The sequence below is a fragment of the Podarcis melisellensis genome, assembly GCF_964234715.1.
Source record: "Podarcis melisellensis genome assembly, chromosome: 13".
Lineage (NCBI taxonomy): Eukaryota > Metazoa > Chordata > Lepidosauria > Squamata > Lacertidae > Podarcis > Podarcis melisellensis.
The window spans coordinates 49763665-49835753 of NC_138545.1; the positions used below are offsets into that span (position 1 = coordinate 49763665).

Genomic DNA, 72089 nt, shown 5'->3' on the forward strand with positions numbered 1-72089 from the left:
ATATTTAAGGACAGTGTAAGAGCTTTGAGGAGATTTCACCCCTCCCATACCCAAGAATCTCCTGATCATCTCCTGAGGTCTCTGCTGACTCTACGGAGAGGAGGAGCAATGTACTGCTCTCTACTTAATTAGTCAAGTGAGTGAGTCTCTGTGTGAGAGAGAGAGAGAGTAAGTCAGTGTGTTGGAGAGTGAGTGCAAGAGATAGTATTTGGAGATAAGATTGCTGCTAAGAGCAGCTGCAGGCACTCAGAGTAGCATTGATGTATGCTCAGAATATTTAGCTCTGTATATAGTTTGTATTATAGCTGTAGTTATAGAATAAAAGAAGATACTTTGCAGAGCTGCTCTCCGAGTGGTTTATACTCTGCAAGACTCTGCAAAACGCTGCTGCGCAACGACTGCATTATTGAGACAGTGAATCCGGTGCTCTCAGCTCCAAGCTGTGAGTCCACAGCACTGTGACCAGTTCCTGTGGGAAAGGAGGTCTCTGGCAGTGCTACCCAGCTCGCCTAGCCCAGTCAGGGCTGTAGTGCATGAGTCCAGTTGGTACACTGGCTCAAGGGCGATGCTGACAAGCTTGTGGTGGTGAAGGCTTAAACAAAAAGCATACAAATCAGGGGAGAGGGACCGAGGGAGAGAGAGGGGTGGGAGAAAATGTGGCAAAATAGAGATGGGTGAGAAAAAGTGCACTCAGGCCTTTGCCTGAGCACATCAACATTCAAAGTGTGGCCAAGGGGACACATACAAGTCCTGCCCCCAACATCCTCAGGTGTATAACTGCCCCCCAGTCCCCAACTGGGTGCTTCCACTCACATTCACTTGAACATGAATAGAATGATTTGTGCAGTTGAGAACCCTTCTTTATCGGGTCCAACTCATCTCCATTCCCACTTGTTGCCTTTATTTCTTAGTACATTTATTCAAGAAATTTGTACCCTTCCTCCAACAACTCAGGATAGCTTTCTTAATTCTATCCTTGAAACAGCCCTCCTGTAAGGAGCTGTCCATGGAGGCACAGGTCAATTCTGTGTCCAGGGCAGCTGTTTATCAGCTCCATCTGGTATGCAGGCTGAGGCCGTACCTGCCCACAGACTGTCTCGCCAGAGTGATGCATGCTCTGGTTATCTCCCGCTTGGACTACTGCAATGAGCTCTATGTGGGGCTACCTTTGAAGGTGACCCAGAAACTACAACTAATCCAGAATGCGGCAGCTAGACTGGTGACTGGGAGTGGCCGCCAAGAACACATAACACTGGTCTTGACAGACCTAGTACGTTTGGCTCCCAGTACGTTTCCAAGCACAATTCAAAGTGTTGGTGCTGACCTTTAAACCCCTAAATGGCCTCGGTTCAGTATATCTGAAGAAGCATCTCCACCTCCATCATTCTGCCTGGCCACTGAGGTCCAGCGCCGAGGGCCTTCTGGCGGTCAAGTCAAGTTACAGGGAACCAAGCAGAGGGCCTTCTCGGTAGTGGCACCCACCCTGTGGAACGCCCTCCCATCAGATGTCAAAGAGAAAAATAACTACCAAACTTTTAGAAGACATCTGAAGGCAGCCCTATTTAGGGAAGCTTTTAATGTTTAATAGGTTATTGTATTTTAGTGTTCTGTTGGAAGCCGCCCAGAGTGATGGGCGGGGTATAAATAATAAATTATTATTATTATAAGTTGTTGTTGTTGTTGTCTGAAAGATGGTGTCTGTCCCACTTTCATTACCCAAACTGCACAACCGATGAGGAATTTGGTTTTTTAAATAAATTTATTGGGTTTTTCAAATCAAAGTTTTACAATGACATATCAACATACCATATAGAAACAAGATTCTACAGAATCTCCTGGACTTCCCTCCTCCCATTTGTGGGTCCTATTGTTAGTCCTTTCCTCCTGCATCTTTTATAATAATTCAAATCTTCTGCATCTCCATTATGACCAAAATTCACCATGAAACTACAAGTGTTATTCCAATCCCACTAATGATTTTAGCTGTTTACAATGGTTTTTTTTAAGATTGATTATAAATTTTCCCCATTCCATATTAAAATTTTGATCTTCCTGATTTCTGATTCTTCCAGTCATTTTTGCCATTTCGACATAGTCATCAACTTGATATTCCATTCTTCTCTGGTGGGAACTTTATCTTCTTTCCATCTCTGGGCTAGTAGCAACCACACAGCCAGGATTGTGTACATAAGCAAACTTTTCTGCTCCCTTGGGTGCAGGAATTTGAATCCAAGTCTCCTTAGTCCAAGCCCAAGCAGTGCTGCGCTGGCTTTCCAAATGATACAAATCGCACCCAGAAATATTGATATATGATATATTAATTAATTAAACATAACCCTGCTTTAATTAAAACTCAGGGATTTGCCCCTAATTTGCATAGAAGAGAAGAAGAAGAAGAGTTTAGATTTGATATCCCACCTTTCACTCCCTTTAAGGAGTCTCAAAGCGGCTAACATTCTCCTTTCCCTTCCTCCCCCACAACAAACACTCTGTGAGGTGAGTGGGGCTGAGAGACTTCAGAGAAGTGTGACTGGCCCAAGGTCACCCAGCAGCTGCATGTGGAGGAGCGGAGACACGAACCCGGTTCCCCAGATTACGAGACTACCGCTCTTAACCACTACACCACACTGGCTCTCATACTCTTTTACCTTGGGTGCTCAACATGATTTGCATGTGGAAGTTGTTCCCTTTGGGCAGGAAAAGAAGTGAAAAGGTTGGGTGAATCTAGATGCATCACTGAGTTTCAGCACATGTGACATTTGGACTTAAATTTGGATGTTTCTCTCCAGGAAGCGCATTTAAGGCAGAGGTTTTCAACCTTTTTGAGTCCATGGCTCCCTTGACCAATTACATTCTTTCTGCGGCACCCCTGTGGGGCTCAGGAGCCCAGTTATGTCACCGCTCGCCTGCAGAGCTGTGAGCCTCTCACTCTTTTTCGAACACCCTCCCCTGTGGAGTGTTTCCTCAGCCTTTTCTCCTCTCCTTGGGAGTCCTATGGGCAGCTGCTGCTGCCGCCCCTGGTCTGCCAGCTGCACCCCCTTCCCCCAAAGAGAGGTACTGCCTCACACTGCCCACCAGGGGCCTGGGAAGAGGATGCCCCCAGCCTTAGTGGCCCAACCGAGACTGGCCAAAGGTGAGTTACCTTGGGAGGCAGCAGTGGGCACTGCCAGGCCTGTATGGCAGAAAGGCTCATCTTCAGCACTGGGCACTCAGCTCCCAGGCAGGCCTTGCACACAGCAAGCACAAGAAAGGCCAGCACAGCGCCTCCCAGCCTCCCACTTGTCTGTCCATTCCCAACAGCAAGGACTGGCGGACTGGCTGGCTGGGCTCCATTGCTTGCTTGCTTGCTTGCTTGCTTGCTTGCTTGCTTGCTTGCTTACTCTGAGGCTGCCTCACTTCCTGGCCACCAGCACCCCTTGACCAGCCTGAGGCACCATTCACCTGGGGAGCTTGTAGCCAGGGTTGCTGTAACAAACAGCTGTGCTGAGAGGGCATCAGAAGGAAGGAAAGAGGGACAGAGGCCAGGGCTGCCTGCGGCACCCCTGACCATCATTCAAGGCACCCCAGGGTGCCATGGTGCATTAGTTGGAAACCTCTGATTTAAGAGATTCTGGAGGAAAGAGAAAGATGTGTTGATGGGCGCTGCGTAAGATAACTTGAAACTCAACAAATTCACATCTGTTTGGCATGATGCCAGTGACAACCCCCACCTCCTTTTTCAGAGACAGCCAGCTTCTGAATACCAGTTGCTGGGATTAAATCTCAAGGAAAGACTTTTGCAAGAAGGCTCTACTTAAGTCTTTCCCAGAAGGATTTTGCTGGCCATTGTTTGCTGGCCAACAATGGCCCCCCGCTCTGAATCATCATATACAGTGGTACCTTGGGTTACATACGCTTCAGGTTACAGACTCCGCTAACCCAGAAATAGTTGTTGTTGTTGTTGTTTAGTCGTGTCTGACTCTTCATGGACCAGAGCACGCTAGGCACTCCTGTCTTCCACTGCCTCCCGCAGTTTGGTCAGACTCATGTTTGTAGCTTCGAGAACACTGTCCAACCATCTCGTCCTCTGTCGTCCCCTTCTCCTTGTGCCCTCCATCTTTCCCAACATCAGGGTCTTTTCCAGGGAGTCTTCTCTTCTCAAGAGGTGGCCAAAGTATTGGAGCCTCAGCTTCAGGATCTTTCCTTCCATTGAGCACTCAGGGTTGATTTCCTTAAGAATGGATAGGTTTGATCTTCTTGCAGTCCATGGGACTCTCAAGAAATAGTACCTCGGGTTAGGAACTTTGCTTCAGGATGAGAACAGAAATTGTGCTCTGGCAGTGCGGCGGCGGCAGGAGGCCCCATTAGCTAAAGTGGTGTTTCAGGTTAAGAACAGTTTCAGGTTAAGAACGGACCTCCGGAACGAATTAAGTACTTAACCCAAGGTACCACTGTATTCTTCTTTTCTAAGAGTGAAGCACTATCATGTTATTTTACAACCATGTTTTGCATCATTGTTCGTATAATATCTCCACTTTGGAAAGCATGGACAAGGCCCTTTAATCAAAAGCAATTTTGAGATAACCCTTTGACAGGTAGCTCAGAGCTGACAGACTGTTTATGCAGTACATAAAACTAAAGATTTCCATGATTTTCTTTATATATATATAAAAGGTTCTTTGATTTTAAATCACCCCTTGAAATATAATAAATTTGCTGGGAGGTTCTTGTGGGAGTTGTTCAGAGAATTTATATTTTCAAGTCATTCCTAAATCAACATGCATTAAGAGTGGATTAGGTGAATGTTCTTTTGTAGATAAAATACTGAGTATTAGATTCTCCACTTGCCCTTCTAGGGGTGAAAGAAACTTCTTTTCTATGCTATCTACAGGAGCATGTCCTTGGAGTATATTCTAGATATTAGGTAGTTCACTGCAAAACCTGTTAGAAAAATTATTTTAAAAGCTTCATATTGCAGAGAGAGAGAGAGAGAGAGAGAGAGAGAGAGAGAGAGAGAGAGAGAGAGAGAGAGAGAGAAGGCAGTAAATACATGGTAAATAATTAAAGCCATAAAGGGGGGGGCATGTTGTTTAAAAAGATGTTTATGGTACAAGTTGGAAAAGCAATTACTGAAGCTTTTTTTTTTTCCTGATAAGAAAAACCTGCAATGCTGCAAACCAAGAATATAATGTTTTCCCCCCTTTTTCAGGTAGGATCAGTGCCAATGATAAAGGATCTAAAAGAAGAACTCTCTTAGGGCAATTGTTCAATAGAGGAGTACATTTTGCATGCTGAAAAATCCAAGTTCAGCCCCCAGTTTCTCTAGTTTACATAGGATCTCAGGGGGAAATAGCTACTCTGCATCCAATTTCTGCTACCTCCAACCCCCCAACCCCCCCCCCCCGGTCTCAGATAGGACCTGGAAGTCATGTCCAAGGTCCCATGGAATAGGTTCTGAGCACCCACAACAAGAAAAAAATTGGGTACCAAGGCTCCCTGGAGTTGGCGCCAGTGCTGGTCACAGAAGAATGTGATGAAATATCGGGAAGCACAAAAGTTGGGAACTGGCTTTTATACAGCTGGTGTGGTCAGAAAGAATGATCTCAAATTCAAGCCATCAGGAGTTGTGCATCTTATTTCAAGAATATCTGGACAGCTGGATTTCAGCTCCATTTCAGGGTGGATGTAGTTCAAACTGGAGATATTGAACTGAAATCCAGTGAAATTGGGTCACAAACAACCAAAACAGCTGTAGATTAATAAGCATAGCAGCAGCAACCTGGTATGAAAAACCATTCCACACACACACACGCACACACACAGAGAGACACACACACACATTCTTCATGATCCACAATCGCCTTATTGCAAAATGAAGGATTTTGTGTTATATTTACAGTTACAGATAAATCTCAGATATTAATTAGGTTTGCATGAGTTGGTGTTATTTGTGTTGCACTATACTTTACCCTTTGACAGTTACAGTATATTTATGCAGATTGTGGCCATTTCAGGATACATTTAATCAAAGGGAAATGACAGGTGTGTTCTTGCCATATTTTACTGGCGATTTATCTGCTTATTTGCTGATATGAATGGTGAACACAGGTTTTGCTCCGGGGGCTCATATTCAAAGGTGCTGTTCAATATGTATCAGATGTAAAAGGTGGGGATTGCCACAGGACTCGGCAGGCAGCAAATGTAGGGCTTCCCTCGTGCAAAGGGATGTGGGTTAAACAGCCCTCAGCTTTCCAATGGGCACAAGATATCGGTCATAATATTATGTTTGCTGACTGGGAACAGTTGTGGACCACCGGTATGAAATTTACGGCATGTAATGCCTTAAGAGAGAATATTATGAAAATGATATATAGGTGGTACATGACACCAGTCAAGCTAGCAAAAATCTACCATGTGTCTGATAATAAATGTTGGAAATGTAAGGAAAATGAAGGTACATTCTTTTACCTTTGGTGGACGTGCCCAAAGATTAAGGCTTTCTGGGAGATGATCTATAATGAAATGAAAAAAGGTATTTAAATATACCTTCCTGAAGAAACCAGAGGCCTTTCTCCTGGGCATAGTCGGCCAATTGGTGCCAAAGAAGGATAGAACTTGCTTTGTGTATGCTACAACAGCAGCAAGAATACTTATTGCTAAGTATTGGAAGACACAAGATTTACACACCCTGGAAGAGTGGCAGATGAAGGTGATGGACTATATGGAACTGGCGGAAATGACTGGCAGAATCCGAGACCTGGGAGAAGAGTTGGTGGAAGAAGATTGGAAGAAATTTAAAGACTATCTGCAGAAACATTGTAAAATTAATGAATGTTAAAATGATGTTGGATTGAAAATAAGTGGTATTAAGTACAAAATTAATAAGAAATGTAAAAATGAATAGATATTAGATGAAATTATAGTCATAAATGTTAAGAAATAGAGCGAAGGTAAAGGAAAGAGGGCAAGGATTTGCTGACTTGATTATGTAAATGGGAATACAAAAAGTGGAGGTGTGAGGAGGTCAAAGGAACAAGTTAAGGAGTTTAAAGTTATGGAAAATGGTATTGTTTTAAATTTTTTCTTATTTTTTCTTTGTTTTTTGTATGTAGTTTTTTTATTATTATCTTTGTAAGTTGCATTTCTTTATATATTCCTACTTTTTCTTTTTTGATGTATTTTCTTTTCTTTCTTTTTATGTGGTTTTGTACTGATGTTTTTGTAAAACTTAATAAATATTTTACAAAAAAAATAATAAACAGCCCTCAGCTTTCCATTTCAGCTTATTTCCGAGGCACCAGACACCAAACAATGCATCTCCAAACCTTGCAGGAGGGTTATAACCAGGAACTACATTGCAATGTTGTTGCACAGTCCTTTTTAAGCACAATCTGAAATGTGGAAATTAATCCAGTAGAAAACTTTGGAGGGCTATTTCTTAACCCGATATCTCATAGGGTTTTGTTGTATGGACAAACATTGGCAGGGGAGTTCTGTAAATTATTGTGAATTCCTTGGAGAACACCATAGAACTTGCATTTGTTTTGAGGAAAGGCTATCTCACGCTAGGCACATGCAGGTTTGAAGCTGGCTCCAGCAGGACAAGAAAAAACTCAGATAAATCCCAGACTCCATTTGCAATAATTTAACACTGTTGGCTTCTGTGGCTTTATTGTTCGAGTTGTGACTGTGACTTTTTGCCGCAGGAGACTGTTCCTCCGAGAGGTAATCAATAAAAACAGAAGGCCAGCAATATGGAGGTTTCAGGAATTTACGCTTGGGTAAGTTAAACAAGATTTGGTGACATTTGTGGTGGACAGTATCATTCTAATGTATTTGTCCAGTCACAATTACGTTCCGTCCCTCGTGCCCCTACCTAGCGTTAACATTTTGAAAATTAAAAATTGATCTATTTATTGCTGTTGTACTATATTTGGTTGTGCGGGTCCTTCAAAGGGATCACGATATACCTGTGTCACTGAGAGCTTATTGTCTAAAGGTAGCTTTCATTGAGATAGCAAAGCTGTGCTGGGGCCATTCCACTTCTGTCCCACAAGATGGAGTGCCCGACTCGGAGGTAGAACTAAAAGAGGCACCAGGAAACTGCTATTTCTACTTACACGGAAGAGCTGCCCTGAATGATGAACTATCTCTGAGGCTGGGGGGCTAGGCTTGATAGGATTCAGGGAGCAAGGATTGGCCTGTGACATCAGCTGGCAGTTACTAAGACCTCGGTGGCACCCTTGCACCCAGGGCTGGCCCACACATGAGGCAGAGTGAAACGTTCCACCCCATGTGATGGAATCATATGTGGCAGCATCCCTGCAGGCAGGAGGCGGGAGGAGGTGGGAGGTTTTATGACTGACAGGTCTTGCTTCCAAGCAGAGAAGGCACTACAGTGGTACCTTGGGTTAAGAACTTAATTCATTCTGGAGGTCCGTTCTTTACCTGAAACTGTTCTTAACCTGAAGCACCACTTTAGCTAATGGGGGCCTCCTGCTGCAACTGCGCTGTTGCTACACAATTTCTGTTCTCATCCTGAAGCAAAGTTCTTAACCTGAGGTACTATTTCTGGGTTAGCGGAGTCTGTAACCTGAAGCGTCTGTAACCCGAGGTACCACTGTACCAGAACCCCCCCCTTATTACTTCCAATTACAATGCTTTTTTGGGACACGGGTGGTGCTGTGGTGTACACCACTGAACCTTGGACTTGCCAATTGGAAGGTCGGTGGTTTGAATCCCCGCAACGGGGTGAGCTCCCTGGTCCTGTCAACCTAGCAGTTTGAAAGCACATCAAAGTGCAAGTAGATAAATAGGTACCCCTCCAGCAGGAAGGTAAGCAGTGTTTCCGTGTGCTGCTCTGGTTTCGCCAGAAGCGGCTTAGTCATGCTGGCTGGAAAAACTGTCGGCGGACAAACACCTGCTCCCTCAGCCAGTAAAGCGAGATGAGCGCCGCAACCCCAGAGTCGTTCACAACTGGACTCAACTGTTAGGTGTCCTTTACCTTTACAACGCTTTTGGGAATGGTGTAGAAAGAGCTTGTCAACTGGAGTCAAAAGAGAAGGCGTGTGTGAATGCTGATGTGGGCCATTTCATAAAAATGGTGGAAACCATTTCATAAAAATGGTGGAAACTATTATTAAAGCATCAAAATAATGTACTCCTATTTTGTTTTTTTCAAGTCTTAGACTAGAACCAAATGGGGAGAGCTTCAAGATCATTTTCATAGCACTTTAAAAGTACCTCAGTTTTTTTACTGTTGTTGGATGAGGGAAGCACTCAGAGGAATATAGAAATATCTGTGAGGGAAATTGAGTGTACAAATAATTCAGTAACTGGACTGATGCTCTCTGGGTTTAGGTTTTGTTTTGCTTTTGCTTTTGGGGATCTGTTTCCACATTGATCTGTGATAGTTTCAATAAAATGGCATTGCAATCCATATTTTATCACTCAATAATATTTGAATTCACATTTTTAACTCAATATATGAGTTTCTAAATGCATCTTGTCCTAACGCGAACATTTATCATGCGTTTTGGTGTATTTTTTTGAGCCAGAGCTCCATTGCAAAATTCAGAAAAGTGTAAAAACAGCCAGTTGCGTTTCAGTCTATGTGATAGTTCGGGGAGGTGTGAATAACGTCAGTTCATTTTAAAATGTGGACCACACTAAATTCTCCCCATCTGTCTGTACCATGGCAATTGAGCCATTACACCATAGCATAGCAAAACAGGAAGGATCAGCCTGAATGTGAGTTTCAATGCACATTAAAAATATATATTCTGGTGAGCATTCTGGTGTGGTTGAAGCTGGTTGCGCAATGCAGACTGAGGGCCATGTGTTTTCGTTGGCCTCACATCATCATATGCCCAAATTAGTTGGCTCCATTTCTCAGTCATGTCCTTGTGTTCAGTGCATGATTCTGATTGTCTGCTAACGGGCCTGAAAAGCTTTGTAGAGGAAAAATGAAAGGTACGGATTTTTGCATGCTTCTCACCTCCTTTCAAGCACACTTATTGCTTCAGTATTGTTTGTGGGTTGGACATTTGGCACAGCACTATTCCAGACTCTCATTCACTGGAGCTGGAATTAACATATGGCATAAATACTAAGCTCCCTTTTCATGAACATCACTCCCACTCTCCAGTGTGTGAGACTCATTAACATGATCTGTAGGCCTCCGTACTTTTCCATTTGCTTTTGCTTCAGAATTTTGTAACAGATTGCATCAGTAACAGGGGAGAATAATATTGTGGTGCTTCTATGGAGTAGATTCCAAGTATTATGCAAGAGAAAAATGTATGTGCACTCGAGTGTTAAAAATTAATGACTTTTCTGGAAAAAAAAGATGTACCGAGAATTACATTAACTTTTTTGGGGGGAGGGGTGGAGAGGGACAAGTTTTATTTCTTACAAAGGCCAGAAACATTATGCAGGTTCATGTGTTGCCATTTTCCTATGTATTCATCTTTGTGTTGGAAAACACATTGTTCCTTTTGAAGTGTGACATGAGCATTTTCTGCCTTCATGAATACACTAACTAGGCAATTACTGGGCACTGGAGATGCACAACCCTCCCCTTCGTTAGAATTTCACTAGTCTTAAAATACTGCAGATTATTTTTTTCCTGAGAATGAACCACAAGCCCATCCTCAATAAATTCTACTATTCCAGTCAAAGGCCATTACAAATAATACGCTCTATCATATCAATAGAATACTATAAAAGTTCAAATCTCCCAGCTTACAACATAGCAGAAATGAAATGCAGGAATACAAAAGGACACAACTTTAGTTCAAATTAACCCAATGTATTTCCTTAGCAGTTGGTGCCTCAAAATGTCCCAGATCATCCACATGTAAATGACTCAGCAAACTCACTTCAGATTTTGCTTTACATAAAATTTCATAGGTCTAGAAGAGCGATGTTCAACTTCCAAGAGACTGTGATTGAGGCCGGATTTAGGTCTGATGAGGCCCTGAGCTACTGAAGGTACTGGGGCCCTTTATATGTCCAGCTGACCTTTGTCAACAACCAATTGTCGCTTTTTCTGTTTTGAATATATGCTATATGGTAATGGGTATCTAAAGCCATTTGCACATGCAGAATGTAGGCACCCTATATATAGAAATGAGCAAACCAGTGATATATTAGGGAGCAGGTTAGCAGGTGGAGCCCATTACTTACATCATAGGAGCCTATACAACACAAAACACTGTTGCTGTTTGTAGGTTTTATTTTATTTGGTTTTTTATCTTATATATTGGAAATGTACATCCCGTTTTTATTTTTTTGGGGGGCCCCCAAGAGAGTGGGGCCCTAAGCTATATTGTTTAGCTTATACGTAAATCCAGCACTGACTGCAATCTACTCCCACTAAAAAAAATCTGACAGTGATCTACCCATTGTATTTTTATTTCCCTTGGGCGATCGATCAGGATCATGTGAACAACCAGGATTGACCAGGGACGCCCCATGATTGACCGATAGATCGTGATCGACCTGTTGGACATCCCTGGTCTGGAATGATTCCTGCCACTCTGCAGAGGAGGAAGAGATGCTTCCTGGTGGTAAGTGATTTTCTATGAGGGGGACAGAGGCAGCTGTGTGCAAAAGTAGCACGATGTCCCAGGAGGTGTGCTTTCTTCCAGGTGCAAAGATTCATGAGGTTTCCAGGTCTTATAAAGCCCACTGACTACAACCCCTTGCATTCACAGCAGTATTGGGTGATGTTCCTGCACATTGTGAGGTGCTGGCTGTGCCCTGTCCCCTGATTGCTTTCTGTGGGGTCTTGTTCGCCTTGGCCCTCCTGCAGCAGAACATCATGACATCACATTAGCATCACATTAGCATCGCCCCCTCCCCAAGCAGGCTCACAAGCTGGTGTCTCTGGCCCTAACTGTTCCCCAAAGAAGAATTTCACTGCACACCACTATGTTTACGGTTTCCCCATATAGCTGCACTCCAGACCAGGCTTCCTCAACCTTGGCCCTCCAGATGTTTTAAGACTACAATTCCCATCATCCCTGACCACTGGTCCTGCTAGCTAGGGATCATGGGCATTGTAGGCCAAAAACACCTGGAGGGCCGAGGTTGAGGAAGCCTGCTCTAGATGTTATTCCACCATTTCCCAGTGTCTGTTTCCTGACAATTCAGTTTCCTAAAAATATTGGGGCCTATCGTCTGCCGAACGGCACTCCCACCAAAAATGAAAATATGTTCCTCTATTTCCACATCCTCTCCAACTACTGAAGACAGGTGTATAATGCCACCTGTAATTTATTTTTAACGCAAGTTCCCTTGTTCTGGCTGATATTGATTTAAATATCTTTCCCCTCCAGACCCTTTCCCATTTATCCTCCACAATATCCTCTTGCAATCTGTTTCCCATATAAGCTTCCAGCTATTTAGATTTCCAAATTTCCATGTTTACTAAGGCTCTCTATACACTGCCAACACAAATCATTTCCCTCAATATACACAATAGTTGATAAAAGTCTACACCCATTCATCCTAGTACATTTCTCCAATGCAGAAGACAAAAACAATTGCAACCCCTCCATTGTCCCCTCTCCTTACTCCCATGCCCAACTAAAAACCAACCAACCAACCAGGAAAACCAAGGAAGCCACTTCCACCCTTTTCCTCCATGTCCCATGGACCTCAGCGTAGCTAAAGCACCTGCAAAGAAAGCGCTGCAACCCCCTTACTGGGGACAAACAAAAAAAACCAAGCAGCAAATGTTGAAATGAAAATTATGAGCAGTAGCAAAGACTACCCCTCCCTTGCAGGCTGTACACAGCAAACCATCAGTGAATTGATCTTTTAATTTATCAGAGCCATCATACACAGTCCCTATGAGGGAAAAAGGGAGACAGACTATGTTTAGGGCACCTTTTCTAGCACCTCCCCCTTTTCGGGGTGAGCAGAGTGGATCCTAAAAAGGGCTGCTCAGTCATGGATACAGCTGCCGAGCTGCTCAACTGCCTCTTTCCTTGAGTCAGAACAACTGAATCTGTACCCACTGTCCATGTGCTGGTTCATGACTCTAGGGGCTTCCAGATTTCACGATCCTGCCCCAGTTACCATTTGTCGATCGCCATGGGACTTTTGGGGATTGGGTTTGGGATGGGTTTTTGGAAGGCGCCTGTGTGTGAATTTGTTTTGTGTGTGTAGATCAGTGCACTCTGAACAATGCACAGTCTTCACAGTAAGGCTCTGTTCCAATGGCATGAGTAATAACGACGACCAGTAGATTCTTATCTGCTGCAGCCTTCTAATTCTTCTTCTTCTCCATCTTCTTCTTCTTTATACCCAGCCAAAACCGGGCTCAGGGTGGCTGACACCAGGTATAAAAACAATTGATTGAAATACAACTTAAAAGCAGGATTAAAATACAACATTAAAACGAAGCCTCATTTCAGTAGGAACTCAAATCCAAAACTTTTTTGGGGATGAAAACATCAAGTCTTCACCAAGGCCAACTATCCAGACTTGTCCTACATGGGCCAGAAAAAAAGCCAGGGAAGTCCCCAAATAGGAGTTCCATCACAGAAAGAGAAAGGAGAAAGGAAAGAGGGGGAAGGGGAATCAAGTTGATTCCAAGTCAAAGGCCAGGCGGAACAACTCTGTCTTACAGGCCCTGTGGAAAGAAATCAGATCCTGCAGGGCCCTGGTCTCATGAGACAGAGTGTTCCACCAGGCCAGAGCCAGTGTTGAAAAGGCCCTGGCTCTAGTTGAGGCTAATCTGACTTCCTTAGGGCCCGGGACCTCTGGGGTGTTACTATTTATGGACCTTCACAGCCGTTGTAACATACCGCTTATTATCATCCACCTGTTCTGGCGTTGAGGACTTCTTGGATCATACTTTGTCTAGCTCCTTCCCCTTGACCTTACTGCCTTGGGTGACTCTGCTGGGAGTACAAGATTCCCGACAGCTTTGCTCACAAGGGTCATAGGAACGTTCAAGCCCACTCACCACAACAAGGTGATGATCCAGCAAGTGAGAGTCCTTCTGAGGAGGGGAGAAGGCGGCAGCAGGGAAATCAGAGACCCAGACCACATTTCCAAAGCTGGGATCCATTATAAATCAAAACAAGTTGCCTCCCCTCCAACCCTGAAGTAGAAAGATTAGTCTAACCAACTGCAAAGTGGAAGAGAATGTAACTTCAGAACACTCGGGAGCAAGTTTTATGTCTTAGACAGTGAATGAAGGTTATGAGAAGTGTGAAGTCTTTGTTCTGGACCTTTCTGGTCCTGGCATTGCTTCTTAAAGAGACACTTTTGATTTACAGTAGTCCAGGAGTCTGAGGATTGGTCTAAGGATTGATGTATATTGATATATAGAACTGAATTTCTTACTGTATACAGCTTGATAATAACAACAGTAAGTGAGGGAAATTAAATCTTCAAATATGCAACCCAAGCCTGTTATTCTAGATCACATAATCTGGAATGAAAATAGGATATATCACCCTGTAGATTTTTTCTTCCCTAGGTTTTCAACATAATTCTTTCTGTGCAACTCAGCACTTGTGAATCACATTTAATTTCTCTGAAGGACTACAGCAGAGACTCTTCAACATAAAATTATAAACTAATTGACATTAAGTACTTACGAGTAATTGAAATCTAAATGGGATCCATGGGACCTTCTAAATTTGAGGCCAATCACATTCTTTTTCCCCTCAGAGAGGTTGTCACAAGAAGAAGAAAAAGAGGCCCATTTATACAATCAGCAAGATCAAGTGTTAAAAGTTAAACTGGGCTTCTTCAGGACTTCAAGTCTAGGAGGGGTATTTCACATTTGAATGCCCCCTACAAATGACTCCACCTCCTCCTACGTAAAAATAAATATGCCAAGATTAACTCCATTTTAGGTCACTTCATGTGTTATTCCTTTAAAATGGGATACATTGTGCCATGTGTCAGGAGCTCAGCCTACACTCAAGTAGGACCCTGGCAGAGACACATGCCCGACTGGCATGTTCTCTCCCTCCTGGTCAATCGTCCAGGAGCTTCATGAGCTTTCTTCAGCCTGAACATCACAGCGACTGATGCCAACATACATCAGCACACTTAGGGATCCACAGAGTTTGCACATCATGCCCGTGACAGACCTCAGCAACTCAGCATTTTGGCTAATCTACTTTATTTACATATAAACACACATGGAGCACTGCAATATGGCTCCCTCTCTCTCCAGCATCAGACACCAAAGAGAAAAAGAACAAAGGACAATAGTCCCACTTCACGGAACACAGTAACACAAACATCCTGTCTCCGTCACTTCCCACTGCGTAGAGTCAAAACATATACCGTTTCCTGCTTGGCAGGGGGTTGGACTCGATGGCCCTTGTGGTCTATTCCAACTCTATGATTCTATGATTCTATGTGATAGATAACAATCCTATGACTGCAGTCATGGAGCAGGAATTCTAACAGTGTCCATGCGTGTGGTAAAATCTGCCTCTGTTACACAAAGTCTCATGCTACCCATTTTCACCACCACACCACCCTGAATGGTTCTTCGTATTATATTCTTTGTGTTCGATTCACAGTGAGGCTGTAGAACATCAAATAATATTGGGGTGCGGAGAGTTCCTGCTGTTTCTAACTGAGGTCTTGTTTAGTGAGAACTTTTAATTTTTTGTGCATTTCAAAACATTGGGGGGGGGGGAGGATAGTCCTTTTGTAAATTCCAGTGCCAATTCAGGATGCAATTCCCATATTGTAGTTTGGAGGAAGCTTGCGGCTGAGAGGGAATTAGTTGCTACAGCTCTGCAATTTGGTTTGGTCTTAATATGCATCCAAGTTGGGATTGGACTGAGCCTAAGAGTGGTTTACCACAACCCTTCAGTGTGGACCAGTGTTCTTATATACATAATGCGGTTTGGAAGGCAGGCTGAGGCTAAGAGACAAGCACACCACAACCTTGCCATTTAGTCCAGTGTTAATATTTCAAGTTGGATGGTGGTGGCTGAGGCTGGTTTGTATAAACACCCCCAAATTCTCAACACTGAGTCCTAAATATTTTATTCTTTTAACAATGCCTGAAGGCTGAGAATGGGAGAGTGGGTATCTATATAATTCTGGGAGTCAGTTAAGGCATGGAATATCTTGAAGAGCATTCTATTTTAAGCTGCAGGGACAGAGTGTATCAACAGAAAGGGAGGGGAAAGCCATAGAGCGATAAAAGCTATCCATAGCAACTTATTTTAATTAAATAAAAGCAATATTGTACATTTTGAAAGGCTCCGTGCTTCTAATGGAGTGGAGCAGCATGCTCATTTCCTGTATTAAAATCTCAAAGATCCCCTCCCCTCCATCCAATTCCTGCTTGAAAATTGCCCTCTTTGACAACTGGAGACCATTGAAACTAATAACTGAGTGCAATAGTAATCCATAATGGAAGCTAGTTCTTAATGTGTACATAATGCCAGATGCACCGTTGTTGAGCAACCATTCTTCCACTGTAACCTTTGTTTTCAGAAATTACTTTTCTAAATTTGCTGAGAGCGCCTCCCTCTCACTAGTGTGCCCAATTCATGCAGCAATGTTCAATCAGACATCCAGTGGTGACAAACATTGTCCTTTGTGTTGCAATGGAAAAGAGCAAGTGATAATGGGGAATAGTAACTACATTTAGTAGCAACAAGGTAAATAAGGAAGCATTCCTCATTTTGCCGCTCCCTCAAAATTATCAAACAAGTCAACTCCTCCTCCTCTGCCTCAGGGTATCTTTTAAAATGTAGAAATGTAATGTATGAATTACATTAGTTAAAGCCATGGTTTTCCCAGTAGTGATGTATGGAAGTGAGAGCTGGACCATAAAGAAGACTGATCGCCAAAGAATTGATGCTTTTGAATTATGGTGCTGGAGGAGACTCTTGAGAGTCCCATGGACTGCAAGAAGATCAAACCTATCCATTCTGAAGGAAATCAGCCCTGAGTGCTCACTGGAAGGACAGATCCTGAAGCTGAGGCTCCAATACTTTGGCCACCTCATGAGAAGAAAAGACTCCCTGGAAAAGACCCTGATGTTGGGGAAGATGGAGGGCGACAGAGAAGGGGACGACAGAGGACGAGATGGTTAGACAGTGTTCTCAAAGCTACAAACATGAGTTTGACCAAACTGCGGGAGGCAGTGGAAGACAGGAGTGCCTGGTGTGCTCTGGTCCATGGGGTCACAAAGAGGCGGACATGACTAAACGACTAAACAACAACAATGTATGAATAAGGTCAACTCTGTACAGTCGGGTAGTTTCTCTGCACACTCACACACCCCTATCTCTATCCTCCATCTAAGAAAGCAAGTGGCATTAATAAGAGTTTAAGAGAACATTCCAGGCAGACAAAAAACACTCAGAGTGTAAGAGGCATGGCTTGTTGGAGTAACTGCACATGAGAAGTGGTTAATTTCCTTCATGAGCCTAAACCACCCATGGATAAGCTAATCACAGGTGCAAGATCAGCCAAACCAGTTCCTATGGTAAAGCAGCCCAGTGCTCCAACTATATATGTGATTAGTGTATGTCAGTTCAGTTAGTTAGTGAGTCATCAGTCTGTTGGTGTTCGTTGTCAAGTGTTACATCCTAAATTTCCAAAATTTAAAGCAGCGGAGATACAGAGGCATATAGATACATTCAAGTACAAAGTATCTGCAAAAGTCTACAATCTGTATATACCCAGAACTGCTTGAAGGAGCCTTATTTTCTGCAGCAATAAACGATCTGAACCTTTCACTTCTTCCATGTGCTTGACTAGTACTGGGAACAACTTCCACTATTTGGGTATCTCACCTAGGATTCCCAACACGGCCTGCAGAGTGGGAGTGTAGCCAGGGGAGAGAGGGCCACATAGAGACTCCTGGAGGGCCACATTTGGGCCCTGGGCCTGCATTCAAGATTCAGGATTGGCTGCAGTTCTTTCTTGAGTCTCTCAAAGTCAAGTAATAAACCTGGGTTTGCTGCCACATAATATGGGAAACAGCTTTGAGAAGTGACTTGAATTCTCTGGTTTAAATCTAAAGTCCAGTCCTTCCACCATACTGATACATTTCGTAAAATATTTATCACCACCCTGAAACTGTTCAGACGTTGGTCTCCCTCCTTATATATAAATTTTCATTTTGATTCAAAATGTGGAGGCAAGGATTGAAGTACCCCAAAGTCATATCTGAAGGAGAAAGAGGGAAGCACAGGAAAACTGGAAGGTAATATTATCATACAAATCAGACTGCGTTTACCCGAGAGCTTCAGAAAATATCTCAGGGGAAAGCAAGCTAAAAAAGCAGTTTGCATTGTTTCATTACTGTAAACTTCCAGAAAAATAAATATGATTTAAGATATTTCTAGCATCGAGAAAGGCTGTTCTGTTTCTCAGCAGGGGTTCTGACTGTTGGGTTTGGGTTTGCTTGTTTCTCAGTGGCTCAGAGGGAAGATAATTAGAATGAAAGAGCTGGAGCTTCAGAAAAAATTGAACAGCAGTTGTCAAACTTTTGAAGCTGCCATCACACACAGACAGTTAGAGAAAGAAAATTGTCAGCTAAGATTCCATGAGGTTTAAAAAGAAAAATTCTCCAAGGCAAGACTAAGAGAGAGGGGTTGGGGAGGGAGGGAGGGAGGGAAGGAGAGAGAGAGCGGGGGAGAGACTTTCCTGGCAGGATCCAGACTGTGTCCAGATGAGGGCACTATCTTGCTAACAAGTCATTCAAATCTGATTTTTCTCTATGTGCACAATTGGCATAAGAAGATCTTCGCATTCTCACTTTTCACCCACCACATTCATTGCTATTCTGCTGCTTGTCATCAAAACACTGGGTGGACCTTGGCTGAAAATGTCCACGGTAAGTTTATTCTTTGTCACTCCCCTAAAATACTCGCCCTTCCTCCCCTGGTTAGTTTACAGGATTCTATGCACCATCCTATGCATATTTAGTTAGAAATAACTCCTGCCATTGCCACTAGGACTTGCATCATAGGGAGGATGCCTAGGATTGCAGCCTTACGGCACGTTCCTATGCATGTCTAACTGTGTTCCACTGGGTTGAATGGGACTTACTCCCAGTTGAGTGAGAATAGAACTGCAACCTTAGTTGGGTAAAAAGGAAGAATTTCAGCAGATCCTACTTCTGCTGCCACACCAGCAGTTAATCCACCCGTGGCTTACTCCCAAGTAAGCACACATAAGATTACAGTCTGAAAACGTTCTTTTGATGACTCACTTACCTGTTTTATTTGATCAGATAAAGGATGGAATACCAAATCGCTTCGTGGATTTCATTTGGGGAAGATTGCTCTTAAACACAGCTATTAAAAATGCACAGGCTCTGCCTCATACAACTAGAGGAAATAGTTGTTGGCTTCAAAAGTATGAAGCAGCAACCTTCAAGCTTAACATGAGTCAACAGTGTGATGCAGCAGCAAAAAAAAGCTAATGCTATTCTAGGCTGCATCAACAGAAGTATAATGTCCAGATCAAGGGAAGTAATAGTCCCACTCTATTCTGCCTTGGTCAGATCACACCTGGAATGTTGTGTCCAATTCTGGGTACCACAATTTAGGAATGATGTTGACAAGCTGGAACGTGTGCAGAAGAGGGCAACTAAGATGATCAAGGGTCCAGAAGCCAAGCCTTATGAGGAACGGTTGAAAGAGCTGTGTGTGTTTAACCTGGAAAAGAGGAGACTGAGAGGAGATATGATAACCATCTTCACATATCTCAAGGGTTGTGACATGGAGCATGCTTGTTTCTTCCTGAAGGGTAGGACTCAAACCAATGGCTTCAAGTTACAAGAAAAGCAATTTCAACTGGACATCAGGAAAAACTTTCTGGCAGTAGGAGCTGTTTGACAGTGGAAAAGTCTCACTCGGGAGGTTGTGGGCTCTCATTCCTTGGAGGTTTTTAAACAGAGGTTGGATGGCCACCTGTAGTGGATGTTTTTGAGTTCCTGCATTGCAGGGGATTGGACTAGATGAATCTTGGAATCAAATCTACAATTCTATGACACTATGAGTGAATAGTGGTTGCTCATCTTTCCCTTCTGGCTCCTCTCTGCAGCTCAGAGTTTATTTGAGGTAAAGTGATGTCACTTGATTCAGTTCCCTTTTTTCTGCCATCTGCCTTGAAATCATACTGGTGATCCTTTGTATGGATTATGTTATGATGATGATGATTTATTCAATTTAAATACCACCCTTTATCAAAAGATCTCAGGGTGGCATACAGAATCAACAACATCTTTTACAGGGCATAACAATGCAAACATAAAACAAAGCATAGTCATTGACAGCATCATAATAAAAGCAATTCTAATAAGACGCACACCTTCCACCTTTAACCTTTAATGGTGGAAGGAACCAACTGGAGAAGCACCAACAGAAGAAGACTCAGAGCCCAGGGAGTGGTGGTGGGACAATAATGAGTGGTCAGAGGGAGAAGAGGGAGCAGACTGGGAGGAGGAGATGTCAGAAGCTGAAGAGGTACTAGGGCTTAGTGAGCTGGGAGAGGCTGTGGCAGAGAGAAGCCAAGAATCAGAGGTAGAACCTGAAGTTGGAACAGGAGAGCAGGATGAGACCAAGAAGCAGAGTCAGGGTGGTGAAGAATCTTGGGCGTCTCCCTCATCCTGCTCTCCAGCTTCAGCTCCTTCAACTGTTCTTCATATGGCTTGGTTTCCAGACCAAGCAGTTCAGAAGCAGCCCCCCAGCACCACCTTCTGAGATCAGACCAGCAGGGAGGACTAAAACCAGTTCCATCCCAGCAAGGTGTCCCAGAATGGTACTCTGTTGTTAACAAGAGCTGTTAACAAGGATGCAGATTCCCAACCTAGCTCCTAGTTGAAGTTATCAGCTGCAGCAGCTAAATCCAAATCAGAGGCCAGATTGAAAGGAATCTAGATAATTTATTTTCTTGGCTTTCTTAATGTGGGGTTCATGAAGCAATATAATAGATGATTTCAGTCTTGCAAGAGTCTTCCAGACATAGTAAAGCTGGTTCCTCCCCCCCCCCCCCAATTTTTCAGTCTCGGGACAGATATCATTTGGTGACAGAACAGGCAGTGATGATAAGGATGACTTTTTAACACCCACTTGAATCACACACTGAAAGCTTGTCATAAGACTCCCGCATGAATCTAGCTAAGTATAAAAAGTGCCTCTTCAGTGGCTCGTTGAAACAGATGGAATTACGCCTACTACTGCATGATTAAATTATTATGCATAATGATGCTAATGATATTATGCCCCATCTCCAAGCAATCTATGTCAGCCCAGAATGTTATTCCTTTTCTACATCTCTAAAAGAGGTGCCGCCATATGAATCCAACTGTATGAAGAAAAGCTTTTATATATATATATATATATATATATGCAGGTTTTGGTGTCCTCGGGTGTCTTCCCGTGTAAAAGTTGGGGTGTCTAGGCGACGTTTCGACGAGGTCTCACTCGTCATCTTCAGGCTGGTGCTTTCGGCTTCTTGTTACTGGAACAGAGCAGGATCTCAGTGTCCCCTCTCCACAGATAAATTACAGACACCATCCAGTAGCCAAACCATGGTGGCACCTCCGGATGCTGCACCCCCCTGCAATCCCTACACAGATCTGGCTGACACAGGCCACAAAACCACAGCTCGCCCCTATACACGAAGCCAAGCCAGAGCACAACTAAGTGCAGTACAGCCATCTTCTCAGAAAAACTCTTCACAAAGTTCAAGAGGTCAAGACACAAAGACTTTAGCAACTAATCCACACCTAATGACCCACCTAAGTGGTACTCAGGATATCACTCAAGAAATCACTCAAGATATCCCTCAAGTAATTAAGGAACAAAAGAAGAAAAGGCACACTAGCCTGGGAACTTCCTCTCTGCCCAGAACATTGGAGGCTATACACCACACCCCCTCAACAGTATTTATAGGAACTCAAACACTGAGATCCTGCTCTGTTCCAGTAACAAGAAGCCGAAAGCACCAGCCTGAAGATGACGAGTGAGACCTCGTCGAAACGTCGCCTAGACACCCCAACTTTTACACGGGAAGACACCCGAGGACACCAAAACCTGCATTCCTGTACCCGTGAAAATCTACGAAAGCATATATATATATATATATATATATATATTCATTCATTTATCTACCCACTCAGGCCACTGACATGCTGCTTTTTAACCAAGTGGTACACACAATGACCAACAATAACTGAGAGCAGAACAATGAAAATATTAAAATACAGGGTGAGTCCTTTAAAAGAGGCCCCGTGGATACAGAGTACATGTGTTCCATGGGGCCTCTTTTAAAAGACTCACCCTGTATGAATTGTTGTTTTGTCGTTTAGTCGTGTCCGACTCTTCGTGAGCCCATGGACCAGAGCACGCCAGGCACTCCTGTCTTCTATTGCCTCCTGCAGTTTGGTCAAACTCATGCTGGTAGCTTCGAGAATACTGTCCCACCATCTTGTCCTCTGTCGTCCCCTTCTCCTTGTGCCCTCAATCTTTCCCAACATCAGGGTCTTTTCCAGGAAGTCTTCTCTTCTCATGAGGTGGCCAAAGTATTGGAGCCTCAGCTTCACGATCTGTCCTTCCAGTGAGCACTCAGGGCTGATTTCCTTCAGAATGGATGCATTTGATCTTCTTGCAGTCCATGGGACTCTCAAGAGTCTCCTCCAGCTTCATAATTCAAAAGCATCAATTCTTCAGCGATCAGCCTTCTTTATGGTCCAGCTCTCACTTCCATATATCACTACTGGGAAAACCATAGCTTTAACTATACGAACCTTTGTTGGCATTATGAATTAGAACCCTTAAATCAATGCTATTGCACAATGACCGCTCCCCGCTTAAAACGGGGGGCGCCCTTTGCGTGGACGCGTGCAGCCCCTAGACCTGGAGCGGCTCCAACAGCATAGGCTAGGCTATGCCATCCCTCAGGTGGGATACCTGGAGGTCTCCGCCTACCTCAGTCAGTTGTCCAATCCCACCTGGGGGAAAGAGTTGCCAAGGAGACCAGGCCAGGTAGGGGAGGGATTACCTGCCCACACAAAGGAGGGAGGATTTTACCTGGGAATTCTCACTTGGCTCCAGAGCTTCTCCCACCCTACCCACCCTCAGTCAATGTCTTATGTTGCAGGTTAATTTTCCTCACATGTTTTGCAAGTTAATTTTCTTCACAGGTATGCGGGCGCTGCTACGTTAAGGTCGCTGTTAAAGGGCCGGAAAGGAATTTCCCTGCATTGGCAGGTTTCGCCTTTCCCGTAGCAAAACGTCACAACTTTGGCAGTATCAGGCCTTGGGCGGAATCCTTTTGTCCATCTTCCTCTTTGCGGCGGCGATACCAGGGTTCCCCGTTAAAGGGGTTTCTGAAGGGAGGCTTTGACCGTACGCCGGAAGGTCGTCATTGCTCTCCCCTGCGGCGGCGGCGTTACGGGGGCGGCTATCTCTGCTTGAACATATGTTCTCCAGAGCCGGCCCATCCCCCCCATACACACTGGATAACCCTGATGCTCCCTAGGTCCCCGGCTGGGAACTGGGGAGGGAGAACGGCCAATGGTCTACCCACGTTTGAAATTTAATAAAGTTGTGGCCAATTTAATCCCATAGCACGTTGTCTTGAGTCGTTATTCCACATGACGGGGGGACCGCGCAGGATCTGGGGACTCCGCCTGTCCACGCAAAGAAAAAAAGAGAGCAGTTAAGCAGGAATCATAAAGGAAGAGCACAGAACTAGCAGAAAAAAACTCAACTCAGGAAGGTCTAAGGACTTTTACCATTTTAGAAAATAACAACTGTCCTTCTAAAAAGGTCAATAGCAGGGATCTGATAAGCTGCTTTGTGCAAGGAATTCCAGAAAATAGGGTCATCACCACAAAGGCACGCTTTCTAGAAGATGACCTTGCCTCCATGTCTCCATATACATACATGATCCCAGGGAACAAGACATACCATGAGAAACTAATGCATGGTTTCATTCCGTACTTCAAATCCTAACCAGGGATACAGCAAAAAAGCATGTGTGGTGGTGATGAAGATTTTGTGTTGTGTCCGCATCTGCTGAATCTTTCCTACAGCAATGTTCCAAAATTTAAGGTACATTTGGAAGGTTCAAATGAGATGTTGGATTTTCAAGAGAAGTTAAAGTTTCCTCCATATATATATAGTGTGTGTGTGTTTTGTTATCTTTTCCAGATCTGATCCTGGCAACCATTTTTCTATAAAGATTCTCCTCCCTCTGCTCTTCTCCATGTATCACCCATGACAAGACCAAGCCTGTACAACTGGTTACACTCGAAGACCATAGGGCAGCTCACCACTCACATAGGTAGTCTGTAACCCATCTGTTTTTTATAACCCCATATAGGCAACAAAAGCAGATTTACAGTACAGCCCAAACCATGTCTATTAGAAATTTAGCCCTGTTGAATTCAATGGGTCTTGCTCCCAGGTCAGTGGGATTAGGCCTGCAGCCTTATTTAACCTCTGGTGGCTGCATTTAACCTGATTGTTGTTGCCATCCTTCTGTCTTGGGAGACCTTTGAGTATGAAGTCAAACTGTTTGAAGGTTATGGCGCCTGCTGTGGCTGTAGAGACTGATATGTTCTCACCTCAACTCTCTTTGGCATATTTCTCTGCTGTTCTCTTATGTCTTCAAGGAGCAACGGACATCTGTTCAACCTGGCATGCCAAGTCAAAAATGTGGAAGGTCCTCATCCATGATGTTGTTTGCAGATAATGCAGCCTTGACCACACACTTCGAGGAAGCTCTGATTGGGCAAGACCCATCAACTGTCTTGCCCAATCCTCCAGGGATTTCGGCCTTACCACCAGTCTGACAAAGACCAATATCCTGGGTCTGGATGTCATCAACCCTCCATGCATCAGCATAGGTAAACACATGCGTGAGGTGGTGGAGGTTTTTGTCTACCTGGGTTCCACCATGACCAGCAACCTCTCCATCGATGCTGTGCTGGACAAACGTATTGGCAAGGCAGCTATGGCAATGGCTCGCCTTGCCACGATGGGAGGATGGAAGTATGCGATGTTAACGTCCAATACCAAGATGTAGGTCTACCAGACTTGAGTGTTGAGCATACTGCTTCATGGAAGTGAGTCTGGGTAATTTAAAATTTATACAGGTCTGAGCTAGACCCAATGAGGTTAATATGCCTGTGCTTTCTCTGTGATTCACCTAGCTTTTATTAGGCACCATTTGGGTGAACATTTTTTTTTCTTTGCATAGATTAATAGTTACTCAGGAAACAGTTGCATTTGGATTGTGTGCCATAAAACTTCCAGATTTTTGCTAGCACAGGCATAATTGTTTAAATCAGTGTTTCCCAACCTTGGGCCTCCAGCTGTTTTTGAACTACAATTCCCATCATCCCTGACCACTGGTCTTGCTAGCTAGGGATGATGGGAGTTGTAGTCCAAAAACAGCTGGAGGCCCAAGGTTGGGAAACACTGGTTTAAATGTTCTTGGTGTAATAGCACAATAAGTACTTCGAACTAAAACCCCATTGGGCTGTGCCCTGATTTTGTGCAACTTCTGTTCATTTCAGTAGGGCTTAGGCATGACAACTTTCCTCTGTATACTTCCCCTCCTCCAAATACATAGGCCAATGCATTATGAAAATAATATACCGGTACCAATGAAGAAAACATTGGTTTCTTAAAGACATTTCTCTAAGCAAGGATATTCAAGCTTTTTTATCTCCCCAACATTGGAATGTAAACACAATGTGAAATGAGATTATAAATTTCAGAACAGGTTATTACCATTAGGGTTGTATTGATCACTAGTTATAAAATTGCTATATTACACATTATAAAACTTTTTATATATATCCCGGGGAAATATTGCATTAAAACTCTAATAAATTGCAACAGTTTAATCACTTGGCAAATTATTTGACCCCTTCAGCTCCAGTTATGCCCTTTCACGGTACTTGCATCATAAAAATTCAGATGGCTTATGGGGGGGTTGGTTTGGGAATAGAATAATTTATGCCACAGCCACTTTTATCTAATAATTCTATTTTTTCTTCCTTAGGTAAGTTCAATTTTTTAATCTTTCATGATATCACTTACTGCTACAGCTCTCTGTTGCCAGTTGGTGAATTAATGTAAGTACTTCATTTTTCAGATAGCATCGTATTTCATAACTCCCAACTTTATTATAGTTTTCTTGACTTAATTATAAATCATTTCAATACCCATTTAGAAAATATGAGCATCCCCGAGATTGCACTTCTGCTTCTAGTCTAGTTTTACAGCACTGCATTCATTAGTTTTAATTAAATATTTATCGAATTTTCCACGTGAAAAAAACAAATAAACACACAATAAACTGAGAGTGGTACATGAGTAGAGAATTGCCACATTACTCAAAGGTAGAAAGTGATCACATTAGCAACAGGTGAAGCATCAAGCAGAAAGAGTACCTGCATGCAGATAAATTGCTGGGTCAAGAATCTTTAATATGCAACAAGAATCTTTAATATGCATAAAAGTGAACATTTCAGCCGTCAACAGCTGTGAGCATGATTCCAGTTCTAGACTGGAAGTTCTAGACTGGAAGCACAGGTTGGATACAGATATGATACAAATGAGCATCTGAGAAAGTAATAGCCAGCAGCACTGCACAGTATTTGCTTTCCTAATAATATCATGGCAGTTGGGAAGGTAGATTTGTTGCTATACCTGGGTTCTTGAACCGATCGCTTCCCCGAGAGCAAAATCTGCTGGTGAGTGTCAACAAGTCTGCAGCCAAAACATCATTTTTGAGGAACAAGGAGGAAGCACCAGCATGCTCAGCAGAACCCCAAGGTTTGCAGATGTGAAAAAGAGTTTAGGTCTAAACAGCAACCCTGGAAAGGACCCAGTTGTCAGGGTCTAGGCAGAGGAGGAATAGGGGAGACCGCCTATCCTGAAGGAGCATCTCCACCTCCATCGTTCTGCCGGGACACTGAGGTCCAGCGCCAAGGGCCTTCTGGCAGTTCCCTCTGTGAGAAGCGAAGTTACAGGGAATCAGGCAGAGGGCCTTCTCGGTAGAGGCGCCCGCCCTGTGGAACGCCCTCCCATCAGATGACAAAGACTTAAACAACTATCGGACTTTTAGAAGACATCTGTAGGCAGCCCTGTTTAGGGAAGCTTTTAATATTTGATGAATCATTGCATTTTAATATTCTGCTAGAAGCCGCCCAGAGTGGCTGGGGAAACCCAGCCAGATGGACGGGGTATATACAAACAACAACAACAACAATAATAACAACCCAGCCTGACCAATCCAGGGAAGAAGAAGACCGTTCAGAATTACAACAGGGGTTTAAGGCAGGTCACAGCTCAGAGGAAGATGAGGGGGGAAGCTGGGAAATAATGGGAGAGGAGGAGGTAGAGCCAGAGCAGGTGGCTGACATGTTATCACTAGGAAGCATTCCAAACCCACCATCTCCCAGAAGCCAGCAAGCCTTAAAAGTAGGAGAGCAAAGACCTCCGAGACAGATGGCCCTAAGTGGCAACCTTAGAGGGGGTGGTGCTATTGACGAATGAGGAAGTGGGAGAGAAGGGGGGGTGGAGATTTACTGGGGACAACACCATTATTCCAACAGGCTGCATTCCCAAGCCTCTGTCTGTAAATATTGAATAAGAAGCAGATGGTAAGGATGGAGATCATGCAAGTACAGATCTACTCTACACAGTCTTATGGGTTAATCAGAAAAAAGTTGGGATGAGGAGAGATTATGTCAAATTACTGTACCAACAAGAAACCAGACTGAGCTATCTGTTTAAATCTCTGCACCCCAGGGGTCTAAATACTGAATTAGATTTTAATTGTTTTGTTTAAGTTTTCTGTCAAGATGGCTACTGTTTGTATGTTCTTTGCCAGGCATAGGCAAACTCCGACCCTCCAGATGTTTTGGAACTACATTTCCCACCATCCCTAGCTAACAGGACCAGTGGTGATGGGATGATGGGAATTGTAGTCTCAAAACATCTGGAGGGCCGGAGTTTGCCTATGCCTGTTCTTTGATATATTTTGGAGACTGTAACTTTACATTTCCTGTAATTCTATGTGATTCATTGTACCTGTTGAGAGCCTTTATAATTCCACTAGGATTTTGCCAGCAGCACCAGCCTACTACACTTTTTAGTGATAGCTGATCCATGGTTTGATATCCCACTTTATCACTACCCTAAGGAGCTGGGTGGTGCTGTGGGTTAAACCACAGAGCCTAGGGCTTGCCGGTCAGAAAGTCAGCGGTTCAAATCCCTGCAACGGGGTGAGTTCCCGTTGCTTGGTCCCTGCTCCTGCCAACCTAGCAGTTCGAAAGCACGAAGTGCAAGTAGGTAAATAGGTACTGCTCCAGCAGGGAGGTAAACAGCATTTCCGTGTGTTGCTCTAGTTCTCTAGAAATGGCTTAGTCATGCTAGCCACATGACCCCGGAAGCTGTACGCCGGCTCCCTCGGCCAGTAAAGCGAGATGAGCTCCGCAACCCCAGAGTCGTCCGCAACTGGACCTAACGGTCACAGGTCCCTTTACCTTTTAAGGTGTCTCAAAGCAGCCAACAATCTCCTTTCCCTTCTTACCCACAACAAACACTCTGTGAGGTGCAGCTGAGAGACTTCAGAGAAGTGTGACTAGCCCAAGGTCACCCAGCAGCTGCATGTGGAGGAGCGCGGAAGCGAACCCGGTTCACCAGATTACAAGTCCACTGCTCTTAACCACTACACCATGCTGACACTTGTTGCCGGGTAGGCTGGGGGTTCAGGACAGGTGTGACAAAGCTCTTTAACTTGACAAGAAGCTGTTGCTTTCCGCCTGGCAAGGTTTGGGGAGGGCTTTCAAATCTCTTACATTGGCCCCAGGATTTGCACCTCTTCTTCCTATCAGGATTCAGTACAGGGCCTGCCGACAGGTTGTGTCATCAAAACTCATGAAAGAGATTGCAGCTGACAGGATTACGGACCCCTTCCCACTGCCCAACAATGTTTTGTGTTTTCCCTGAGGATGGGTGACGTTCCTAGAGATTCCACTCTTTGTTCTGACACCAGTGTCAATGACAGTTTCTGTACAATGATAGATGATGAAGGCAGTGAGTCTAGAGATGAAAATGGATATTAAGCCAGAATGTATTGCCATTTGACACAGATCTTTCAAAGAAGTACCGATGTTACAGATGAATACACCTAGGACTTATCTTTATATATTATGTACAAGGCTAAGCCAAAATCCTTGTACTGGTTTTTTTTTTAATGAACATCTTTGACAGCACTCTGTCAAAAGGTTCAGTTATTTGATGGGTGTTGGGGGCAAAGTGAAGCAGGGAAGTCTTCCCCAGTTTGGATTAAGCTCTGATCTAAGAAAGAGTTCAAGGTTTGTTATGCTCACCTTTTATTTGATGTGAGCATTATGAATCCTGAGACTCATATCTTTGGCAACGGAAGCCTTAGCAACATTGCAACACCCCCCCCCCCAGTTTGCTACCTGAGATGTTTTCACTACAGAAGTCAGAGATTAAATCTAGGACACTATAACAAATAATGCATAAACCACAGTTTCTCTAAACTGTAGCACCCGTCTGTGATCAAACAAAACAGCCCACCAGGTACTTGATATCCCCCCTCCCACATTTCTGCGATGATTACAGAAACATGTGGGTTGCCTTGCACATGAGAGACAGTGATGTACATGGTTAAGATGTGGTATTGTGCTTTGTTGGTCACAAGTTATGCAAACCCGTTATCGAATGAGCTCTCCAGTTTCATTTCCCCACCTTTTGCACAAGTTACTCCATTTCACAGCTTGTACATACCTGCTATAGAAGGATTTCTCTAGTTTCCTTTTTCTCCATAGTTCATATTGAGATTGCTTCAGAGGATTTACACAATTGCAAATTGAAGCTAATTTTATTTATCCAACTACAGTGGTGCCTCGCAAGACGAAATTAATTCGTTCCGCAAGTTTTTTCTTCTTGCGAGTTTTTCGTCTTGCAAAGCACGGTTTCCCATAGGAATGCATTGAAAATCAATCAATGCGTTCCTATGGGGACCATCCGGGGACAGAGGGGAAGCGCCGCGCGCTGTCCCCTCTTTTGAAGCAAGGGGCGGAGGGGAGAAGATCGCTTCTCCCCGTTGCCGCCCCTTGGTTCAAAAGGGGTCCGGGGACAGAGGGGCTGGCAATGGGGAGAAGCGATCTTCTCCCCGCCGCCCCTTGCTTCAAAAGAGGTCCGGGGACAGCGGGGAAGACGCGCTGCGCTTCCCCGCTATCCCCGGAGTTTGCGGGGCAAGCTTCGTTTTGCGAAGCAAGCCCATAGGGAAATGCGTCTTGCGAAGCGGCTAAGAAAACGAAAAACTCCTTCGTCTAGCGAGTCTAACTCCTTTCGTCTTCCGAGGCGTTCGTCTTGTGGGGTACCACTGTATGTGTTTCTGTAATGCCATAATTTCTTCAATAATCAATGATACAATTACAGTTGCTTGTTTGTATAATAACCACAGCTCTCATTTACTTTCTTATAACCTATAACACTTGCACGACTTTGTGCGTAATGTTTTTATATTGAGCTTTTTTATTCTAGAACCAGTTATATTTATACTAACACTTTAATGAATCTTTTTCATTGCAGTACCTTCCAAGTGTTTCTTATACTACAATATTTTATGCATTTGTATTCTATGCCAGATATCTAAAGAAGGAGTAGGTTGTCTCTTTCAATATTTAGCTATCAATATTCGGGTGACTGCCAACATATTCCCAACCATTCTTTTCTGTAATTACTATATAATGCCGTATTCTGTCTCCCTAATGATACAACCGCTCTGTGTAATTTTAAAAAAATTATGGATCACATCACTCCAGAATATTTTTTGGAATGTACAATCCCACCCAATATGCTAAAAGTTTGCACAATTTCATTCAGATCACCAATTAAATGGGCAAGTCTATGAGAGTAAGTTCCATTGCACTAAATGGGGACTAATTTCTGAGTATCTCAACACAGAACTGCTCTGTTAGGATTCTCACTTACCTGGGAATAAATTCAACAGGACCCAGTGCTTTTTTTAAAAAAAAAAAATGTTTAGGGGTACAGTGGTATCTTGAGTTAAGTACTTATTTGTTCTGGAGGTCTGTTCTTAACCTGAAAGTGTTCTTAACCTGAAGCACCACTTTAGCTAATGGGGCCTGCTGCTGCCGCCGCGCTGCCGGAGCCCGATTTCTGTTCTCATCCTGAAGCAAAGTTCTGAACCCGAGGTACTGTTTCTGGGTTAACGGAGTCTGTAACCTGAAGCGTATGTAACCTGAAGTGTATGTAACCCGAGGTACCACTGTACTCTCATATTCTTACTCATATTGAAATACTGCCCCTCAATGAGGCCAAACTTAGATTCACAAAGTGTTTAGGGTTATGCATCGCCCTGCGTCCCCCCAGAAAAAAAAGCACTGACAGAACCCAATTAAATTCAGTGGGACTTACTTCTGAGTAGGCATGCACAGGGAAGAGACATAGCCATAGAGTAGCATTAGGCAAAGCCTCTCCTCCTTCCAGAGGGGAGGAGTTGTGAGCGGGAGCTGTTTCCCACGTTGGAAGGGGGCGTTTCGGCCCCTGCTCAGCTGTCCCGGCTGCCGCACCACGCCCCCTGGCAGCTGACCAATCGGGCGGAGGCTTGGGGGCGGGGTTGAGCCCCTCAAATGCGGCCGTGGCAGCGCTGCCCTCTCATTGCGCTGCTGGGTTTCGTCGGTTTCCCCCGGTGACATCAGGGGGCGCTTACAGTTGTATTTGCATCAACAGGCTCCTCCTACTGGTGGTTAACCCTTGATAGACTCACCCCTTCCTGAGGGGGGGTGTTTTATCCAGTGCCTAAGCCAATACCACTCACATGCTGTAATCAATAAAGTTGTGGCCTTTTTTAGCCCATTAACCTAATATACTGCATCCTTGTGTCTTTCTTATCCTCAAGCCGGTGGCGGGTCCTCGACTCACAATAATCTTTGCATGCAGAAGGTCCTTGGTTCAGTTCCTTGCATATGCAGGTGAAGCTGTGAAAATCCCCATCTGTATCCCTGGAGAGCAACATCCAGTTAGGGCACAGACAAGGCTGAGCTAGATGAACCAATGGGATAAGGCAGCTTCACATTTTCATATGAGTGCACTGTTTGTGAACTTATACATTTTTGCAGGTACCGCTCTGGCGGGAAGGTAAACGGCATTTCCATGCACTGCTCTGGTTCGCCAGAAGCGGCTTAGTCATGCTGGCCACATGAGCTGTATGCCGGCTCTCTTGGCCAGTAAAGCGAGATGAGCACCGCAACCCCAGAGTTGGTCATGACTGGACCTAATGGTCAGGGGTCCCTTTACTTTTACCTTTACAATACCTTAAATCAGTAGTGTTCAACCTTTTCAGACCCTAGACACACTTTTAGCCCTACTACTACTACACACACACACACACTTTTTGTGGTTCTGTTTTTATCTGTAAACTGCCTTGAGTTCTGACAGAAGTAAAAAGGGGGAATAGTACTACTACTACTAATAATAATAATATTAATAATAATAAATTTGCATGATTGTAGTGCTCCTGTTTTGACCCACCTTGGATCAGGCCATGACCCAATAATAATAATAATAATAATAATAATAATAATAATAATAATAATAATATTTCTACCCTGTCCATCTGGCTGGGTTTCCCCAGCCACTCTGGGCGGCTTACAGCACATAAAAAAATGTAAAACATTAGACATTAAAAAATTCCCAATACAGGGTTGCCTTCAGGTGTCTTCTAGAAGTCAGAGAGTTCTTTATTTCCTTAACATCCGATGGGAGGGTGTTCCACAGTTGAAGACCAATGCCTTAAATATAAGATCTTATTTAAAAAATTTCTTAGCTGCAACATCAATATGATATTTTGAACATTCTCATACTCCACCTATTGTGTATATTAGATTGCAAGCCATTTTGAGAATTCCAGTTAATTAATATCCTTTTGAGTGAGCTAATATGCCACCTTATCTTAGAATTCTTATAAGGAAGCTTTTAATACATAAAATATCAAATACTGAGAGAGTGAGTCAGATTGTCACATTCAGTTAAATTTACCAGTTTGAAGAAAACATATACCCATGTTAATCTTTTTTATAGCCATACGTCCTAGCTTGCCAAAAAGAATTTATTAAAGGAATGAGCAGAAGGGGTGAGACTCCTGGACCTAAGGGCATTTTAACTGTGCCCCTAGTCTCCATTTATTGAATCCCTAATTGCATTAGGTTGAACTATTGGATTTTCCCCTTTTATTCCACATCCATTCATTTAGCAGTTCTGGAACTCCTTGTTGACCCCTTGCCCAGTGAGAGCTAAAATGGTCAGACCATTGAACCACGGCAGTTAACATTACTGCCTAATTTTAGGTATGGCCATTCCATCATCTTTTATTTTCAGTTGAGTAGCTTTAAATGTAAATCTGAAAACCTCACTGTTAGAAACAAGTTTGCTAATATTACCTTGCAGAATTTCCCCGGTTTTGGCTGGGGAGAGCAGGATACAAATAAAAGATGATGATGATGATGATGATGATTATCCTTGGTGGAATTTTTAAGGGTATTGACAAAAATAGAAATAATATTCCTGCGAAGACATTTATTTTATCTGTTGCAATGCACACAAACCAGTGCCATTTCTCCTGTGACCATTTGTGTGACCAGGCGGCGACAGCCCCAGCTCCCAGGGATCATAAGGAAGGAATAAAGACTCTAACAACACTATATGGAATTAAAATTAGGTCACAACTTTATTAAACTTCCGAATGTAAGAAGACCTTGGCTTAGGCCTTGGGCATGTACCCCTCCCAGTCCTCCATCCGGGGGGAACTGGGGCACATCAGGGTAAATGGGATACAGGAATTTTCTGCGAGACATAAGTGTAGCAGGCAGCCCAGCCCAGACCTTATCCCCACACGCAGGGTAGTTCACTGACAACCTTTCGGTGTATGGTCAGTGACACCCATTACACTGGGGAACATCTTTTTTTTCATTTTCTGTTGCATGAGATTTTTCAACAGTTCTTATATGTTCTTTCAATGCTGATTTCAAATCTGAAATCAATTTTCATGTGCATGCTACAGTTATCTTTCAATTTTTGACTTTTGCCAGTATGTCATATTTACACTGGGAATAAGTGGACACTGACACGTTGATCTACCCTAAACACATGGTAATTATTGTTTTGCAAACTTAATTTTTCTTTATTTTTATAGTTTTGTAACCTAAATATTTGCATTTTTCAGATCGGACTATGGCTTCTTCAAGTAGATAAAAATGTGTAAACAAGCCTGATGCCTTTTGTTATGTATGTGGCTGCTACACATTTCCTTGTCAAAGACGCAATATAACAGCATTTGTGAGGCGTGCCTATAAAAGCTGTTTTGAAATTCCCCTGGGCGACCAAGACAAGAAATGGGCTCCACATATTGTTTGTCACAATTGTGAGGAAATGCTTAGAGACAGGACAAAAGGAAAACGGAAGAGTATGCCTTCTGGGGTTCCCATGGTTTGGTGAGAACCCAAGGATCACACAAGTGATTGCTATATGGGACTGCCCCCACCTCCCAGCAAGAAACTTGATTACTGAGGCTGGGCGTGAACCTCCAAAAATTAACACTGAGAGGCAGGCCAGTCACTGTTTGCCAGTAAGTTCCCTGGGACTTGTAGCACCAAGCGCGATCCCGCAAAGGGCACCCACAATGTAAAGTGTGAGTGCTCATTCTTCACACCTGTCAGGGAACTGCCATCGGAGCCAGAGGCGGAAAGAAGGCTCCAGAGGGATGCCGGAGAGGGTCCCAGTAGGGAGAGAGGCAGCCCATCTGCCTGGGAAGGAAATCAGCGTAGCACCAGTGGAGAAGGGGGGCAGAAGGGGGAATCGGAGAGGAGGCTCCAGGACTCTTTGCCGGAGACCAGCGGGGAGAGCACAGGTACTCCGCTGCCCACACCCTACCTGCGCAGAAGACTTCCGCGCAGGGAGAGTAGGAGGAGACTAGGTGTCAAAGAACTTCTTTGCTGGAAGAAGTTCAAGAAACGCCCACTGACGGATTCTGCCAGCGACTGAGAAAGCCACGGGTGAGAGGCTGTCCAGACAGAAAGGGTTCACCCAGGCAACCTAGCCAGGAGTGGCAACAACTTACGCACGAGCAACCCCTAGAACCATTACAACACCCAACTTAGCTTTGTTATTCGGTAAATCAAAGTTAATGAGTAAAATCCAACAATCTCTGCACTCTTGGTGTAACAGACCCACCTTCTCTTCAGAAGCGCCCTCTCCCCCATGCACCCAAAATATACTCCAGAGGGTGGGCCAGGTTTTAATAATTTCCGTACAATATTTCATATGATGTTCCTTAAACATCAAGCACTGCTTGTGCTCCATTTTTCTTCCTCTATTAGAAATAGCACACTTATTTTTATTTCCAACTTTTGACCTATAGAAAATCCTAGAATTTCCCATTTTGATGAATCTAATACGCCAATCTTATACCGAATTCTTGTATTTGTATGTTAGGTTATTAACTGGCCCTTTGTTATTTTCTAATGTGAAAACATTGTTTGCACATGTGCCTTTACACATATCTATGTTATGCTTCTGTGGATTTGATGTGTGTGTTTTTTTGAAAATTGTAATAATAAATAAAGGAAGATAAACACATTTAAAATACAGTAACTTTACTGTACTTTATTTTTATTTTTGCATTTTTGACATTTGTGTCATTGTAAAAAATAATGAATAAGTAGCTGTGAGACTGAATTAAGCAGGAAGCATTTGTTCTTTTAGCTGTTCGCTTTAAAATGTCAACTTATTAGGACATTTTATGGAAGACAAACACATACTATCCCCTGTTTTAATGTTCTAGCTGTAACAGCGCTAGTGGCAGCATGTATTAGTGCAATGTGTCACTTCGTTTACCATATGGAAGAAGAGGAAAAGAAAACAGGTACGATGATCAAAACCGAAGACTTGCTGTGATAGTGAAACACATTTCAGGGGGAACTAAGCCACCAGTCAGCATCAGCTGAATAATTTTAGTTTCTTTACTGTTTCCATTTCTGCACCCAAATGTGTATGTAATAGACCATGGGTAGGCAAACTAAGGCCCAGGGGCCGGATATGGCCCAATCCCTTTCTAAATCTGGCCCGCAGACAGTCAGGGAATCAGTGTGTTTTTACATGAGTAGAATGTGTCCTTTTATTTAAAATGCATCTCTGGGTTATTTGTGGGGCATAGGAATTTGTTCATTATTTCCCCCTTCAAAATATAGTCCAGCCCCCCACAAGGTCTGAGGGACAGTGGACAGGCCCCCTGCTGAAAAAGTTTCCTGACCCCTGTAATAGACAATCCCAGAAACTAGTTACAGTATTTTGATATGTGCCAACTAGGAGGGTTGTGTCCATCACACAAATTCGGTGAATACATGAGCACATGCCCAGAACTGGTGTTTTGATTGATCACACGCTGTTTGGTGATCCCACCTTTTGGCAGTTGTGTTAAGGGGTCCTGCATGCATATAGGCAAAGGGTTCTTCCATGCAAGGAGGAACGCTGGCTTATCTCGGAGATAGGGGCTTGACTATGTCTGTATGTGTTCACCAAATGTTACTGGTGATTGTTTGATTAGATTTCCCTCTCAACTTACGATAATGAACAGGGAGAATTTGATGGTCTTTGATGAGGCGACTGAAACTCCTGGCTGAACTAGACTAGGTGCAAAAGACATGTGAAGTGTCCACTGACAATTAAACAATAATAATGAGATTCTGACTATGATTGAAGCAACAGCATGAGGAGTGCTCAGTCCTTTTCCTGTGTATCTCCCAGCTGCCCTGCTGTTTCTCTCCCAGTGAGGAAGGATTACAGGTTAACGTACGTTTCCTCTTTTCAGGTGAAAGACAATTTATGGGAGATTCTCGTGATTGGGTTAAGCAGCTTCTGATCAAACTCAAGAGTCTGTACAGGTGTATTAAAGCAAAAAAAATGGAGGAAGAAAGAGAGAAACTGTTGAGAAATATCTCCTTCATTGTGTCTGATTTGGCCCACAGAATAATTTGGCTTCATTCAACAATAAATGTAGGCCTCAGACTTAAGACTAGGAATGTCTAAATTGCTCTTTAGCATCACTTGGGTTTAATAGTGTGCAGTCTACAAGAAAGTCAAATCCCTTAAGTCCTCTGAACAGCATTAAAGCAGAATTTACGCGCTGCTTTCTCCAGGCAATTGAAGTCCTTCCTAATCATGTATCAATCAATACAAGCTTAGCTAATCTGGATAAAGAAGGTTGCAAGATGATAACCTGGGGTTCTTGTGACTAGTAAAGTACTGTCCACGTGCTCTTCCTGCTGCTTTCAGTTTTGATTACAACGAAGAGAATGACACAATAAGCGAAATTAAATAAGTCACAATTTTATCAAAGAGGCCAACAAACATGTACAAACTTTTAGTAATTGCAGTAACAGTTCTTTGGCCAGTGATGGAGGAGAGCCAATGTCATGCCCCTGGGGGCTGGTTGTCCCACTGATTCTCCCCAGGAGCCACATCAACACAGCCATCCTGTATCTCAGAGCCAAGGGAGCTCATCTAGCTGCCTAACCTACCCTTCCTGCTCCGTGTCTTTCCCCTAAATGGGTCTTCCTCCACCACTGACCTCCTGACGAGATGTGACAAAGAAGAAAGCCAATCAATTATGCAAATTCAAAGGTGGGTTCCTTTCGACCTGCTCTTTGGGGCTGGCGGGGGGAAGAGCTGCGTTCCCCCACCACCAGCCTCAAAACCAGGTCGGGGAGCAACGCGAAGGCGTTATGTGCCCTCCCGCTGCCCCCCGAACTTGTGGGGCTGGCGATGGGGGGGAGCGCTGCTTTCCCCCACTGCCAGCCTCAAAACCAGGTCGGGGAGCAGCGCAAAGGCGTTGTGCGCCTTCCCGCTGCCCCCCAAACTTGTGGGGCTGGCGGTGGGGAGAAGCGCTGCTTTCCCCCACTGCCAGCCTCAAAACCAGGTCGGGGAGCAGAGCGAAGGCGTCACGCACCTTCTTGCTGCCCCCCGAGCTTGTGGGACTGGCGTTGCAGCCTTCCCCCCACTTTTGTACAGCCTTCGTAGCCTCCGCAGGGCAGCGGGGTGAAGGCACCCTGCTGCCCTGTGGAGGCTTTGCGCAGCTGTCCGCATGCTAGAACAGGGAGACAGAGTGCTCCGCAGCCTGCATTCGCTCTATAGGACGAACACATTTCCCCTTAATATTTGGAGGGGGGAAAGTGCGTCCTATAAAGCGAAAAATACGGTATTTTCATTTCTATACCGCTTTAGATTTTTAAGAAAAATCTCAAAGTCGTTTTGTTGTTGTTGTTTAGTCGTGTCTGACTCTTCGTGACCCCATGGACCAGAGCACGCCAGGCACTTCCGTCTTCCACTGCCTCCCGCAGTTTGGTCAAAGTAGTTTACAGCACACTGAAACATCCAGAAAACAATCCAGAATAAAACATTACCGAAGAAAATCAAATCTAAAGTATACAGCCAAAGCAATGTAATTAACAGGAAACTAAAATATTATCTTAAAGATTTAAATAAAACATTACAAAGGAAGTCAACTACGGAATACATATTTAACACAAACAAAGTTAACCAAACATCTTAAACATTCCAATGGAAAATGTTGCTAAGTGAAGCCAAATATAAAAGGCATATTTATATCCCATTTTACCTCCAAGTAAAGGAGCCAAGCTAATATGCGTGGTTTTCCTCTCTCTCCATTTATCCGTACAACAACCCTAAGAGGTAGGCTAAGCTGAAAGACTGTAACTGGCACAAGTGTCACACAGGAAGTTTCTTGGCTGAGTGGAGATTTGATCCCTTGTGTCTGACACTCATAGTCTGTCACTTTGACCACTGCACCATAGAGTCTGTATTCTTTGACTGAGATGCAAATACAGTCATACCTCGTGTTACGTTGGCTTCATGTTGCGACTTTCCAGGTTATGAATGCGGCAAAACGGGAGTGTTTACTTCCGGGTTTGACACGCATGAGTGCACAGAAGCTATCTGCATGCTTCACGCATGTGCAGAAGCAATCTATTGTGCCCCGTGCATGTGCAGTAGTGGCACTCTACTTATGGACTTTCTGCGGTGCGAACGGATCACGTTCATAAGCAGAGGTACCACTGTATGGAAAATGTTTGCAGACCTCCCATTCCAATTACAGTGGTACCTCGGGTTACATACTCAATTCATTCCAGAGGTCCATTCTTGTAATGGTTGTGAGGGGTTACTTGTGCGTAACCTTACTTCAGTTCAGTTAGTTTGCTTGCCCCAACCATGCCTAGGGTCGGAGCTCGCCCTCCGTGACCTGTTAGTCACTTGCAGAATCCGAGAGTGGGCGTCTCTTGAACCTCTTCCAGCATAAAAGCTGTTTGACCCCGAGTCTCCTCCTATGTTCTCTGCGCGGAACGCGTCTGCGCAAGTAAGGGGAAGGCAGGGGCGTCCCAGCGCTCTCTCCACTAGTTTCGGGGGAAGGGTCTTGGAGCCCTGTCACCAATTCCTCCATCTTCCTCTCTTCTCTATGGGTGTTACGCTGAAATCCTTCCCCCCTGCTCGTCCCCTCTCCGCATCGCTGGGTAGCCCTGCCTCCGTTTCTTGCTCTGATGGCAGTTCCCTGACAATTCTTAACCCAAAACTGTTCTCAATATGAGGCGCACTTTCGCTAATGGGGCCTCCCGCTGCCGGCGCACCACCAGTTCATGATTTCTGTTCTCATCCTGGGGCAAAGTTTGCAACCCAGAGCAACTACTTCCGGGTTAGTGGAGTTTGTAACCCGAAGCATTTGTAACTATTGTATAAGGAATAAGGAAAAGGTGATATTAGTTTATGGGGGGGGACCCCATACATAGGCATTGTAACTACATTGGACTGCATCAAGCTCTAAATATCATTTATTCAATGCAAAGAAGATATCATTTATTTATTTATTTTTTAAAAAAGACAATCTTTCATCATATTTGCATGTTGTACCTAATTTGGGGGACTGTCTATCTTTTTAAAAAAGCCAATTAACCAATGTATCTACTTCTACCAGTGATTTCTTCTAAATTATTCATTATTTAAATGTATTCAGTTAGTCTCTCACAGCCTGTTTTCCTTGATGGCTTGATCACAAGCATTCTGAATTAAATCAGGTTCCTCATTTGCATCTAGTGAGATAGTTTACCTAATTTTGTAACATATTTTTTTCCCTGACTGTCTGAACATGGAAACATTTCCATAGTCAATAATTCAAGATTCTCTGCCAACGGATATTGTTAAAAGTAGGTCAATAGAATGTCCATGGAAAGTGAGTGTAAAATACACAAATGTGTGTGAAAGGGAGAAGAAAGTTTCACTAAGTTTTGCTCCCTATCTCCACAGCGCTCTGAGAGCAGCTTTTCGGAGGGGATGTGGTACGGGACCTAAGTAGGCAGGAGAAAATGGTGGAAAACTAGATATGAGTGGAAGCACTATCCATAGCTGTAAACGATTCCCTTTTTTAAGGGAAATTCCCTTATTCTGAATAGGATTCCTCACAAGAAAAGGGAAAAGTTGACAGCTATGGCACTATCCACAAAAGCAAGGCACCCCTTTCATTTATGTTTTTGATGTTTTTAATGTTGTTCTTATTTATTATTTGATGACATTGTAACCATTGATATTTTAAAGCTGCCTTTGTGAAGCAATATGGGTTTAAAAACAGTGGTATTAGAGAGCCAGTGTGGTGTAGTGGTTAAGAGCGGTAGTCTCGTAATCTGGTGAACTGGGTTCGATTCCCTGCTCCTCCACATGCAGCTGCTGGGTGACCTTGGGCTAGTCACACTTCTCTGAAGTCTCTCAGCCCCACTCACCTCACAGAGTGTTAGTTGTGGGGAAGGAAGGGAAAGGAGATTGTTAGCCGCTTTGAGACTCCTTAAAGGGAGTGAAAGGCGGGATATCAAATCCAAACTCTTCTTCTCCTCTATTACTATCAGTGGCAACACTTAGCAGTTATACAGTGGTGCCTCGCAAGACGAAAAGAATCCGTTCCGCGAGTCTCTTCGTCTTGCGGTTTTTTCGTCTTGCGAAGCAAGCCCATTAGCGGTTTAGTGGATTAGCACTATTAGCGGCTTAGCGGGCTTAGCGGATCAGCTGATAAGCGGCTTAGCAGCTTGGGGAAAAGGGGGGGAGGGGAAAAAAACCCGCAGGAACTCGCAAGAAATTTTCGTCTTGCGAAGCAAGTCCATAGGAAATCCGTTTTGCGAAGCACCTCCAAAACGGAAAACCCTTTCGTCTAGCGGGTTTTCCATCTTGCGAGGCATTCGTCTTGCAGGACACCACTGTACAGCTCTTTGGCATGTTCAGAAAACTCCTTATTGTAATGCTTAAATGGAAGAACCACCTGCCTAAAATCCAGCTAGAGGCAAGAATCAAACCAAGGACATCCTTACTCAAAGCTCAGTCTCTGAGTTACTGTGCTATATCAGCCCAGATACAGACAGGCTCCAGAAGATTAAGTAAATGAGACCAAGAGTGGATAAAATGGTCCAGAAGGCAGTTTCTGTTTATGCAGTAGAGGGAAGTGAGGCGGAGAGGCAGCTTGTCAATCTGGGAGAAGGAAGATTCTGATCTTGAACCTCTGCTGCTAGCAGGATAACTTCCAGATAAGAAAAGGATAAGGAGTAAACCCTACACAATTTTGGAGTGGAGTGTCTAAGACAATTGAATGGCAAGCTGTATGGCAACTCCTGCAGCCAAGCTGGTGCCAAATGTATTGCTCTGCTTTCCTTTGGACCACGTCAGCGAGGTCGAGAGCGGGGCTTTATCTTTTTTTTAAAAAAAAAAGATATTTATTGCGATTTTCAGACAATACAACAAACCTCACATTCAAAGCCAAAATAGAAAAAACGACTAAAATAAAAAGAAAACAAAAACACCCTCACAATCAAGCAGTCAATCAAAAACAGAAAAATACAACAAAAAACATAGAAAACAAAAGAAAAAAAGAATAGACCTAAAAGAGAAAATAAAAATCATATATATCCAATTTCCATTATTTTCATATCCTTCTTTCCTGACTTCCTCACATCTCCTTTTTCTGTGTTCCCTTTTTACACCATCATATTCAGCAATGCCTAACCTTTTTTTTCAGATCTTCTTCTATATTGTACCTTTCATCTGTTATGTCTCCAGTTTTTTCCCTTATACCCTCTTACATAAGTTTGACATAATGACATTCTAACTTTTCAACCTTATTTCTCATAAAACATTTTTCCTTTCAACTATGTCACTAATGCCACATTATCTTTATATCCTGCATCGCTTTAACATTCAAATATTTTGAAATGTTTTTGCAGATAGTCTTTAAATTTCTTCCAGTCCTCTTCCGTTTGCTCTTCTCCCGTATCTCGGATTCTGCCAGTCATTTCTGCCAATTCCATGTAGTCTATCAATTGCATCTGCCATTCTTCCAGAGTGGGCAAATCTTGTGTCTTCCAGTACTTTGCGATAAGTATTCTTGCTGCTGTTGTTGCAGAGAGCGGGGCTTTATCATCTGGAAAGCCTAGGACCTCCATACATACTCAGGGAGGTCACTTGCTGCTAATGCAATGGTTTGACTTCACCCCCAGAGCAGGGGCATAGGAAGGGGGGTGTTATGTACTGAGTTGAATAGGATCCAAAATGCAGCAGTCTGATTGGTCCTAGAACAATAGGATTCAGAATGCAGCAGTATGATTGGTCTGCAGGAGCCACCCAATCCCGCTCCAGATGGAAGTGAATCCACAACCTGATTAGCCTACAGGAGAATTCCAGAATTAGCCAATCACATGCAGCCCTTTGTGTAAATAATGTATATAAAGCAGATACTTTGAGGGGACTTTCATTCCTCCTCCCACTATGAGCTGAATGTGGTGCCAGTGTGGTGTGGTGTAGTGGTTAAGAGCGGTAGACTCGTAATCTTGGGAACCTGGTTTGATTCCCTGCTCCTCCACATGCAGCTGCTGGGTGACCTTGGGCCAGTCACACTTCTCTGAAGTCTCTCAGCCCCACTCACCTCACAGAGTGTTTGTTGTGGGGGAGGAAGGGAAAGGAGAATGTTTGCCACTTTGAGACTCCTTCAGGCAGTGATAAAGCGGGATATCAAATCCAAACTCTTCTTCTTCTTCTTGAATAAAGAGCATGAAATCCACTCTCGACTCCGAGTATATTTCAGGGGGTGGTGCCCCCCAGGTGCCCTCACTGAGGGGGGGGGATGACATTTGGCGTGCCGTCCACCTGTGACTCCCAAGCCTCCCCAAGCCATTGGGGTAAAGGGGGGAGCTGCGCTGCTTTGCCAGTGGCATTCCCCCCTCCCCCCTTCATTTTGACAGCTTGGGGGAGGCTCGGGAGTCGCAGGCCGGCAGTGCACTGAATGTCCACCATGAGTGGCTCGCTCCACCCCCGTGAGGGGCTGGCACCAGCCTTGTGGGCAGCTCACTTCGCCCCCGGCTGCAGGGTGCATGCGCCACTCCGGGCATCAGAGTGGCTATCCTACCCTGGGAGGGCACTCTCCGCACCACCCCCCCCCCCCGCGGGAGCGCGCCCACCCTGTGCAGCACGAGGATATGGTCTGCCACTGCACCAGAGGCGCACTCCATTGTCTCTTGAGGCAGACAGATGCCAACAACGGATACATACTCAACCCAACTTTAGGTAAAGGTAAAGGGACCCCTGACCATTATGTCCAGTCATGGCCGACTCTGGGGTTGCGGCGCTCATCTCGCGTTACTGGCCGAGGGAGCCGGCGTACAGCTTCCAGGTTGTGTGGCCAGCATGACCAAGCTGCTTCTGGCGAACCAGAGCAGCGCAAGGAAACACCGTTTACCTTCCCACTGGAGTGGTACCTATTTATCTACTTGCACTTTGACGTGCTTTCAAACTGCTAGGTTGGCAGGAGCTGGGTCCGAGCAACGGGAGCTCACCCCATTGTGGGAATTCGAACCACCAAGCTTCTGAGCAACAAGTCCTATGCTCTGTGGTTTAACCCACAGCGCCACCCGCGTCCCTTAACTCAACTTTACTTGTTATCAAACTTTTCAGAAGAGTTGGATCAATTTCAAAGAGGGATTCATCTCAACTCCAACAAGAATGTAATTTTTGGTTATCTGCTTTATTAAAATTATATCTCACCTTTCCCTCACAAAGGAGTCCAGGGTGGCAAACGCTTCAAGTCATTAAAGTAAAATTTAAAATAAAACAAAAACACATTTTAAGCGTTTAAAATGGTTAAAACATCTAAAACACAACAGAATATCTGAAGCCAATGCTAGCGAATGTGGGTGCCAGAAAGTGCCCATCACTTTATTTTTGTGACTTCCACTGACATACCATCATCATGTACTTGAGTCAGCCTCTCACCCCTTGACTACAGAACTAATACTCCTCCAGAGCAAACACCATTCTCCCCACAGCTCAAAACAAAATAGCCAACAAAATTACTTTGACCTTTCCAAGTCTTTATAAAGAGCTTCACAGTGTTCAGCAAGAGCTCTTTGACCTTCTCTCTGCAATCTAGAGCTTCTTGATACAAACCAAAGCCTGTGAATATCAGGCAGGAATTTTTATAAAAGGGATTAGAAACAGAATGAAACAGCCGCAGCCACACGCCATGTCACGCAACTTGGGATTTGGAGATGAATTGATGTCATTCGTCAAAGTCTGTCTTCAGCCTCTTCTTCCACATTTCAAATTAAAGGTTTAAGGCTGAAATAAGTCATGAGAACTTGGGGCCCACTGGTCTCTGCAGATTGGTGGCTGGCAAAAGAACACTGATTTGGAAGAGGGCCAGGAAACCTCCTTTATATATTAAGGGCCAATGACCCAAAGGAAAAATAATTAAGATAAATTCAACAGTATAAATAAGTTTTAATGGATGCAATAATGGAATACTGAGTGGTATAGTTTTTGTAATATATGCAGGGATTTATGATATGTAAAATGAACCAGGGAAAGAGAAGAAGGGAAGTTATTGGTATTTTAAGAATGTAAAATGAGTATTTTAAATTGTATATATATATATAAAATTTATATATATATATATATATATATATATATATATATATATATATATATATGCTTTCGTAGATTTTCACGGGTACAGGAATGCAGGTTTTGGTGTCCTCGGGTGTCTTCCCGTGTAAAAGTTGGGGTGTCTAGGCGACGTTTCGACGAGGTCTCACTCGTCATCTTCAGGCTGGTGCTTTCGGCTTCTTGTTACTGGAACAGAGCAGGATCTCAGTGTTTGAGTTCCTATAAATACTGTTGAGGGGGTGTGGTGTATAGCCTCCAATGTTCTGGGCAGAGAGGAAGTTCCCAGGCTAGTGTGCCTTTTCTTCTTTTGTTCCTTAATTACTTGAGGGATATCTTGAGTGATTTCTTGAGTGATATCCTGAGTACCACTTAGGTGGGTCATTAGGTGTGGATTAGTTGCTAAAGTCTTTGTGTCTTGACCTCTTGAACTTTGTGAAGAGTTTTTCTGAGAAGATGGCTGTACTGCACTTAGTTGTGCTCTGGCTTGGCTTCGTGTATAGGGGCGAGCTGTGGTTTTGTGGCCTGTGTCAGCCAGATCTGTGTAGGGATTGCAGGGGGGTGCAGCATCCGGAGGTACCACCATGGTTTGGCTACTGGATGGTGTCTGTAATTTATCTGTGGAGAGGGTCTGGGTTTGGGTCTGGTGTGGTTGATTGGTGATAGCGTTCTGTGTGCCTCTGGATCTGGTGTCAGTTTTTGTGGGGAGGGCTAATTTCCAGACATCTGGAAATTAGCCCTCCCCACAAAAACTGACACCAGATCCAGAGGCACACAGAACGCTATCACCAATCAACCACACCAGACCCAAACCCAGACCCTCTCCACAGATAAATTACAGACACCATCCAGTAGCCAAACCATGGTGGTACCTCCGGATGCTGCACCCCCCTGCAATCCCTACACAGATCTGGCTGACACAGGCCACAAAACCACAGCTCGCCCCTATACACGAAGCCAAGCCAGAGCACAACTAAGTGCAGTACAGCCATCTTCTCAGAAAAACTCTTCACAAAGTTCAAGAGGTCAAGACACAAAGACTTTAGCAACTAATCCACACCTAATGACCCACCTAAGTGGTACTCAGGATATCACTCAAGAAATCACTCAAGATATCCCTCAAGTAATTAAGGAACAAAAGAAGAAAAGGCACACTAGCCTGGGAACTTCCTCTCTGCCCAGAACATTGGAGGCTATACACCACACCCCCTCAACAGTATTTATAGGAACTCAAACACTGAGATCCTGCTCTGTTCCAGTAACAAGAAGCCGAAAGCACCAGCCTGAAGATGACGAGTGAGACCTCGTCGAAACGTCGCCTAGACACCCCAACTTTTACACGGGAAGACACCCGAGGACACCAAAACCTGCATATATATATATATATACACACACACACATACCTAAAAAGTTAGGGGAAATGTGTGTGCGTCTTATGGAGCGAATGCAGACTGCACAGCTATCCCAGAAGCCAGAAGAGCAAGAGGGATTACTGCTTTCACTGTGTAGCGATCCCTCTTGCTGTTCTGGCTTCTGAGATTCAGCATATTTTTTTCTTGTTTTCCTCCTCCAAAAACTAGGTGCGTCTTGTGGTCTGGTGCATATATATATATATATATATATATATATATATATATATATCGTATTTTTCGCTCTATAAGACGCACCAGACCACAAGACGCACCTAGTTTTTGGAGGAGGGAAACAAGAAAAAAAATATTCTGAATCTCAGAAGCCAGAACAGCAAGAGGGATCGCTACACAGTGAAAGCAGTAATCCCTCTTGCTGTTCTGGCTTCTGGAATAGCTGTGCAGCCTACGTTCACTCCATAAGACGCACACACATTTCCCCTTACTTTTTAGGGGGGGGAAGTGAGTCTTATAGAGCAAAAAATATGGTATATGAAAAAATCAATAGCCGCACAGAAGTATTAATCAATTAAATAGTTGTGCCCATGGGTGAGGGATTAGGATTTAGCTGCCTAACCCAATGCATTTTTGCCTATAGACATGGGAAATGGGTCTTTCAGGAAAGAGATGGAAATTACAGGTATGCACAGATTGCAAGATTTGGTTCAGGCCCTGATTTGGCTCTTTGGAAAACAACACACCTTTCTCCAAAGTGCTTCACAGGTGACCCAGTTGAGTTCATGGGCAATCTAAGTCCACTTCATTCCTGCCCAACCCTACTCACTATTGAGAAAATAACATTTGAACTGGCAATAAACTGGGCATCAGCCTTAATCTCCATAGATATGATAGGCAAGTTGTGTGCAGTCTATAGGAGACTGCAGTCCATTGAGTAAATCACCAGAAGGAAAATCACTAAAAGTGTTTATTAAGTGTTCCTCTGCTAAATCCTCACCAGCCATAACACATACAACAAAGCACTGCCTGATGGTTCAAACAGTTTTTACATTTTTCAGGACTTTTTCCAACAGAATTAAGGCAGAAATATTAGCCCAATCGGAAAATTAAGTCAATATGTGAAGGCCAATATGGTGTGAGGAAGTGAATGGTATTTCAATTGCCCTTAAGTCACTGAATCTGATTCTAAAGAGGCTGTCTAAAATTATGTTTAGCTCCTGGTACTGAATCCCAACAAGGTATAATGTTGTTAGAAGGGAAAATATTAAAAAATACCTGGTACAGCTATAAAACCAGACAGCATTCAACATCTCTAATGAGTTCCTCAATAGGTTTAATTGTGAGGCCTAAAGCAACCTTGATTTGAGAGGAGTCATTAAAAAAAATATCTATCTGATAACTGAATCAGAGGCTACTTATGATTGATTTGGTTTTCTGGAGCTGATTTTTTTGTTGTTGTTAGAAACCATTTAAAAATGTTCACAATATATCCAGTTTTGGAGTAAATCATGTTGATCACCAAAATTTATTAATATTTATTATTTTTATTATTTATTAAATTTATATACCTTCAAAGAGTTCAGAAAAATAAGGATCCACAGTCGCTGTAGGAGCAATATGGTTGAGAGGCAAATATGTGATTTCTATAGCCTCAAGTGCTGATTTGTCATTATAGGCTGAAAACCTATTTTGACCTGGAACTGATGATTCCATACACACCTTCCTGAATTGCATGATGATACAAGAGATCATCAGTCTTGCACTGCTTAATGGCTCAGTATACTGAAGGAGCATCTCCACCCCCACCATTTAGCCCGGACACTGAGGTCCAGCTCCGAGAGCCTTCTGGTGGTTCCCTCACTGCAAGAGTTGAGGTTGCAGGGAACCAGGCAGAGGGCCTTCTTGGTAGTGGTACCCTGCCTGTGGAAGGCCCTCCCATCAAGGATGTCAAGGAAAAGCTTGACAAAGATGTCGAGGAAATAAACAACTATCTGACTTTTAGAAGACATCTGAAGGCAGCCCTGTTTAGGGAAGTTCTTAAGGTTTGATGTTTTATCACATTTTTTATATTCTGTTGGGAGCTGCCCAGCCATATGGGTGGAGTATAAATAATAAATTGTTATTGTTATTGTTATTATGTTGTGCTAAACAAGTCCACTAAAGGGCAGGGACTCTTCCTATGTGTCATGATTAAAATTCTAGACTCAACAGAGAAGAGTAAATCTTTCGCCTTTTACTAAAACCAGTATATCCTAGAATGAAGTCTGAAAGAGGAAACCTGCAGAAAACTATTATTTCCCTAGGTACATGTATTTATTAAAATGCACCATAGGGAATTTAATCTTCTCTTTCACCATTTTTTGGAATGCCATTAAAAAAACTTTTAAGAACACAACAAATTGCGAGCAAGCAGCAGGCAGATCATAGCCGAAGAGGTAGGTTGACATGCAGGAGAAACGAATAGTTAAAAGACTGGGATCACAGTCACTCTGAAAGGCTTATTCCTCCACTTGCTGTAGATCTGGGCTTCCCATCCCATCCAGAGTTCCTTCACACTCTTCCAAAGACACTTGAAGCATTTTCATATGAGGAGAAACAGCAGCAGAATCCCATACAGATAGTTTTTTCTCTTCTGCCTTTGGCCAGTTGGATAAATCAGGAGCAATTCTGAATAAGTAGCAGTGCTTCAACTAGCAGCAGTTCCTGAGTTCAGAGATGCTCTACCAGCTCTTCTGGCCAAAACAACTCCCCAAAACATGTTCTCCTTCATGGAGAGCACGCGTTGCGGTGGGGGCCGCCAGGACACTCCAAAATTGGGGGCGGGCTAATTGATCGTTGGCCACTGATGCGAATGGGGCTTCCCTCGTTGTTTGGAAGAAGTTAATGTTGCCACTTGTTGATTGACAGCCAGAAATGCTAAAACTCCTTGCACGAGGCTAGGGCTTCCTCTTTTCACCCATGCATCGGATTGTCCATCCCCCCCTCCCTAGAATTAGGGTTGTTCGCTTTGACCTTGCTATGCCTGTCATGGGGTCGTCTGCTCTTGGGGCAGGGGCCCGGTAGGAATTTTGTCCATCTGGCTGATTGGCTGGGGCCATTTGGTTTTTGCCTACTGCGTAGCAAATCGTCACAACTTGTAAGGTTGCGGTTAGGCATTGGTTTATGGTTTGGTTGGTTGAGGGGCATGGATTGGCTGTGCCTGCCCCTCTAACGCTGCTGCTGCAAGGGATTCCATTAAAGGAATCAGGGGCTAACTATTGCTTGTCCACTCTGTCAAGGGGGCTTGGGCCATAGCAATGAGCTCCTGGTTGCATTTGGGGAGGGCTGAGGGCAGCTTCCCTGCTCTGTCACTCCCCCCAAGTGTATTCCCCTTTTCTGACTTTCACATCGTGCACAATGTCAGTCTGTCCCCCATGGTGGGGGCAGATGGTCGCAAGCAATGCTTAAACAACCACTCATATTTTTGTATTTTAATAAAGTTGTGGTCAAAATTATATCCAAAACCTTAAACAAAAATTTTGTGTGAAGTGTGAGTTATTGGGGTGGCTCTGGGGACCTTGACACCCAAAAGATGGGAGGGGGGGAATAAACCCTGTTTCACACAAGGGCCTTGGAAGATGACACAGTCTTATTGGCATTGATTAAAAAACAATTACTGTAATTTGCAAACTTACAAACTACTGCCTACCTTAAGGAATACTCCAAGAGCTAGAAACCACTACTATATTTTTGCAAGGTCTTGTTTCTTTTCCAGACTGTGTGGCATTCAACCACCCTCGTTGAGCTTTAGAAGGAATAATATGTGTTTCTATTATTTCATCCAAATCAAAAAATAGAAACTTAACTGAAATTAATCGGGCTAGTTTATGTAGTTCAGATTTGGGTGTATATAGAACTGGAAGGGAATGTCTTATCATATATGATAGTTATGGGAAAAGCACATTCCTTATATGTACCAAGTAATACTGTTTCTATAATCACTCATAACCTTCTTAGGCATAAAAAGGGGCTTTCTTTTTCCTTGCCTTTGGTGCTTAGCTTTCAGAAGATGTTTTTGCCTGCTGTCTAAGATACCTGATGACCAGAATGCTGTAAATTGATAAGCGGTTTCACTAAATGGCTGAGTGATTGGCTGAGTGAGAGAGGGGGCATTCAGTTCACACAGAGATAAGAAGAAGTCAAAAAGAGAATGACTTGAGCTAGCTAGAACATTTGTGAAAGCCAGATGATGAGATACCAAAACTGTTGGCGGGCGAGGGACCCACTGCATTTTGCATTCTATCCCTGCGGACATCGCTCCATCAAGGCACCATTTTCTTCTTTCAACTTTTTTTTATTGAAGAAAAAAAAACTTTACAAAAGATTTCTTGGCATTTTACTCCTATAATAATGTTAATCTATAAAAAATCCATATCTTTATGCTAGCTCTGTATTTCTTCTTTTATTTCAAAGCCCTTAAAGCCATTACTAAATGTTTACTTTCTTCTTAATCTGAAGTCAGCAGTTCAGGTTTTAGTTCATAAATTTTAATGATCCAACATAACAATGAATTACAGTTATCTCCTGGCAGGTATCGCAATCTGGGCAAGCTGAAATGAATAACATTTTGCCAACAGGCAAAGAAATTACTTTAGAAGCTCATAGGACCCAAGACGCAAATAGGACAAGACAGCTTGTAAGAAGTTCCAGAGATGCATTAACAACAAGGTTCATTACAAGTACCTTACTTTAACCAACTTCAGCTGCTAAGCATTGCTGCATAGGGGAGGGGGCAGGTTGCATCACAAGGAAGAGGGCTGCTACTATTGCACTGTGCTGGTATAAACAGCTGAGTGGGTAGACTCCACCATGGGAGCAGGGCCAGGGCGGGAGAGTGCTAGAGTCCTGTCTAGTCAAGTTGTGTGGGATCAATTCCAATCTGTTACCCCCGAGGATGTGGACAGGCTGCTTGGACGAGTGAAACCAACCACCTGTCTCCTTGATCCTTGCCCATCCTGGCTTATAAAAGCTAGCCGGGAAGGGCTGGGTGATGGGCTTCGTGGGGTGGTGAATGCTTCCCTCCATGAGGGAGCCTTCCCAGAACCGCTAAAAGAGGCGGTTATTAAACCGTTTCTTAAAAAACCATCTTTAGATGCGGCCACAACGGCCAACCATCGCCCAGTCTCAAATCTTCCATTCTTGGGAAAGGTGATTGAGCGAGCAGTTGCTGAACAACTCCAGGCACGCCTAGAAGAAGCGGACCATTTGGATCCCTTCCAGTCGGGATTCAGGCCACATCATGGGACTGAAACTGCCTTAGTCGTGCTGGTCGATGATCTCCGGAGGGCTAGGGCTGTTTCCTAGTTCTGCTGGATCTCTCAGAGGCATTTGATACCACCACCCTCAGCAGCTATGCTCCCTGCACAGGTAGCTGTTGGCCCCATGCCTCAACACATAAATCAAAATCTCCACAAGGGAACCCTGTAAATTGAGATTCTCCAGCAACCCATGACTCAATCTGACCCTGATTGTAAGCCAACCAAACCACTGAAGTTTCCAGAGGTGAGAAAGTATCAGAGCGAACTTTCCCAAAATTGGAGACAGAAAAGGTCTGGCGTTTCTTATAGCCATAACAGGAAAATGCGGCGCTCCAGTTAGAGAACAGCCATTACCAAAGGTGGCGTGGGCTTTGAAGACACCTGACCTCAGGACGCAAGGGAGAAACATGCTAAGGCGAAGGCACGCTTGGCAAATCCACACCGTGATCAACTCTCGCCCGGGAACCAATGTCCCCACTGTGGAAGGATGTGTGGATCTAGAATTGGCCTCCACAGTCACTTACGGACTCAATGTTAAAACCATGTTTGCAGTCCGAAAACAGCTGGAGACCCAAGGTTGGGGAACACTGCTGCTATGGATCAATATTGAGTAGAATTATATGACACCGCCAACATTCAGAATTGAAATTGTGACCAGTTACAGACTCCAGAGCAGGTATGACAGGAAGTCCTCCGTGTCTGGAGCAACATTCCACTGTATGTCCACTCTAGGAAACAGGAAGTGTTGTATTTGACTGCTTCAGTGATGATACATTCCACGTTGTTTTGCAACATTTTGGTTGGCTTAATAAAAGTATGGCTCTATTGCAGATTTTTCAGTTAGTGCCGTGTGCCCAAACTGCCAATCCTACCACCTAAAAGGTAAAGGGACCGCTGACCATTAGGTCCAGTCGTGGCCGACTCTGGGGTTGCAGTGCTCATCTCGCTTTAAATCCTACCACCTACATTCACACACAAAAAAAATTCTGCCCTAGCCCCCCCCCCCCATTCTCTTCTTCCTGCCGACAGACACTCAAGGTAATGTACAACAGCTACATTTGACACAACTCCACAATAAATAATGAAAACATTCAAATCAGCAAACATAAACCAACTGTGTGATAAAACAGGTGATAAAAATCACAGGCTAAAATAGACCTAAAAGCACCAATGACAAGTGGAGTAAAGTAAACCACATTAAGGGAAGGATGTGTGTTTTCATATGGTGCAAAGTGCCCCTGTACTTTGGTTGGTGCCATAGTGATGAAAATAGCAACTGCAGCAGAAGGATAGCAACCCATAATAAGCAGATTTCTGTTTTCTTTAGGTCAGTGCAACACCACCCCTCTCCTCAAGCCTCTTTGCTTCAGGGCAAATACTGGGTCCTTGTTCAGTTTGGATTGCTTTGGGGGGGGGGGGTGCTTTACCTCAGATCCTGAATCTATATTTGGAAATCCAAAAGCTTTGGGCCCTCCCACGGACTCACATTTGGAGACCGAAATGTCCACAACTTGTTGAAACCTGCGTACCTTTTAGCAGACTGCCCAGTTTCAGTCAGACAGATCAAGGGGTTTCTGCGCTAGCTACCTTTAACATTTTGCTTTTTTCTAAATATTTTCATTTTTTCTTTTGAAGAAGTCACCAGTGGCAACAGTGGCAGCTTTTAAAATGCCTAATTGCTGGGGGGGGGGCCTGAGGAATGATGGGTGTGAACTGTATGGGGAGCCCCCATGAACGACAGTTCCCCAATCACTTGTTAAAGGATGACTTTTGGCTTAAAACAATAAAAAAATTATCTACTTTGTTAGATGAAGAATAAAGTCTGTTTCAGTCCAGGTCAAGTAGAGGAAGGGTTTATGGTATCATTTCCACTATGCGCTATAAAAACTTGAGGGGTTTGGATATTTCTTATATGAAAAGTAATGCAAGTTCTCACTATGAATGCAGGCGCATAATTTACTGTCATTTTATTCTCTGAAATCACTTTCACTTAGACATGAATGTAATGCTCATATTGTTAGACTAATCTTTTCTTCTTCTTCCCTCTTAGTTACAGTCTGGAACATTTTTGTATAAGGTTTTGGTGGCCATTCCTCTGGATAGAAAGTTTCAGGTAATCTTTCTCTCTAATTTTCCATATTCACATGTCTGTCTGCTTTCTCCTGGTCTCCTGACCCAGGCAGGAGAGATACTGTCAGAAACTTTGCAAAGAGAGTTAGGTAATAAGCTGGATTTGTTCATGCTGTTACTGACTACCTCAGAGAAATCCCTCCAAAATGCCTATGAGCCCTAGAAATTACAGATAAGGAAGCCTAGGGAAATTTGGCTCTATTTCCAGGCTTCGCTGCCTTTATGACAACAACAGCCAAAACGCCACTCATTTGTCTCTTCTTATAAATATTTGCATGATTTCATATCTTAACATTAATTGATAAGCACCTACTCTGCCCTCCTTCCTGCTGAATTAAAATGTTGTGTCATAGAGTAAAAGAATGATAGAACTGCATAGTTGGAAGAAACCCCGAGAGACATCTAGTCCAACTCCCTGCAATATGGAAATCTAAACTTAAAGCACCCATGACAGATGATCATCCAACTTCTGGTTAAAACCTCCAATGAACTGGTTGATTAGGAATCAGCTCAACTTTGCTGTGAGCAGTTGCATTTCGATGGCGGTAGAAAACTACAGCTGATTAAAAAACCATAGGCCATTAAAATCTCCTTCCTCTGCCTCCCTGGATGGTATCATCTACTGCTCAGGTGGTATGTGTGATGCACACAGGAAACCTTATGTTGTGCAAGTGTCGCAACCATCAAGCAAAGTGCATGCAAATATGAATCAGCCTTATGCTGTGTTAATTTTAGGAATGCTGAGATAATCATAACTGGTACGCAGGCTGAGGCCCTACCTGCCTGCAGACTGTCTCGCCAGAGTGGTGCATGCTCTAGTTATCTCCCGCTTGGACTACTGCAATGCACTCTGCGTGGGACTACTTTTGAAGGTGACCCGGAAACTATAACTAATCCAGAATGCGGCAGCTAGACTGGTGACTGGGAGTGGCCACCGGACCACATAACACCGGTCCTGAGAGATCTGCATTGGCTCCCAGTACGTTTCCGAGCACAATTCAAAGTGTTGGTGCTGACCTTTAAAGCCCTAAACGGCCTCAATCCTGTTTACCTGACAATCCTGTCTCCACCCCCATCATTCAGCCAGGACACTGAGATCCAGCGCCGAAGGCCTTCTGGCGGTTCCCTCATTGCGAGAAGTGAGGTTACAGGGAACCAGACAGAGGGCCTTCTTGGTGGTGGCGCCCGCCCTGTGGAACTCCCTCCCATCAGATGTCAAGGAAATAAGCAACTATCCCACTTTTAAAAGACATCTGAAGGCAGCCCTGTTTAGGGAAGTTTTTAAATATTTAATGCTGTATTGTTTTTAACACTTGATTGGGAGCCGCCCTGAGTGGCTGGGGAAACTCAGCCAGATGGGTGGGGTATAAATAATAAATTATTATTATTATAACTGTGCAACCCACAATCATATTCACTTGCACATGGAAACTGAGTCATTGTGGATCCAGAAGTCTTCTGCTTTTACCTCAAGGCATGATTGATCAAGCAACCTGCCTTTGAGGAACGAGTTGCATTTGTGGTTCGAGGGCCCGACCCCCGCGAAGTGAAATGAAGACACAAGGACACGTGATATAAGGTTAATGGGCTAGAAAAGGCCACAACTTTATTGATTACAGCAATGAAAAGGTATTGGCTTAGGCATTGGATCGAAACAAGTGGGTTTATTCACCAGGGGTTCATCACCTGTTGATGCTAATCCAACTATAGGCTCACCCCTGCTGTCACCGCGGGTCGTGCCATGGCCTCCCGCCAAGCAGGCATCGGACAGAATACACGACCGCCAGATTCCTTTAACGGAATACCCCTAGAAATTGAAGGCATAGGCGATGGCCACACCTAGCACTTCAACACACCACAACCCATTATTCCAATGCCTAACCTATCCACCAATACCACAAAAGTTGTGACGATTGCTACGAGGTAGGCGAAAAAACCCAAAAGCCTATTGCCAAATGGAAAAACTCCTACCAGGCCCCCCGGGCAACCAGGGCGACCAACCTAAGGTCCATAGCAAGGCTAATGACCTAAGCCCTAACTAAAAGGGAGTGGAGGGTGGGTGACTCGTGACGGGACGAGGAGGAGGAATGAGGCCAGGGAAAGGCTGGCGCTGCAGCAAAAGGCTGCTGAACACGCGCCCACGGAGGCACCTGGTTGGGTGGCCACCGGGGGGGGGCGTGAGCGCCAGCCAGGTGAGCTGGAGGCAGGGGGCAACGCCCCCTGCTGGGCGGTGCTCGGGCTCCCGCCCACAACCACTCCCCTCTCTTTCAGGGAGAAGAGTCTTTATCAGAGATTCTAACAAAACACAACATTTTGGCTGGTCGTGGGATTTCTCCTATATGTATGGTTGGCTGTGTTCCTCAGCATGTGCATTTCAACCAGGCTCTCGGAGCATTTCAGCAGATGTCATCTTATGTATCACTTCTCAGGAAGATCTGTTAATTGCATTTTCTATTTTTAAGCACTGGAAAGAAGAGCTCGCATGCTGGGATAATTTGGAAGTATCTTCTAGACAGGAATGTAATCAGAGTCGGAACGAACAATTTGACAGAGAAGGTTTTTTAAAAAACAATGATTTGGGGGGCATAGCTGAATAAATATAATGAAGGGTTGGTGGACGGATTTTTAAAAAAAATTCTAAATAATTTGCAGTAAATAAACTTTCTATTTGCAACCTGAATTGGGCTTCTTCTTTGTCTTCAGATGCCTTCAAGGTATCAAAAAAGTAGCTTGGAATTTTCAAACATGAAAAGTGGCTTACTGGCTGCTGATGTCATAATTGCCAATTCTGTAACAAAACAGCTTTTTCTTCATTGCTGTTTTGAGACAGAAGAGGAGGCATTTGGGGGGGGGGGACTCCCTCCTAGAGATGAGAGACTACCCACCTCCACTTCTTTTCTGATTGGTTCAGGTTAAGCCAAGCTACTCCTCCTCTCCCCTCCAATAATATTTAGAAATAGCTCAGCTAATCCAAGTCAATTGGGCCATGCCGCCCCCTCTCCCCGTCACAACTGTGATGGGATCCAATCCCTCCCCCAACCCACATGAACATCCAAATTCACTCGCCAACCCACCCACTTCCAACTGCTGTTTCATCTACCCTCCCACTGAGCTTAGTCTGCTGCTGTTCCAGCTCTGGCAGAGATGGGAGGAAATAAGAGGTGTTACCCCTCCCCCTCCTTCCTTGCAGTTTCATGGCGCTTGATGGTGGCTGGAAGATTCATAGGTGTTGGGAAGTAGCTGCATGGGAGAGGTTGAAGGAAGGCAAGTGGATGGGTGGGAGGAACTGAGTTCTCTCTCTTTTTGGCTCTGAAATATACTCGAGAGTCGAGAGTGGATTTCATGCTCTGTATTCAGCTCATAGTGGTGAGGAGGAATGAAAGTCCCCTCAAAGTATCTGCTTTATATACATTATTTACACAATGGGCTGCACGTGATTGGCTAATTCCGCAATTCTCCTGTAGGCCAATCAGGTTGTGGATTCACTTCCATCTGGAGCCGGATTGGGTGGCTCCTGCAGACCAATCATACTGCTGCATTGTTCTAGGACCAATCAGACTGCTGCATTCTGAATCCTATTGTTCTAGGACCAATCAGACTGCTGCATTTTGGATCCTATTGTTCTAGGACCAATCAGACTGCTGCATTTTGGATCCTATTCAACTCAGTACATAACAGGCTCAGATTAAAATCTGAGACGGAGAAGAACTCAGGAGGTCATAATGCTTGTCTCTGGTTAGAGGTGAACTTCACAAGTCACCAAAGTTCATATTCAAAACCGAAGAAGAAGTAGTTTTGACAGTATATTTTCCCAGATGAAAAGCGACTGATTTGCTTAACACAGTGCCCTGAAGTTATGACTGATTTGAGGACATGGGAATGCCTTATATTATCTGATTTGTGAACTATCCATTCTAGTGCTGACTGGTCTGGTTGGCTGCAGATCTCCAAGGTCTCAGACCCAAAATGGCCCTGGACCCCTTTTCGTTAGAGATTCCAGCGAGTAAAGCTATGACCTTTTGCAGGAAAAAAAACTACTGTGCTCCCTCACCCACCTTATGCCACCTTTGCCCATCAAACAAGGTCAAACAAGATCAGTGCATTTGCTTACTTATAATAACACTTGAAATGATATCAGAGTTCTGATTTATTTTTTCCTGCTTTGCCTCTTCCTAAGGCACCACAAGAGAGAAAAAGTATTGTTATAGGTTTGGGGCAGACCCCCCCTCCCAAACCCAATAAACTAATGAATTTATCTAATATTTAGGATAATAAAGAAAAATGCTGGCTACAGAATTGTGCCACATGAGCAAGGTAAAAGGTAGAAAAGTATAGGACCCCTGGATGGTTAAGTCCAGTCAAATGCGACTATGGGTTTGCAGTGCTCATCTCGCTTTCAGGCCAAGGGAGCCGTTGTTTTTCCACAGACAGCTTTCCAGGTCATGTGGCCAGCATAATTAAACCACTTCTGGTGCAATGGAACACCGTGACAGAAGCCAGAGCTCACAGAAACACCATTCACCTTCCTGCTGGAGCAGTACCTATTAATCTACTTGCACTGATGTGCTTTCGAACTCCTAGGTTGGCAGGAGCTGGGACAGAGCAATGGGAGCTCACTCCATTTCAGGGATTCGAACCTCTGACCTTCTGATCGGCAAGTCCAAGAGACTCAGTGGTTTAGACCACAGTGCCACCGTGGCTGCTAGCTGAGTGCAGAGCCATTAAGGGACAATGGGGAACACGGTACTGAGCCATAAAGGGCCATTGGCAATGCAAAAGAACTGTCCCCACCCAAGTGAACAGAGAGGGGAGGAGTGTGAGATGACAGGGGAAATGTGCCTTTTGCAGGAGGTTTTTGAAGCAGAGGGTACAGAGATACTGGGGCATGCTGGAAGAGGAAGGGGAGAAGTTGCTTTAGGCAAAGACTGATGGGGCGATGAAGGGAGAAGTAGGCGGAACCATCTTGGCTGCTAACTGGAGAGGCTGCAACCCAGAGACTGGAGAGCATGGCTGGCTGCTCTGGACTCAAGCTGACAGAAGCTGGCAGAGAAGCAAGGAGAGACCCTCTGGAGATGTAATGTTATGAACTCTGTTCTTTCCCATGTAGATTCAGGGGTATACAGGTGTAAAACAAACCATATATGTTCAAAGTCTACAGCAGATCACTGATCAATGGTCCTGCTAGCTAGGGCTGTTGGAGTTGTAGTCCCAAAACAGCTGGAGACCCAAGTTTGGGAAAACCTGCTGCACATCTTCTGCTGAATTCACAACAGAAACACAACCCTGCGGGAGCGCTTGGGACCCCTAGAATCTTACTGCCACTCAGCAAAGATTGGGATGGCGTGTAAAGGTAAAGGGTAAAGGGACCCCTGACCATTTGGTCCAGTCGTGGCCGACTCTGGGGTTACGGTGCTCATCTCGCTTTATTGGCCGAGGGAGCCAGCGTACAGCTTCTGGGTCATGTGGCCAGCATGACTAAGCCGCTTCTGGTGAACCAGAGCAGCGCACGGAAACACCATTTACCTTCCCGCTGGAGTGGTACCTATTTATCTACTTGCACTTTGAAGTGCTTTCGAACTGCTAGGTTGGCAGGAGCAGGGACCGAGCAACGGGAGCTCACCCCGTTGCAGGGATTTGAACCGCCGACGTTCTGATCGGCAAGTCCTAGGCTCTGTGGTTTAACTCACAGCGCCACCTGCGTCCCAATGGGATGGCGTGTAACAACAAAATAAATACAGGGTCATGAGCTGAGTTCAGCTTCTGCAATTGGGCTTTCCTACTTCTTCTTACACACTGTACCTTTTTGAAACCCTCCCCCTCCAAAAATATGCCAGAGAGTTGGGGGACCCTCTAGAACAACCTTGGGTCCTGGATGTTCTTAAACTACATCTCCCATCATTTCTGGCCACTGGCCATGCTGTCTAGGAATGATGAGAGTTGTATTGCAAGAACATCTAAGGACCCAAGGTTGAGGAAGCTTGCTCTAGAAGGACAAAGGAAGTACAGTGGAAAATTGCAGCTGGAGAGGCAAATCTGCAAAAATTGGACATTTCCCTTGTGTCTTCCACTTGCCCAAAACATCTAGACCTTATCCAATAGAAATAAAAACAACTTCACACTTACTTAAACTTGACCATAAGCACCTTCCCAAACAAGAGAATCTAACGGTGCTCCCAGAAGGCACCCAGAATGAAAGTTTGATGGATGTCTTGGAAAGAAAGTTCTGTTACTGAGGACATTCACCAAAAATGGCTTTTTGAACACTGCATGTTATGCTTCCCCGTTGCATCATCATTATTGCTATTTTCATTAATGGAATGCTGTATCTGAATATTCTGTTTAGTAGCCCAATATCATTCTGGAGTTACAAAGGTTCCCATGCAATGTGTCACCCCCAATACATGTGACCATACTGTGGACCAGAATTTATTTTGTTAAACACACACCCGATAGATTTTTTAAAACACCTTCTCTATAATTCCCACTTAAAGGTGGATCTGCATTCCACAACTGCTGACAATGTCTGCAGCACAGCACAGAAGGTTGCCTGCAAAACAAAGTTGCATGTTTTGCAAACAAATGTGCATGAAAGCAAACAACCCAATTGCACGTTAGATTCATGGATTAGAAAAAGAGGACTCCAAAATGGTATCTGAGGAGAGATCATGTCCAGTGTAATGATGGGGAGGGGGAAATATGGATTGCATTATTCTGATGATGGACAGCAGCAAGACTGGAGGAACAGGCTGAGGAATGTAACATTCCTCAAAAAGCAAAGGAACAAAACACTTCTCTCTTCCACATCATTTACCCTGCATGATCATTTAAGCATAAAAATAGAGAAAAGGGGAAGAAAATTGGGGATGTTGTCAACTGCTAAGCACTATGCTAATGGAATCACTGTCTCGTGCATATGCTCTTTACATAAAATTGTCTCAAGGTCTTAAAATAGCTCTCCCCAACATAGTTCCTCTGACATTATTCTTTCATTAAATCGTCACTTGGTTAATTGTATCCTATTGATGGTAGCAATCTTATTGATGCTCCATTTTCTGTTTGATCAAATAAAAGGTTGCATCAACTGAAACCTACTATTAAGTAAATAACAAGAAAAAAACAATAATAGGACAACATAATAATAGACTTTGGAACAGCACTCAAGGTTTGCAGTGAAATGAGTGTGCAAATACACAATTCAGATGAAACCCATGTAAAAATATTGTTCTGTCATTAAAAAAATAATGTTACCGTAGTACATGTGACACACTAAGGATGTGTCAGAGGGAAAGCCTCACATCCTGAAAAGGAAAACTGGAAACCTGGGAAGAGGAAAAGGCTGAGTGTCTGAAACAACACTCAGAGTCCCTTCCCCTCCTTCAAATTCATCCTGATCAGGAAAAAGCAGATCTTGGGGGTCAGGAAGGGGAAAGAACTGGTGCTGGCAGTGTTTCCTTCAAAGACCAATGTGGCCCACTGTGCTGTTTCTCCGTTTTCCATGCTTCTTTCCAAAATGATATTTGCTGCTAGTGCAATGTCATAATGTGATGATGGCAGTTGAAGCTCAGTGCCCGGGACTCCCAGGATGGGGCTCATGGGAGTTGTCATTTGACAGCCATGCTCCCTGGCAGCAAAACAGACTGCCAGCAGCATTCTATTACAACAGGCTTCCTCAAACTTGGGCCTTCAGAAGTTTTGAGACTACAGTTCCCATCATCCCTGACTACTGGTTCTGCTAGCTAGGGATCATGGGAGTAGCCATTGTACCACCAACCTTACTATATGCTTGTGAAACCTGGACCACTTATAAATGCCATCTCCAACTCCTTGAAAGATTCCATCAATGGTGTCTCTGAAAAATTTTACACATCACTTGGGAAGACAGGCAAACTAATATCAGGGTACTGGAAGAAGCAAAGATCACCAGTGTTGAAGCAATGGTTCTTCAACATCAACTTTGTTGGATTGGTCATGTTGTGTGGATGCCTGGTGATTGTCTTCCAAAGCAAGTACTCTATTCCAAACTTTAAAATGCAAAGTGTAATGCTGGTGGTCAACAAAAGAGTTTAAAGACTGTCTTAAAAAATGTAGTATAAACACTGACAACTGGGAAACACTGGCCTGCGAGTGCTCCAGCCATTACCAAAGGTGTCATGGGCTTTGAAGACACTCGAACTCAGGTCGCGAGGGAGAAACGTGCTAAAAGGAAGGCACGCTTGGCAAACCCTAACTGTGATCAGCTCCCGCCTGGAAACCAATGTCCCCACTGTGGAAGGAAGTGTGGATCCAGAATTGGCCTCCACAGTCACTTACGGACTCATTATTAAAATCATGTTTATAGAAGACAATCTTACTTGGCTATGAATTATTGCAGAGGAAGAAGGAGAAGGAGGAGGAGGAGGAGGAGGAGGAGGAGGAGAAGAAGAAGAAGAAGAAGAAGAAGAAGAAGAAGAAGAAGAAGAAGAAGAAGAAGAAGAAGAAGAAGAAGAAGAAGAAGAGGAGGAGGAGGAGGAGGAGAGTTGTAGGCCAAAAACTTCTGGGTGGCCGAGTTTGCGGAAGCCTGTATTACAAAGACCTGGTTAGATGAAGCTGGAAGTGGATTAATTTCTCTCAGCTTTGCCCACCAGGTTTTTCTGCATAGCAACAGGCAAGATCTGGGGGAGAAGGGAGGCAGATTTGCAGTGGTCTATCATGACTGCATATACTTGACCCGGTGCCCTCTCTCGCAGTCTGCTGGGTTCAAGTGTGTATATGTGAAAATTGGTGGCAGGGATGATTGAACTACAACTCCCATCAGTTTCAGCTATCATGGTCAGTGGTTAAGGATGCTGTAGTCCATCTGGCTATCCCTGCTGTTTCCCTGCCTTACCATGTAGTGGGTCTAAATTAGTAAATTAGATGACTTTTTCACCCCATTCCCCCGTTGGCCTTTTTTTCTTTTCCTGGTTTTCCTTCATCACTTGAAAACTATACCCTTAATGGCTAGCTGCTGAATGTGTGAACTGACGGTATCGAAAATCATTGATTTGAGGTGAGGTGAGGTGAAATGAAACGTCTACCGTTGATGTTCTTCTCTCTGTGCCTTGCATATGTAGTTTATCAATTGATTTTGTAGTCGTCGAATGAAGGGCACCCATGTGTGAGACATTAACAAAGAAGCAGGAACCCCCTCGCCACACACACACCAAACAAAAAATGTCACCAATCTTATCCAAACATTTCCTGCTTCCCTGGAAGTTCCTTTTTATGTTTTGCTGAAGCAGAAACATCCATATTCACCATGAAATTTTGCTTTACAGTGGTACCTCGGGTTAAGTACTTAATTCGTCCCGGAGGTCCGTACTTAACCTGAAACTGTTCTTAACCTGAGGCACCACTTTAGCTAATGGGGCCTGCTGCTGCTGCCGCGCCGCCGGAGCAGGATTTCTGTTCTCATCCTGAAGCAAAGTTCTTAACCTGACACACTATTTCTGGGTTAGCAGAGTGTGTAACCTGAAGCGTATGTAACCTGAAGCATCTGTAACCCGAAGTACCACTGTAATTCGTTTCGGAGGTTCGTTCTTTACCTGAAACTGTTCTTAACCTGAAGCACCACTTTAGCTAATGGGGCCTCCTGCTGCTGCCACGCTGCCGGAGCAGGATTTCTGTTCTCATCCTGAAGCAAAGTTCTTAACCTGAAGCACTATTTCTGGGTTAGCGGAGTCTGTAACCTGAAGTGTATGTAACCTGAAGCGTATGTAACCCGAGGTACCACTGTACATGAAACTCAGTGAAAACACCCACCCTAGGGAACTTTGCTTAAAATGCTGCAATGAGTGGGACCCAATATCATTTGTACTGGGGCTTAAAATCCAGCTACTCCTTAAATTGGACGCAGGTGGCGCTGTGGGTTAAAGCCTCAGCGCCTAGGACTTGCCGATCGAAAGGTCGGCGGTTCGAATCCCTGCGGCGGGGTGCGCTCCCGCTGCTCGGTCCCAGCGCCTGCCAACCTAGCAGTTCGAAAGCACCTCCGGGTGCAAGTAGATAAATAGGGACCGCTTACCAGCGGGAAGGTAAACGGCGTTTCCGTGTGCGGCTCTGGCTCGCCAGAGCAGCGATGTCACGCTGGCCACGTGACCCGGAAGTGTCTCCGGACAGCGCTGGCCCCTGGCCTCTTAAGTGAGATGGGCGCACAACCCCAGAGTCTGTCAAGACTGGCCCGTACGGGCAGGGGTACCTTTACCTTTACCTTTACTCCTTAAATTCTGAGCTTTTCTTTCTGACCCTTTCCTTTTCTATTCCAATTGCCAGCATTCCGCTACCCATTTTTGATTATTCTGCTGATTTCAAGATTCCGCTTGAGTCAAATTCCCAAGCATAGGAGACAAATTCTAGGGGCTGAGGTCCCTTCAGCCCCCCATAAAATATTTGAGGAGGCAGCCCCCCCCCCAAAAAATGGCCATTGCCATTCAAATGGTGTGAGTGTGCAGTATCTTGTGATCAGTTATGTAGGGTAGGGCTTACCTGCCCCCCCTGTTGTTGTTTTTCAGTTGGCACCCCTCTCCTCAAGTACGAGGTTCCTTCTCTTTGGCAAAGGGGCAAAACCTGCCCACAGTCTTTGTCATTTGCACCTGGCCAAAGTCTAAGCTGCAAAACCTTGCCTAATAGCACAATCCTAATAATGTCTACTCAGAAGGAAGTCCTATTGAATCAATGGGGCAAGAGCTCAGGTAAGTGGGGCTAGGACTGTAGACTTACGCTTGCACTAGACCAGTGGGTTATTCCCCGCCCCCCACCACTTTATTGCCTTTGCAGGAATGACCTCCCTCACATGCCCATACTGTATCACAAGCTGTTTGGAAACTTAAATCAATTTCAAAAGCCATTTACCACATTTACCATTTATGTCTCCCAGCTATGCAAGCATTCATGGCTGGTCATGGCAATAAAACAATAAAATCTTCCACAATTAATAATAATAACAATAATAATTTATTTATACCCCACCCATCTGGATGGGCTTCCCTAGCCACTCTGGGCAGCTCCCAAAAGAATATTAAAAACACGATAAAATATCAAAAATTTAAAAACTTCCCTAAACACAGTCGCCTTCAGATGCCTTCTAAAAGTCAGATAGTTGTTCATTTCCTTGACATCTGATGAGAGGGTGTTCCATAGGGTGGGCGCCAATACCAAGAAGGCCCTCTGTCTGGTTGCTTGTAACCTCACTTCTCGCAGTAAGGGAACTGCCAGAAGGCCCTCGGCACTGGACCTCAGTGTCTGGGCTGAACAATGGGGATGGATATGCTCTTTCAGGTATACTGGGCCAAGGCTGTTTAGGGCTTTAAAGGTCAGCACCAACACTTTGAATTGTGCTCGGAATGTACTTGGACTCAATCTAGGTCTTTCAGGACTGGTGTTATATGGTCTTGGCGGCCACTCCCAGTCACCAGCCCAGCTGCTGCATTTTGGATTAATTGTAGTTTCCGGGTCACCTTCAAATGTATTTATGTTATTTAGTATTGTTAAAAAAAACCACCCCAAAACCGAAACTCCATCCAATCAAACACACAAAAGTTTAAAAGGACAGAGGTTAAACCTGCTCCCCCTTCTCACCAAAAGACCATGGTTAGTTTCCTGAACTTGGAACACAACAAAAACCCCTTGTTTATTTTCTCAAGTATTGCCAGATATCTAAGCCCATGGACTTCCTGTATTCCATAATATATACATGCCTGACCAAAAATGTACCCCATTTGAGTAGATTTCATTTCAATCTCTGTGAGTGGGTGTGCAGATCCAGAGCATGGCATCCTCAGAAAATATTGAAATGCAAGGAGACCCATTCCATTGGCTGTGATGACAGACAGAACCTTTGTCTGTCCGTCACCATCTGCTAACCAGTGGCAGCCATTCCATCAAACTGCAGCAGAGGGAGGGAAAGAAACAAGACCAGCCCCTTGGTTCTGCTGCTTTTGGCTGTTCCTCAGCTGTCTCCAACAGCCGTCATTCCATCAGGCAACCAGAACTGTTTCCATCTCAGCTGGTCATTCCAAGAACTGTCACTAAGAACTAGTGCCTAAGATTGCTTTTGCCTCCTTTCTCTCCCTCCCTTTCCCCCTTTGTTTCATGTCTTTTTGATTAGATGGTTGAGGGCAAAGAGTGTGTCGTCATTTTTATTTATCTGTGAGCTGGAGAATGCTGTAAAAGTGCTTTAAATAATGAATACATAAATTGGGGAAAGGCAATCTCTTCAAATTACAGCTACAACCACTGTAACTTTAGCTCCTCAATTGCCTTCCAATATTTTTGGTTGGGTTCTCAGATGTGTTTTCTGTGATAATAGCTTGTTTCTTAGTACATTGGATAATATTTAATATGATTTCCATATTTCTGGATACAGGCTGAAACCATATGCTCTGGCTTCTTCTCTCTTTCTGTGTCCAGCTCTCCTCTAATGTACATCTGCTCAAAAGCTATTTATCTCTTCTTGTGTTGACAGCAGTTGGCCAACGGATCGTTGACTATTGCATTGGCAAAAAGATCTGTTTTCAAGGATGAATACTCTGATCCAAGAACATGGGTAGCCCATCCACGAAGCCTGTGGAGCAGGGCAAGCGGGTGTGCTAGCAGAGAGCAAGGAGATGGACCTCTTGTTCTTAAGATCTAAGGTCTGGCCTTAGAGTCTCATAAGAATCAAGACCCTAAGGGTTGGTTCCTGCCATGCAAAGGTCAGGACACCCTACCAGCTTGAGAGATTGTGTGGTAGTGCTGGCTGGCTAATTCTGATGAGCAGCTATAACTTGTTCATATTCAAATGCTGAAATTTGACACATGTAGTCTTCTACTCTTCTTTCAAATTTTGATGAAAATGACTCATGTACTTTATTCCAGCAGTCCTTTGATGAAGTTCTTTTTTATTTTCTAAAATTTTCATAAAATTTTTGGTTTTACATGTTAGAATGTTCATTTAAACAGCCTTAAAATATCATTGACTTCCCTTCTTCTCTTTCCATGGTTCATTTTGCATGACATAAATCTTTGCATATTTTATATAAACTAAACCATTCAATATTCCATTGTTACATCCATCAAAACCTATTTACACTGTTGAATTTATCTTAATGCTGCCCACGTTTTCAAATATACATAATATCCTCCAATATATTCAATAAACATTTTCCAATCTTCTTTAAACGTATGTTCTTCTTGTTCTCTTATTCAATATGTTAGTTCCGCAAGCTGTGCATATTCCATCAGTTTAAGTTGGCAATCTTCTTTAGTTGGGACCTCGCTCTTTTTCCATTTTGGGGCTAACAAAACATGGGCCGCAGTAGTGGCATACATAAATAACCTTTTTTGACACCTGAGAATTTCCGTCTGAATTATCCTCAACAGAAAGGACTCTGGGTTGGGGGGGGGGGGGTTTGAAAAGTACTTTGAAACATTATTTTTCCAATTCATTATGGATCATTTCCCAGTATTCTTTTACAAGTCCACCACATACGAAAGAACATTCCCTCCACCTCTTTGCATCTCTAGCACTTATCTGATGAAGTTCTGAGCAGCTTTGATGAAGTTCTGAGCAGCAATTCAAAATATTTTAAGATTTTCTTGCCCCAGTAAATTCTATGGCAGCAACTGATGGCAGAGTTCTACAGTACTGCATATCCTCAGCTTCATCCCAAAGCTGGAATGCTGCCATTCCTCCTACGTCTGTAGAGGGAACAGCCTAATGGAACTTTATGATGGCCTATATTTGTTATGCCTAATAAAGGTTTGGCTAAGTAAGTTACAGTGACTGTTCCTTTAGTACGTGACCTCTCAGGGAACAGGGGGCATGGAAGGCACAGGTGAGGGAAGCAGAGAGCCTCGTGTCACAGACTGCCTTTCTGAAAGAAGCACAGCAAGAGGGCCCCGATTCCTGTCTTTCATCTGCACACCAGAAACGGGAGTGGAAAATGGATTGGGGCAGCACACTGTCTTTCTCTTTTGTGTACAGTGGTACCTCGTGTTAAGTACTTAATTCGTTCCGGAGGTCCATTCTTAACCTGAAACTGTTCTTAACCTGAAGCACCACTTTAGCTAATGGGGCCTCCTGCTGCCGCTGCGTCGCCAGAGCACGATTTCTGTTCTTATCCTGAAACAAAGTTCTTAACCTGAAGCACTATTTCTGGGTTAGCGGAGTCTGTAACCTGAAGCGTATGTAACCTGAAGCGTATGTAACCTGAGGTACGACTGTATTGTATTGTTTTATGTACTGTTTATACACACACATATCATTTTCAACAATCATTTAACATAACTTCTTATCTTATACAATATTTTAGACTTCCATCAACAACCTCTGAAGATTTTCCGTTCTTTATCACTTATTCTGTATTTCTTAATTTCTCTGTTATTTTTAATTGTCATTAACTAATAATTCTCTTCATAGTCTTTCTTGCAATATTTCATAAAGTCCTCCTTACAGAACTTCTTGCAATCCTACTAGTGTAATCTGTTTACTACAATTGCTTTTCAAATCGTTCAAATATTTACTTCTAAGAATCTCTGGTCATGCAGGTTTTGAATCCTTCCTGTTAATTTATCTAATTCTGCATAGTCTATTAATTTCATATGTCATTCTTCTTTCGTCGGTAATTCTTCTTACTTCCATTTTTGTGCCAATAATATTCTTGCTGCCATTGTTGCAAATAAAAACAACTTACAATCCTGTCTGTTAATATCCTCCCCTACAATGCCAAGTAAAAATGCTTCTGGTTTTTTTAGTAAATGAATATTTCAACATCTTTTTCATCTTATTATATATCATTTTCTAGAAGTTTTTCACTAGCACACTGTCTTTCTCATGGCAGAATTGCAGCATGCAATTATTTGAGGGACCCAATTGGAGGGGGACCAAACTGTGGGGATCCGGGTCAAATGTTTCCTTTCTAGTGTGCCAGAATTGGAAGATTTCCCTGGGGGAGAAGTGATTAAAGAGGGAAGAGGAAAAAGGAGGCACAGAAGTAAGAGAAAAAATACCGAAGGGAACAGTGGTGGCTTCTGTGCTGATATTGTTTCATGATGCTTTGGAAAAGGACAAACAATCCATCTTAAAAGAGACAGAGTGATGGACTTGGAACAGAGAGCCCAGCATTCAAACATTTGCTCAGATATGAAGCTCACTTGGAGACCTTCATAAGCCCATTCTCAGCCATAGCCACCTCTCTGCAATATTGAAACAGCAACATTTACCATATATCACAGGGGTTTCTCTTGGGATTACATTGAAATTTAGATCCTCTGCTGTGGGGAGAGGTTTCTTGGTGACATGATGGACAGCAGCCAATCAAACTGGCAGGACCAGTTTCCTCTTCTCCATATAAAGAAAATGCTGTGAGTATACTTTCACAGTGGTCCCAAGATTGTGTTAATTTTATGTGCCTACCTTATGCCTATTCACTCAGCTATTCTAATCCCAATAAAGACTGTAACCATGGAACTTGGCTTAACGCTGAGTTATTGGATTGCTGTTTTTATTTTGATTATATATTTTGTGGTTTTATATTTTGATTTTGTTCTGTGAACTGCCCTGAGACCTCCAGGTATAGGGCAGCATATAAATTCTAATAATAATAATAAGGATAATGATGATGACATCAGGAATATTTTAAATATTTTCTTAAACTTCAAATTAAAATAAAACACAAAAAGAAAGATCGCAGCAGTTTTTGCTGCTGTCTTTTGTTTGCTGGTGGTTGTGATATTGTCCAAATCATAGCTATGCAAAAATGGGCTACTATTATTTCCACCACTCCAAGATAATGGTTTTTGTTGTTGGGGGGTAGGGCTTGTTTGCTTAATCAAGCAGGTCTGCCACCAAACTGAACTTTCACAAGAAAAAACAGGGTAGCCACTAACAGACAGTGCATGCTGGGACATAAATTCATTGATTTCTGTCTGCGTAGATATGAATGACTGATGCTATCAGCCAGTCCAGGCTGTCTGAGTTCTGCACATAGCTGTCAACTTTCCCCTTTTCTTGCGAGGAATCCTATTTGGAATAAGGGAATTTCCCTTTTTAAAAAAGGAAACATCTATAGTTCTGTAGTGTCTGGAGTGAGGTTGGCCTGTTCAGACACCTGCTAACAACCCCGGAGCTCAGAAGGGCCCAACCAATTCTACCTTCAGCTACTTCTTTAATGTCTCTTGGTCAGGTGAACTTTCTGAACAGCCACTTCTCTTTTGTTCGGAGATATATAACCCAACGACTACTGTATCTGTGCCAGTCACTGTGTGTGTGGCACACACACACAAAGGATTTTGTAACACCTGTGCCTTTGCCAGTTAATGGAGCATATATTTCTGCCTTATCATACCTTGTGCTAAAGGTTATAAAATCTAACACGGCGTTGGTATCTCCAACGTAATTACAAAAAGCTGGGCTGTGCAAAGGAGGACTGTGCAAAGTCAAATAGAGGAGAGAATGCCTGATACAAGTCAATAAAATGTCGGCTGGCAAGAAATTATTTATTTCCACTGGGAAATTAATCTTGTCACCTCACAGGTAGAATTGTCATTTCTATCAATTGGACATGTAGAATATTAAGTAAAAAAAAAGTGGGTAGCATTCTAGCACAGCCATTCCGCACGTCACCATCTTTCTTGCGGTTTGCGGCAGCACAAGTTTGAAAAGCCCCACGGAGCTGGCATGAAACGCTGACTGTTTTTCTTCCTTTCTTGACTCTGAGCGCTGCGGCACGATGGACCTCTTGGGATTGATAAGAACAGAGTCAGGCAGAGAGTGGCATTAGCCGACAACACTGTCATTCTGTGGAAGATTTAGTATGCCAATCAAAGTGGAATGATGAATAGCCACTTAAAACTGATCATCATTCATTTTTTAATGCAGATCAGGATGTTGGCCTTGCATTCTTTATTTTTAACTACTTCCCCCATGGCTGTGTTTCAACTGCCCTCTGGCTGCTTCTCAGCTAGCAGGAAATGGTTCATCCAAAAAAGGAAAAAAAGGAAGATAAGAAAGCCTCCCTTTTTGTGAAATCTTCTCCCCACATTTTAAACCTTTGGGGTCATGCAAACACAGGCAAAAATACTCACTTCCTTTAAGGCAACACTGGTTCTGGTAAGAAGATACCCTGGTAAATCTGTGTACTGTGAAAAAACTGAGTTGAAAATTCTTACAAGAGCGGTGCATTTTCAACTTGACAAAGAGTGTGTGAGTGTGCTATGGGGAAATTGTGGTGGGGGTTAAAATTCTCCTATGAAAAATCACACCACTCTTCTCTCCCTCCCTACACAATACATCTGCACCTCCCTTTTCTAACCAGACCCCTCCAACTATACCCACCTCAGAAGAGCATGCAGGGGAGAATCAGCAGGGCAGGAAGACTGTAATATTCAGTTGTACAACAAACATGCAGAGAAAAATCAAACAAAGAGCAGATTATGCAGCAGTTGATTCAGGCTACTTTTGTCTGCTTTGGCCTTGTTCGTCCATGTAAGTTGAGAGAGCAAGTGTGATGTCACCACAAGAACCATGAATTAATATGTGACCATTTTAGTGTTCTTTTAAAAGGTTTATTATTGAGAACATGTTAATCATTATGTTTCCTCTAACATTTCAATGACCAAATGAGCCTCAAATTTTTACTAAGGCAGAATGTTGATGGGCATGTCATTTGAGTGAAAACTTATTGTTAAAACTCAAACACTTAAATTGTCCTCAAGCAATATTTTACCAAAAACAATGCTCCAGCCCAAGAATTTCTGCTTACCGTAATGCAGGCTAACCTACTTTTATTCATTATGTAACCAATGGATAATGTGTTAATTGGACTTACTGATGAGCTTGCGCTATTTATTTATTTGTACAGTATCAAATGAAAAATAATTTATTTGGCCATTAATCTAAATTAACGTAAATGTATTTCAAAATCCCTAATGGCATTTTAATGTTTTATAGTAGTTTCTTTACCCCATTATGGGTATGAAGAAAGTTTTCCTTTTTTTAAAAAAAGTTCGCTGCATTAATTCATTAGTAAATAATTATTATTCTACTGAAGACAAATCTATTTATTTCAGAAGGTTGTGGTAATATGTTATTTCATGTTCAACTCATGTATTCTGGAAATGACGTATTTTCTTCCCCAAAACCTGGAGATAAGGACTGAGCCAAAGCTACTTAGCACCACTTTTCTGTGGCTATTGAATTGCATCTTCCATCTGCAATTTTTGGTAATTGTTGTACATGTTTACAC

General features: G+C 43.7%; 1 long non-coding RNA gene across 1 annotated transcript; it reads left to right on the forward strand.

Moving 5' to 3' along the window:
• Window positions 1-18721: 18721 nt before the first annotated feature.
• On the forward strand, window positions 18722-34364 carry LOC309354431. The gene is made up of 4 exons (XR_014162292.1): window positions 18722-18826; window positions 24620-24853; window positions 26017-26089; window positions 34246-34364. It is a non-coding gene; the product is annotated as an uncharacterized lncRNA (long non-coding RNA).
• Window positions 34365-72089: the final 37725 nt, after the last annotated feature.